Here is a 72,089-nt window from a genome sequence, read left to right as displayed (position 1 = left end):
GCATTCTCTGTATACCTGCACGGAGGGAGAGATCGAAGGTGGAGGGAGGGGAGGGAAGGGTGACAGGTGGAACATGGAGGGAGGGAAACAGAGGTGGTAGGTGCAAGAGAGGGAGGGGTGATAGGTAGAGGGAAGCAGAGATCCAAGGTACAAGGACAGAAAGAGGAAAGGGTGGAAGGGAGGGAGGGAGAGGTGATATGTGAGAGGGAGGGGTGGTACGTGGAGGGAAGGAGGGAGGGAGGAAGAAGGTGGTGGAAGGTGGAGGGAGATCAGGTGTCTACTAGCCACACAAAACAAAATTCCATCATCTTTCAAAGTTTCACAGATATACAATTTGAACAATTACAGGTATGGTACATTAATTCCCCATTTATTAAGACAGAATAACAAAATTAAAAGTCTTCAATAATATGTACAGTATTTACTATTAGGAAATATAAAGATGATAACTGCCACTGGCGATCAGGCTGACTAGTTTATTTAACCAACTAAGATCAGGATGATTATTAGGCAGAGACCTTAACCACCCTCCACATTTTTCCCTCGTATTTCGTCGATTCGCGTGGGTCGACCCGGAAATCCGACAAAATCCAAAAATTCGCACTCCCTGCGTGACTTGATAAATATCTGGATTAATCCACTTAAATATACTAACTTAATTATAAAAACAATTCATCTCTGACAATATTCATTACACAATTAGTAGGTATAATCTGTAATACAGTATTTGGTATTTGATCGCTAACATGAAATATGAAAGATACATAAACAATTCAGTTATTGGAGTGGACTATTTACTGGAATGTGTTCTTAAAACTTTAATTATTTACCTATTATATGGTACATCATTCATTTATGCTAACATTCCTGTCAAAATAACAATATTTGGAACATGAACTCAATTCATATCAAATTCTAGGTTTATTGGTAAAATTCCCTGGGTTTTCCAGACCAGTAGATATCCTGGAGAGGTAATTAATAGGTGACTAACAATAAAATAATTTGAAATACTCGACGTCACCGGCGTTACCTACCCTCGGCCGAGCTCCGTACAAATTACGACTGCCGTCGCCTCGGTTTCGTGTCTTTTAAGGGAACGAGTTCTCTGGGGACGAAAATAGATGAAGCAGGAGCCCTGCTGGTTGACAAACTGGAGCAAGTTGAGAAAGAGATCCTTGCTAAGACTGAGGAAGTAGCTAATAGAATGGAGGTGGTTGCTAAGAGGAGTTATGCCGACGTATTAGGAGGGCCACGGGGGAGGGCGGATAAATAAGGGGCAGCAAAGTTTTTAATTGAATTTAAAAAACTGATGGAAGAAGAAAATTATCTTCCACAGCAAGTGTTCAATGTTGACGAAACTGGGCTGTTCTGGAAAAAGATGCCCAAAAGAACATTCATCACCAAGGATGAAGCCTCTTTACCTGGGCATAAACACATGAAAGACCGTCTCACTCTATTGCTTGGTGCCAATGCTTCAGGGGATTTCCGACTGAAGCCTATGCTTGTCTACCACTCTGAAAACCCCAGGGTGTTCAAGCAACAGAAAGTGGTAAGAACAATGCTTGGAGTTTATTGGAAGTCCAACCGTAAGGCATGGGTGACAAGACAGTTCTTTAATGAATGGGCTGTTGATGTGTTTTGCCCCTCTGTCAAGAGCTACCTAACCACCAATAAACTTCCTTTAAAGGCTCTTCTCCTCATGGATAATGCTCCTGGTCATGACCCTGACCTTGCCAGAAATTTGGAGTATCAATTTGACTTTGTGAAAGTGTTGTTTTTGCCTCCAAACACTACATCACTCATACAGCCAATGGACCAGAATGTGATCAGCAACTTCAAGAAGTTGTACATGAAGAAAATGTTTAGGAGGTGTCATCAGGCAACTTCCATTGATCCTGAACTAACACTGAAACAGTTCTGGAAGACACAATTCAACATCCTGGAGGCTGTAAAATTGATTGTGTCATCATGGCAAGAAGTCTCCAATAGAACCCTCAATTCTTCATGGAAAGCACTGTGGCCATCAGTAGTCCATGATTTTGAGGGATTTGAGGATGACACAGAGTTGGACCAGGAGATTGTGTCCATTGGTCAGTCATTGGGTCTTGAAGTGGAGGAGAAGGATGTGGAAGAGCTTGTGATGTCTCATGAGGAGGAACTTACTCCTAATGACTTGAAGGAACTGGATGAGATGTTACGGGTAGAGGCTGACAGTGGTGAGGAGGAAATTGAAAGTGATGACCATATGTCAGCTAAACAGTTGAAAGATGTGATTTACCACTGGGAGAAGTTCAGGGAACTGGCTTCAAAGCACCCAGAAGTGGAAAAAACTGAACTAACTTTGTATCATGTTGAGGACTCAGTGGTCTCCTTCTTTAAACATAAGTTAATGGTGAGGAGGACAGATGCCCCACAGACCACAATTGACACTTTCTTCAGTAAAAGGCAGAGGGAACAAGATGCTAGCCCTCAGCCTTCCACTTCAAGAAGGAGAGAGGATGTTCATGGAGAATCTGTCAGTCCAGAGGTTCCTGACATTTTCATGGAAGGTGACTCACCTTCCAAGAAGCAGTAAAATGCTTCTCCTCCACCTCCACTTCCTTCTCTTCTCCCTTCTCCTCCTGCACCTCCCACTTCAAATGCACATCATCACCATCATCCAGGAGCCTTCTACATACACACCTCAAAGTAAGTAAATTTTTCCGCCATTTTTGTTGAAGTTAGGAAATTTTCGGTGAGCTGGAACCAATTACCCAAAAACCCATTGAAACAATGGTTTCGGTTAACGAACGACCTTCTGGAACGGATTGAGTTCGTTAACCGAGGGGCCACTGTATAGTATATATCAGGTGCCTCAAAGTGAGCTCAGGTTTTCAACTGGCTCAGCCATGTTAATATTGTTATTATTATCCACTCTGTACCTTTGTTTTTCTGGCTAAATAAACTGTTTCAATTCAATTCTTGTCGTCGGGATGACGCGTCAGCTGCCGAGTCTGCTGCAGATTCCAATTTCTAAAGCAAGTGTAAATGGGTTGCTAGTGATGTGAAGATAATGGAAAGCTTAATGCAAAAGATTTAATACTCAAACTAATATTTTTTGGGTCGTTTATGTAGGTGTGGGATTGTCAAGTGAGGATGGCAGTGTGGCGTCTGCTGCCGAGTCTTGTGTTCCCGAGATGGTGCATCAGCCTGTTGTTCCCGAGTCTAGTGTTCATTGGTGCTTAGTTAGTAAGAAAATGAACTGGTTAAGTCGAGTTTAGACACTTTTTTCGGCCTCCAGAACTTAACCCTATTTACCCCATTGCTTGCATGTAATTTATATCGTGATTTAGTATATAGCAAACACAGTTGGACCCTAGCTCGCAATATATCCTGACCCTACCGTACAATTTTTTTTTAAGTAGCACAATTGTTAAATATCATAAGCAAGGTAGGTGGTATGGTTTATAAATGCTGGGAAAGGATGTACGTACAAGGAATTGGCAGTTTGCTTCAATGTTACATTGAGAATGTACAAAAGAAATAAGATAAATAATTATCATAATAAAATACATAACGGGGAATAAACTTTCTACGCGTGTAAAGAGGAGCGAGGGATCTCCGCTGTTCTGCGCCACCTCCCGTGTCTAGTGAAGCAACGCCATTGACAAATTTCATCCAACAACCAAATTCAAAAACTAGTATTTTTGTTATAACTAATTAATATTTATTGCAATTATTTTTATTTATTCCACACATTTACTGATACTGTTGATATTATTTTAAGAAAACTATGGCCACAGGAGGAAAATACACACACAACTTTTTTCCTATATACTCCCTGCTGATGTGCGGATGTGGCCGTGCGTCTTATATGCCGTAAGATACGGTAAGTCGATGAAAAATAAATGCGAAGACTTGATCCAGAGCAAATGACCGTCGGGACTCCTTACGCCGGATCCGGCCGGGATGACGGGATGGCCGACTACGAGCCGAGATGAGAAAAAGGACGCGGGGCTATCCGATATTGCCATAATGAACACAATACGGTATATATAGTCCCGGTTACCGACATTTCACACAAACCGTAATAAATCCCCCTCGGCTAATATGAATACCCATTAATCGCCGTCGATTACTTTATGCGACGACGTAACACCTCGTCGGCGGTAGAGAGTGGGGTTTTTCGTAAACGACGTATCTCCAATTAGAGAGTGAAAATCAACATTAATATTTATTAAAGAGTTTTACTCTCTATTGCCGACTGTTAAATTACACTCTTGATCGACGTCTTGTAAGTACGGGTATAAAACTATTATTACGGTACGTGTATATCGCTTCCAATAATATAGTTATCACGTACAGGAGCTACTCTACTTTTGAACTTTCAGAGATACGAATAAACCTGCACATGAATATACTGTTAAAGGCTGGTAAGTTATACTGTAATATGCTGGGGTATATTATAGATGTACAGTACCGTATCTAGTTTATCAACGCGAGTAACGTTGCATTCGCAAATGAGCCTCGTCGGTACGGGAGCTCCCGTACTGCCTTACGGTACCGTAATCGTCGTGTACAACATTTTAAGACGTTCTGGGAAAGTTATTTCGTTTTAGAAAAGTATCTTGGCTTTTGTAATGGAAGTACATGGGAAAATTTATCTGATTTACTAAAGGTTTTTCAGGAACAGAACTGTACAGCCTTCCTAATATTCAAAGTACCAGAACAATATAAAATAAAATAACACACAGTACTGTACTTCAGGTCCGGTTAACGTCGGGCTTCGGTTAACTCCGTGTCCGGTTCCCGTCGGGTCCAAGGGTTCGGGTCCACTTTAGGCAGTGATGGAGACAGCGCCTGAAAATATTACTTAGGATAAAGTACAGCAGTTACTATGTAAAATTAAATGTACAAAGTTGTCTTCTTCAAAACTACTTAAATTAAAGTTTAATTAACTGAAGTGACATACACAGTACTGTACAGTAGATGAAGGTATAAAAAGTAGTACAGTACAGTATTTGTAAAGTATTATAATTAATAAACAATGAAGTTATGCTTTAAAAACTAAGCTAAAAGTTATTATTATACTTTAAAGAAAAACAAAATAAATCCACATTCAAAATGTTTTATGGCATGTAAAACGTGAATCCGTGACTTTTTTGAGATGTCGCATACCACCGACAAGATGGGACGCGACTTTAGACACACACAAACATTTACATAAATGCACACTTTATGTTAATACTGTACAAGTGCACATAAACAATTAATAGACTCAGCTTGTACACCTAATGACAACAACACGATGTGAACTAACAGAAAGTAAGTCTCGCCTCCTACGGGTCGGCGGTGTTTCACCGGTTGCCACCGACGCCGTCATATACGAGCTTGGACAGTCTGTATAGTCGAGTTTGAACTTGCCATAGTGACATGCGTTGTGAGTCCTTGAAGCTTCTTCCTGGAAATGTGACCAATAGCTATAAAATACACAACACTGTAAAAATACTATATTATAGGCAAGGCTTATTTGATCAGTATCCAGCAAAATAACCACTGGTTATTTGACCGGGATCTAAAATCAAAATAAACACATTTGGCCACAGAAAATTCTACAATTAAACAGTAATGCAATGACTAGTTTAATGCCCACAATCATCCTGACTAGACTCCCATTAAAATCATACACTGTACAATCCCTGCAGGTCCCGGTCAAATAATCTATGGTTATTTGGCCTGGAATCTGGGTCAAATAACAACTTCCTATACAGTAAAATAAAAGGTACTTATTTGTTTTATACCACATGGAGAAATTAGGTTCATCAGCATTATCATCATTTTGGTCATGCAGTGAGGTTAGGTTAGATTGAAATTATGTTGTTTCAATATACAATATTGTGTTTTAAACAATTCTGACCTTCGGAAAAATAGGTACGTGACCAAAACGATAATTTTGCCGTTTTCTTTTCTTTCGTATTTTTGTCTAATAAATAGATATGACCTTTATTTCCTTCAACACTACCAACAACAATGAATCTTCCAAAGTAAGTTAAACTTTGACCAGAGTTGAAACAAATTTTAAAACCCTACCTAACCTTTTGTAATGTACACGCAAAAACTGATTCGGTATACGGTACCTGGTTTCGTACATAACCAATAGTATTTACATTTCCTGGACATGACCAACACGGGATGAAGCTACACCGATACCGACGGATTCGTATCGTGCTACCGGGGATTTACGATTTAAATCTCTTTCACTTGAATTTCACATAATCTGCTGTGACCAATCAGAGGACAGTTTAAATCTATTGGGAGATTTACGCCTACGCAAACAATATTACCCGCTGGCGAAACATCGAAACATTCAAAACACAAAAAAAATAACACAATAATGAGATAACTTTGTCTTTTATCATTAGTTAAATAACATAAGCTTTGGATTGTGTCGCTACTATCCATTTCCGCCATATTGCGAGATCTAAATGTTTCGGTAGTTTATAACTTTTGGGGGCTCTATGCCCCAAAGTAAAATAATACCTAAGCTTTTTTATGTTATTTTAAAATTTTCTGGGTTAGGAAAAAGTTAGGTCAAAATTGTTCTATTTCATTCATATTTTCCACATATATTATAGTACAGTACTGTATTTCAAAACAGGCATCAACTTTTCATTGTAATTATAAGTACTTTTTATTTTTTTTCTCTCTATCTATGATCATTAATCACCTGTAGTGGGCAGGGCATGAGGGTTGAGGGAAATTGAGGGGAAAACACGGGAAAACTGATCACACTACACTAAAATGACGTCTCCGTGCTTTGTGTGTATGCGAATAATTACTTATTTACCGTAAATACCCCTCCCCGAACATATGCCGATTCACCGCGTCCTGTTTCTTTATAACCCGTCCTCCGAGTCCGAGTGTCCTCTCCCATCCACAAAAAAGGCAACGTAAAATTACGACACGTCACTTCGACAGAGTTACTTTCGTTGGAACTAAATATCAAAATAAATACTTTGTTTAATATGGCAGGTCCATCCCCTGGGTAGGAAGTTAGGTAAGGTTAGGTAGGTCTCTTTCGTTGGTTATAATAGGTCAGATTATACAGCCTTACCTTCGACCCTCACAATACATACTACAATAAGAACACCTGTACAAAATATGAACAGAATCAAACAACTCCTCTCGGTAACTCTCCATAACGGCTCATTTATGACGGAAATGAAGGTCAGAATCGTCTGAAACACAAAATACACCAGGAAAACCTATTTTGGGTATTTCAATTGTTGCCACTAAACTAACATCGATTATTTTATAATTACAATCAATAGTTTTGACAATTCTAAGACACTTCTTCAATGGGATTTCTGGCGCAAATAATATTTAAGCCACAAATTTCACGTTTTATTGTGTTTGTTCGTTTATGGCGTTAAATTACGTTAGGTTAGACAAGGTTAGGTTAGCTTCGGCATTTTTTCCGATGGCTTTTCATGTTTTGAACATTTTCACCTTAAACTTTATAGCAAATCTCTAAATTCTGAGATAACAAAGGGATGGGCTTTATCTCAAACTATTGACTTGCGCCAGAAATGAAGGTCAACTATGATTTCGTATAGTAGCCACAAAGTGAAAATTTACCACCACATCCGCCAGACAACCCAACATAATAGACTAAATTAACCATTAATTACACTAAGTTCCACCCTAATAATATACCATCAACTACTCACTATTATTAAGTTATTTATATGATATAATATTATCAATATATGTCTTACCAATGCCTCAGGCGGTTATTTTTCGGGCTGTCGGGTAGTCGTACACTTTAACCTTCCTCCATCTTGGTTCTCTGTCTAGTGGGTGCCTCTGCTGGTGACGGATCCCAGAATCACCAGACAAGAAACTCTCCCCTGTACCCCGTGATGAAGGTTTAGTAGCGCTGTTAACTCCTAGATGGCGTTCACCTCCATATATAAATTTTTATTATCATTTTACTTTTTTACGTTGAAAAAATAAAACTGCCATTTGAATAATCATTTATTACCATCTAAATAAAACTATATTACCATGTAATAGAGTCTGTGAAAAAAATAATAATTTTGGTGTAAAATAACTGAAGAAAGTAGGGAATTCGGGAATTTAACAAGAAAATGTAACTTCGTTCTTGGGCACTAAAGAAAATTATAGGACTTGGGGGAACTAAAGACAATTTTAGATCTATTACATAACTGCAAACTTTGAAGTATTCTCACTATCTCCATTACCAATACTGTACGTTAGCAAAGCCTATATGTTGGTGGTACCTAGAGCACTTAATTACTGCCTGGTTTACTTAAAGGGCGTGAAGCTTATATTTAGATTGTGAGTGTGTTAAGTTGAAATGATTTTATTGTTTCTTTTCTCTTACCAATACTTGTCATGATGTTGTCAAATAAAGCCGTCGATAATAATCTATAGCTTTCTTGAAAGGATAAAGGCCGTTGCTTACACTGTTAAAGAGGCCAATGAATTCTATAGTGCATTTAGGAATTCATAAACGGAACCCAGCCAGACATTTATTGAATACGTTTATTTAAATGACCTTATTGAGTGAACATTACCTACAGATTCAGATGTCCATTTGTGTGAAATAATTAATAAACGTAGAGAAGCTTCCAACTTACATAATTATTTTTTCTTCATAATCTTTCAAATAAAAGTCAATTGTGATCCGGCTATTGAAGTATTGATAAATATAGTATGACGGAATTTTACGGCTTTCTACCGGCGGCCTGAAATAGACACCACCGCCCGACTCTCTGTAAAGCCGCTCATGGTTGTTACTCCCGTTTGACCCCCGGTAAAAAACACATTTATGCATCTTGTAGTGGAATTCTCCCCTACAAACGCTGTTTGTCGCTGCCTAGCCGACCCCACAAATTCCCAAGTGTATGCCTCGTGGTCTAGGTCAACCAGCACCGCCATAGCCTACACCACGGAGCGGGGGTCAACTGCTAAGCCACGCCTACCCCCGCTATTTAAGACCTGACCTCGTGGTGATCTCCCTCTCTTTCTCTACCTACAGCCGCAGCCAGCAACCCCTCCTCTGCCGCTGCCTGGCGGTCCTCTCTCCCGCTGGCGAGCATGGCGACCCACAAGCTGTCCTTCTCTGAGCGTCCTCACCAACCAGCTCTCTCTACATCACGCTTGTAACCATGCTGCCTTCCCAGCACCAAGCTGCATTGTACATCCAATACAACATGTATATAGAGAGCACATTGTGAGTTTCCTTTCTCCATTCCATCCTGAGTGTGAACCAAACATCTCATACCCCACAATGGTGACTCCCGGAGATTCGCACTCACACAGGATGGAGGAGAAACTGATCACGCTCCCAGTCTTCAAGCAACATGGAAGACTGGCTTATCCACCCAGAAGCAGCTCTCATCGGCTCTACACCGCAGGTTAGACACCCTAGAGCAGCTCTGCTACTCTAAGCAGACACCAGCTCCTCTTCCTGCCCCAAGCACCACGTCCTACTGACCCCAGCACACCCGTCCTGCCTCAGACGCCGACCCCGGCCCAGCAGTAACCCCTGCCGCCCCTGATGCGGCCTCTGTTCCTGAGTGCGGACCCACACACCCCTCTTTTCTCCCTCAGGTACTCCCTGCTAATGTCCTGCACCCTGCTGCTGTCGTGGACCCAGCTGCTGTCACGAGCCCTCATCCGCTGCTGCTGACACAGCCCCTGCTCCTGACCCAGGTCCACACACCCCAGCAGGCGCATCTGTCGACTCTGTACCTGCCGTGAGGGAAGCACAACATTCATCGCCTCCACACACCCTTATTCTCCCTCTCTACTCCCACAGATATTGTGTATCTAGACAGTTGTCCCCAGCGACCGGCTCATCCACGCCATCGCCGTTGTCTCACATGAGGCACGCACCGCCCGTTCTGCCTCACATGTGCTATGCAACTCTGCAGACAACAAGTCTCCTACACAGCCTGGAGGGAAGGGGGAGTACTGTAGTGGAATTCTCCCCTACAAACGCTGTTTGTCGCTGCCTAGCCGACCCCACAAATTCCCAAGTGTATGCCTCGTGGTCTAGGTCAACCAGCGCCGCCATAGTCTACACCACGGAGCGGGGGTCAACTGCTAAGCCACGCCTACCCCCGCTATTTAAGACCTGACCTCGTGGTGATCTCCCTCTCTTTCTCTACCTACAGCCGCAGCCAGCAACACCTCCTCTGCCGCTGCCTGGCGGCCCTCGCTCCTCCGCCTGCCTGGCGGTCCTCTCTCCCGCTGGCGAGCATGGCGACCCACAAGCTGTCCTTCTCTGAGCGTCCTCACCAACCAGCTCTCTCTACATCACGCTTGTAACCATGCTGCCTTCCCAGCACCAAGCTGCATTGTACATCCAATACAACATGTATATAGAGAGCACATTGTGAGTTTCCTTTCTCCATTCCATCCTGAGTGAACACCAAACATCTCATACCCCACAATCTCTATAGTGAAAAGTTAAAAAAGTGATACATAGAAAAACAGTAAAATTAGCAATAGCAAGGCGATAGCCCAGACATAGTCAAGTTTTATAGCAAAAACAAAACAATGAAATCTCTTAAACACTTGTGATACAGTGGTTAGCCTAGTTACGACATTCCCGCCAAAATCCAAAGCTCCCCCCACCCCCCCTCTCCCTGGTCGTCCTTAAATACTCTGAAGGCTGTGGCAGAAGGTTAGTTCTGATCATAACTACAGATAGAGTGGACCTACTTGACCCAAGGATGTACATCTCATTATATTTTAGTTGCTGTTATCACTTCACGTAAGTTTATTTCACGTTTTATATGGTTTATAATTAGTGTTGTAGAGGAATTATTTTTGTTATAATTTTATTTAAGACTAAATCATTTCTAAAATATCTTGTCATTTTTTGTAGAATTTTGTTTTAAATATCCATAAAGTTGCATAAATTAGTATAAATAAAGCAGAACTGTGGTCTTATTCATGACTGTTGTTTCAGGCAGGTTGGTTCCTGGCCCAAGACATGATGGATGATACCAAGGCTTCCTCTACCACCAGACCAAGGTGAGCACTACTTCTGCTCCTCTTATGACATAGACAAATTTATTTATTAATTTTTGGCGTTAACTGAACACGTTGCTAGAGTCATTGTTGTTTTTGTAAGTTGAAGAGTACAATAGATGCTTATCTAACAAAGAAAAAAAATGTAGGTTTGTGAAATGTTTACAGTTAGGTTAGGTTGGTTACTGTCGCCAATCATGGTAGCCACACAAACTGTGCAATTGATATTGAGCAGATAACTGTATTTAACCTCGTATCTGTTTTATTCCAGAACCCTACACGAGGCAACTACTGGTCCTGTTTAAATGGTTGGAAGAAGTTTAGCTCTCCGTCAAAGCTGGGGATCATTAACTTGTCCATCTGTCGTGTGGTCAACCAAGGACGTACCCAGCTGGAGTGGGGGGGGGGGGGTGATTTGGAGAAAGTGCAACTAAATTTTGTATAAAAGTTAATCTTAAAAATGTTTATTTAGAAGAAAACTATAAATAACATGCCTTATTTCTAAATCCTTGTCTACTGGGTTAATTTGTTACCTTGGCAAACCATGGCTTCAGTGTAACCATGCGGTTTTTGGATAGTTTAGCCATTTTAATGGTCTAGTCTTGTCCTTTCCCCTTAAAGCCACTTGAATACAAAGTACACGTACCAGGCAAGGTAATTTAAAGTCACTTGCGTCCTCTAACTTGAAACGACAACTGTTCTCTAAGGAACATGCGAGGGCAACTAAAGAGTTTCTTTCCTAGTTAGAATATCCTTAATCATTTAAAGAAGCCTTCCAACCATCTAGCTTAACACACTCGGTAGCCTTATAAGTGATCAGAGAACTGTACAGCTTTCCATCCATTGGGATCTTCTCACCTGAGTCTGTTTTAACCCTTCACAAATAAAATCTAAATCCTTGAGCAAAGCTTGCATTAACAAATCATAATTGGTCATCTGCCACTTAAGCAATTAATACATTAAAATGCTTTGCCAGCGATTGAGGATAATGGGCCGGGTATCGTTACACCAGTTGGCTTCCTTAACCACTTGGTCAAACCTGCACAAGTAAACATCCATATGTTCCTGTAGTTTTTCAAAACCTAGAAACCCAGATGTCGGAATTGGTACTGGTGGAGATGCGCTCCTTGATACAGCCTCTTAAACTCCAGCTATAGTTCTGCTTCTGTTCTTGTCTTTGAATGGCATGTACTTTCTCGTCCCATACTCAGAGTTTTCTACAGACTGTTTCCTTCACTTTAACCATCAAAATATACCGACATCTTTAATTTCAAGGTATAAATAAGAGTCCTCGAGTCTGTGTTTGGGTGCCACAAATTGTAGTGGAAGACCCACTTGGAGAATACATGAGGTTGGCACAATTTTGGATTTGTGAGGCCAGGTTTGAGAATTGTACAGAATACAACGGTCACTGGAAGCCCAGATGCGAGTATTGAACAGGGCCGCCGAAAACCCAGATAAGTTACATAATACAATAAAGCAACAGGAAGCCTAGATGTGGGAGTACCATACAGTGCAGAATCCAAGAGGGCTACTGGGAGCCATGTGAGTATTACAGTACAGGATACAACAGGGCCACTGGGAGCCCAGATAGGAATCTATTATGCAGTAAAGAATACAACATAGTTGCTAGGAGCAAGGATACGAGTATTATACAGTACAGTATAGAATACAACGGCACACTACCAGAGTATGATACCTTAGCCTTTTCACTTTATATTGATCACAATTATCTACAGTTGTCCTACTAGGCTGGTTGTACTTTACACTGAGCAGAAACGGTAGACCCCCAGCCTACTTGCTGGTGCTTATTATAATATACCTCATCTGACGCCCTAGTCCCACCCAGAGATGCCTGGGAGGTTCTAGAACGTTTTTCTCTGATCGAGACTTACAATAAGTGAATAAAAAAAAATGATGCATCTATTTTAGAATAATCTTGCATGAGTAATACATCAACATATACAACAAAATTTCCCCAAAATAACTGTAGCTTGGGACAGAAAATCAAAATATTTTTTTTACATACAATTTAATACCAAATTATGCCTCGGCATTACTATACAATATTGGACAACTGCTAGTAAGCAATGATGCATCCCATTCTGAATACATCTTGTCAAATATGATCTAAAGTTGTCAAATAACTAAGCTTAGTTCTTAACAAAAGGATGAAAAATAAACAAAATACACAATGGTATTGGACAACTGCTAGTGAGCAATGGTCCATATCTAATTCTCTGAATATCTTGTCAAATGTGATCTAAAATTATCAAATTTGTATTCTTAGTAGATTCCCAAATGCCAAAAAATTTAACTGCTTATATTAGACAATCATTACAAGATACAATATCCGAAAAATATTGTATGTGCAAAATAAACTAGCAAATATATAATGGTATTGAACAGCTGCTAGTGAGCAATGATGAATATCTTACATAATAATATCTCCGTTAGCTGGAATCCCTCTTAACTGGAACTCTGCAATAGCCCGACTTATAAATTTCTCAGAAAATCGTTCCCAAAGCCAGAATTTTCAGGAAGATTTTGGCTTTGGAGCCAATTTTCGAGGGGCACATTTTCGGGAAAATTTTACCAGTACAGGTAGTTCTGCTATAACGCGATAATTGTGTTCTTGTAAAATATCGTGTTATAGAAAATCGCGTAATAGAAATAACAGGGCTTATGGAGAAAATAGGGTTAGGTGCAGATTACTCGAAATCGAAAAAATTTAGTAATTAGCCTAACACAAAGGATAGCACAGTCTAAATAAATGTTACATTCATATCTAATAATGAAATCATACAGTAAATGTAACACTTTACTTGATGGGGGAGAAGGGTGATTTTGAGGTTGATAAAATCGAGCTTCTCTTCAAGTGTTATATCCTTTCTTTTACGATCATCACCGGGAATTCTATCACCAGAACGCTTCTTGTTGATATTCTTCTTTACTATATTCACAGTTAATACAGTGGGGTATGCTATAACGAACGGATTCTACTACGAATATTCCTATAACGAACGGTTTTACCTATAAAATTGAGAATGCTATAACGAACGAAACTCCTACAACGAACATTATTTAATTTTTTTTTTTTTCTAATTTATTGTTTTTTTATTACAAATATTAATGATATTCTTTATTTCAGGGGTTTAGATGCATCTTTATGCACTTTTTTACAATTTTTACAATTTTATATTATATTTTTCAGTGTTAAGTGGTTGTATTTGGGGGCCTGGAACGGATTAATCCTATAACGAACGAATGCTATGAACAAGGTTCTAGAACCAATTAGATTCGTTATAGCATACCCCACTGTACCACAAAATTGGAGAAATAGTAAGCAAAAATCGCGTTATAGCAAACAAGCGTTCGCGTTATACAAATATCGTTCTAATTCATAAATCGCGTTAGAGCAAATTAGCGTTATCAAAACCGCAGCGTTATAGCAGAAATCACTGTACTTGGAAAATTCCGAGGATGGAGGATTCCCCCCCCCCCCTCCGAGTTTGAGAGATGAAACTCTGGCACATTTTCCCAAAAATTTCAAGAAAATTTTTCCGGTACTCAGAAAATTCTAGGGATGGGGATATTTTTCTGGATTCAAGAGATGATGTACTGTAATGCTCAATTTCTGGAACTTCCGAGAAAATTTTTATGTTACCCAGAAAATTCCGGGGATTTTTTTTCCCCACCCCAGCTTTGAGTCGTTGTATCGTTACCTGGAAATGTCTCATTCCGGAAGTGCTCTGCACCAATTGTTCCAGCTAATGGAGATATCACTGTACTTTGAATATCTTGTGAAATATGATCTAAAGTTATCAATGATCTATATTCTTTGTACATTGACAAATGCCAACAAAATGATGAAACTACATAAACTGGTTATATTAGACAAACAAGGCAAGGGTAAATGGGAGTTGTGAGACGAGAGTAAAAGTGTGATATAACAAGGATAAAGGGTATTTTGAGAGGAGGGTAAGTGGGTGTACTGATACTCGGTAAAAGGTTGTTTTGAAGCAAGGGTTAAGTTTGAAGGGTGGATGTAAAATTTTGGCATTTAAAAAAAAGTTTGATGGGTGGGAGTTTGGAGTAAATAGGGGAGTTTAGAGAGTTGGATGTAGAACTGGTGGTGTGAAGGTTTGGGTTAAAATTTGAGGTTTTGGGCATTTATTAATATATAACAAAGAATATGTGCATATTTGCAGGAAATGAATAGTTATAGTGAAAGAGTTAACAATTAAACTACACTTTAAAGGCTTCCCTCCTGGGTTAATCCACTTCAAAACTAGGGGTGGGCTAGCTGCTACACACATCACACTCTAAGTTTTCTATTAGCACTCTTAAGACAATAGTGTGAAATTAAGATCTGACGCACTGTGACCTGAAAATATTGCCGACTAAACACCAGCAGTCACTGATGGGTTGGCCACCCTGCCTGTAAGCTGGCCATCCTTGCTCTATGGGCTTATCAGTTATTAAAAAAAAAAAAAAAAAAAAAATTTTGTTGACCTCATAACGCAAGTCTTCAGCTGACTGACTAAGCCTACTCCCTTACAGTCAACATCTCCCACAGAATTAAAACTAGGGTTTGAGGTGATGTGTAAATATAATGAGAGCGAGAGAGAGAGAGACGTATATAACGGCATATAAGTCGACCTTTGAAGCCAAATTTTTAGTGTCCAAAGTTAGGGGGAGGACTTATACTATGGGTATTATATGATGACCTCTAAAATCTTGACCGTGAGTGAGAGTATTTTGTATTACAACCTTCAAATTTACCTTTAATATAATTCCTCTATTTCTATTATGGATGAAATAAAGTTTTTCTCAGTACTGTAGTTTTATTTAAACACCTTTTGTTATTGATGGCTGTGTGTGGGCTGTGGTGGAATGAGCAGGAAATCAACTGAGTTCAGTGTTTTTGTGATTGTTGAGTCAGTCACTCATGATGTTGTATGTGATGTCATGTATAGAGTGGCTTGTTTGACTGTTCACCTGTTTATGTATGTGTTTTGATGGTTGACTTGGTCCTTCACAACACTTGACAGCTGCTGGAGTTGGGGAGTCGACTTATATGGTAGGTATACCTCTATGACCATATACAGCTCCTCCTCGACTTATGACGGGGTTAGGGACCCAAATCCAGGTTGTAAGTCGAAAATGCTTAAATAATACATAGAAAATCTAAAATGGGTCTCTTTTTCTTTTCAGCACCACAAAACTCTCACTTTTAAGCTTGCCAGCCATTTTAAAGTGAATTACAAACGAAAATTTTGTCAGTACACAGTGCAATCACTGACGTTGACTCGAAAATACGTAATTTGATAAAATTTTGGTACGACCGAGGCAGGTCGTAACACACACACACACATTTTTTTTTTTTTTCATGGGTAGGGGTGAAATGGGGAGCTTTGCATAAAAAGGGGAGTTTGAAGGGGAGGGAGTAAAATTATGGATAAAGGGGGTGGAAATAATGTAAGGTAAAAAAAGGAGGAGTTTCAAGGGTTAGGGATAAAGGAAGGTTTTCAATAATAGTATACAGAAAATTAATAACAATAGACTACAGAAAATATATCATAAGAATTAAATGTTGGTAATCTTCGGTATGTGATATGTTCAGACCAAATTCTTCATCTTGATAGGCTTTCTGACTGCATTACTATAACCTTCCTTGAAACGGAACCATATATCACTCTTGACGATTTCATTATTTAGATCTGGAATGGGAAATAATATTACTTATCAGAAATGAGCGAGGGGTATAGAGGGTGATTAGTGGAGGGGGAAATTACTGTAGAGTAAGGGAAGAGAGGAGTAAAATGGGAGATAAGGATTATAATTTCAGTGTTTGCATTACTAAAATCCCTATCAACTGGTAGATTTTATACAGTCACCTACAGGAATTAGATTTGGGGGATTGTATTAAAATTTTTGCTGATATGTCATTTGCAGTGAAGATTTATAGCTTAATCTAGTAGCCTATGTATACTATAAACAAGGTCTACTTTTCCTCCATTATTCTATAAGTCGTCGGCTAGCCTTGGTGGTTTATGACAGTTACCAGTTACGGCAAATTATTCAGCTTGGCTTTTGGGGATTCATGCATGAATCTCACACCTACAGTGTGTAAAGATGAAATATATTTATGAAATGGACCAAATGAAAATACACTCTTACAAAATTATTTAAATATGGGAATCAAATATTATTAATATTGGCGAGTTGTTGGATTATGATTTTGGTCTGTAGTTTCAACTAGGATATAGATGTATAAATGAAGTATGACAATATTTATTATTACAGATATATTAATGGAAATTACAAATATACCACCGTGGCAACCTGTGCAAACCGCTAGTGTAATCGTGTAAAATATTATATACAATTCAAATACAAACTATACAATACAGTACAGTTCTGGTACTCACACAGATGAATAACGTTACTGTACATTAAACTGATTTATGTTTTGCTTAATCTATTACATGTTCAAATATAAAGGCAAAACGCATGAATAAGGACCCACACAACATGTATCATACAGTAGGTTCACTCAAGAACCAGCCAAATCACTCAAGTTCTGTATTTTTTTATTAGAAATATATTTGTAATATTTTACATGATTACACTAACAGTTTGCACAGGTTGCCACAGTGGTATATTTGTGATTTCCATTAATATATTGGGAATAATATTGTCATACTGTACTTTACCTCATTAATACATCGATATCCCATCTTAAAGTACATACAGTAGATATCAATGCCAAGTCTGAAAAGTGACTATGTAATCACAAATTTAAACAGTGTTGCCAAACATGGGGAAACTGCCTATGCTGGTGAAAAATACCTGATCACATTTTTTACGTGTGACAGATAAACCACACATGAATATAATTTATAGAAAAAATCAAGGGAAGCAACTACAGTATTGACATAGTTATTATAGTGCATTTCTCCCCGCTGAGAAGAGATGCCCCGCCCCCTCCTCAAGATATACAGCTGATTGGCTGTTGCAAATCTATCTGATTTCATCCTGAAGTAATGATGTATTTCTAAATGAATTTATTCATAATCGTTGGGATGACCGTTTCTGACGAGAAAGATATTTAGCTAAATTATATAAGGATACATACATTCATTATTTCAAACATGAGCACGTAGAAAGTTTATCAGAAATCTTATACATGAATTAACTGTTAAACTCTGGTAGCAAATTCACGCTTTCGGAGGACACATTTAATATATACTTATTTTTACCCACAGTAAGGCATACTAAGACAAATTACATATCAGTAATACTACATTATGCAAAAACTAACATTTTAAAAGATCAGAATCACATTGCAATATTACAGGGTACATGGCCGTCAGCAGAGGCGGGAAATGTGACTGCGAACAACTTAATTTTTCCCGTCTCTGTTCACGGCTCGAGCAACCAAGATGCCCAGTCGGTAACACTCATCCACTAACTGGATGCGGAATACAGTGATCCCTCGGTTAACGAACGCCTCGGTTAACGAATTCCTTACGAATTTTTCCCAACACGTTTTTGCCTGCATTTGCCTGCTCACCAGCTGTAGTATTAGTCCGCCAATACAGTAATCGGTTTTAGGGCTTAAATTCGTTACCATTTGAGTAAATATCAAGAAGGTTGTACTATTCAATAATTTTCCAAGTCTTATATTAAATTTTTTAGTCATTTTAACAATTATTTGACATAATTGAAGAAGAGGGAACTAGTTTTTAGCGTGCCAAACAGCCACTTGACTCACCCAAAATGGTGTCAGTGTGTGTCCCTGCTCAGTGGAGGAAGCATCTTGCTTGAGACTCTCTTGAACATAAACTATTTTTACGTTTTTACAGTACAATTATTGGTCATTCTGAAGTTTATTTTACATATTGGCAATATATAATGCAGTGCAGTGTTGATTTAAAGAAAATACTCTTGAATTACACCAAGTGAACTAAAATTTTATGGTGAAATGGCAACACGAAGCATGGGGTGACATCTCTTCCACCCCAATGCATTCTTCTCCCTTCTCCTCCACCCCCATTCTAATTCCCATCATCATCATCATCAACCAGGAGCCTTCTACATGCACACCTCAAAGTAAGTGTACTTTACTGCATTTATTTTTAGTTTATGTAATTTTCGGTGAGCTGGAACCAATTACCCAAAATCCCATTGAAACAATGGTTTCAGTTAACGAACGACCTTCTGGAACGAATTGTGTTCGTTAACCGAGGGACCACTGTATCCATGTTCAGTAAACATAAGTAACATAGATTCATAATGCCTGGCATACTGTAGTTTGGTTTGTCAGCCTGAATATATAACTAAACAAAACATATTTATATGTTTTACTCCTTTATAGCCTCTTAAACTTTTGTTACTAAGAATTAAAAATCATGATGTATGCATTTAATCTGACTTGGCTTTTGGCCGAAAATAGACCATAGCTCTCTGTTGTAAATCAGGAGCTATGCATGACATTTTTTTATTTTAAACACTCTTTTTCCATTAATAGAATGCTGAAACCTTTGTTACAATTCTCAAGATTGGAAATAAAGCTACTACTGTATTGTACATAGTCATCTTTCTACAGTAACTATAATGAGTTAAATAATTCTGAACTTACTATTTATCTGTTGATTCACAGGCCGATTTATAATTCTGCCAAAGAAGTCTCGAGGGGCCTAAAATAAAGCGACAGAAAGAAAGGATTAAATTTATAGCAATAATAATAATATTAATAATCTACAAACAGGAAACTAATCTTAGAGATTTACAATTAATTTAAAAGAAGTAAATAAAACCATACTAAAATAAGGTTGTCATAATACAGTATAGTAAATTATATTTAACATAGTGATACCCCTGTTAGCCAGAATAATTGGTGCAGAGCTCTTCTGGGAATGAGAGATTCCTGGGTATGGTACCGAGACGAATTTCTCGTCCCTGGAAAAAGTCACACATCCCAGAATTTTTCCCAATACCCTATACATGTACTGGGGAAAGTTTTCTGAGAGTCTAAACTATGCATCACGCACATCCCCAGAATGTTTCCTGGGTGTTTCTCGCTTGGATAAACATTGTCTGATTACATTTAGGCCGCAGTCACAAACGAAAATATTTACGGCTAGTGAAAAAGTATAGAAACTTTTATCCACAGCACCTGTTCTAATTGTGTTCAAGAGATAAATTTGGCACCATAATGATCCTGAATAAATTCTCTACAACATTATTTCAATAAAAGATTCTTAACTAAAATATTTTGACACAATATATTGATGGGGATTCCATTCTTTTATGAAAAAATTTATAAAATAAATAATGGATTCTACAAGATCAGTTCTAATTAATTTACACACCATTTTTTCACTAAAATAATCCTGAAGAGTTTATATAAAGTTGAATGTAGTTGAGTCACAGCCAACACAGTGGAATTTTCCACCCTATACTAGGAAAACTTTTCCCAGTCTAAACTCCACAGACACAGAGCTACACTTATTTGCACAAACCCCAATGGGCAAGTAAATTTTCATATCCGGTAGCCCCACAGATTTTTACTAACCTAAAATGTTAAAAAAATTAGGGGAACACAGGTACCTTGTATCATATATTTGAAGCAATTGAATGAAATTTAAGTTATAAATGCATTACAGTACGTACCTTACGAGACAATATTTTTCTATTACAGATATCCCTCAATATATGAATGGGTTAGGAAGAAAAAAAAAAACATTCTTTAGGTGAATTTTCATATCTCAAATAGAGGAACATGGGAAAAATGAGGTTCAGATCCCCAATGACAAAAATACCCCCAATATCATACCCCGAAAACACAAAATCGATTCACAAACAAGAAAAAGCCTGCCTATTGAATGATAAATAGTACACAACTACTGTAATTTACTACCTAACACACAAAATACATTAGTAAAATATTATCTAGATGAAAATATGCTAAAGCTATAAAGGAAAATCTAAATCAAAGTTTAACACAGATGCCAGTGGCACCATTTACACTGACACTGGCTGCTTCATGCGTGGCCACCCTCAAGCGTCCTCATAGCAATGCAGCCCGGCCACCTCTGCCAACCCTAAGCAACACTTTTCTACCTGATCTCACACACAAAGAAATGTTTATTCCCTTTATGATTTTGACATTATGATAGTTACAGCATTTCTTTTACTTTTTTCCAAATTATGTATGTAGGATTGTGTGCAAGTAACTGAATGAAAAAAAATTGAAAAAAGTTATGTTTATATACCCAAAATTAAAAGTTGAAAAATAACCATAACATAACTCCTACCTCATCCTGGTAGTGGAGAGCTAGGGAGATGTGCCTACCCCAGCTGACTCCCAGGAATAAACAATTTGAATTTTTGCTGGGGCCTAAATTCGTATAAGCAGGAGAAGTTCTCATAATACGAAAAAGAGGTGGTAATTTAGGAAATACGTATACAGGGGTAAGCGAATTTTCGTATCTCGCGGGATACTTGTACAGTATTGTATTTTAATTGAAAAAATATATATACAGTATATACAGTACAGTATAATGTATTTCTTTTTTTGCAAAATACCATTTTTTTTCTTTATTGCTAAAGAATGTTGGATACTTTCACTGCAGAAGCCCTGCTGCCAAATGGTGATAAGATGATACAGGATGGCCTGTCTTTGTCATGATCATCTACTGTACCAGGTGTTACCAGCTGTCACTTTCCTCTCCCTCCTTCTGGAGGGAGTATACAGGCACTGTATACCTCTCCACTCTAGCCTATAGTAAGCATACGTATACTGTACATGTACAGTATATGTAACTGTATCACGTTTTATGTCTTAGCACTGCTTTAACACTGTATTTTTGGCCAATTGTGTTCTGGTACACTAATGTAGAGTATTGCACAACATAAATTGTATGCAAAAAAGCAGCAAGCGAGGGAACAACCTTGTACAATGGCAACAGAATATGAACTAAGTGCATGAGCTTATGGCCTAAATTACCCAAGCAGCTAGCTCACCCATGCACCCAGAAAGTGGGGAAACGTGCGGACGAATTGGAGCATGTTGCAATCTCTCGGAACTCTTGAAAAAAAATTTCCCATACCCAGAGTAGAGATTTTTTCTCCGAATTTTCAGGAAAATGTATATGATTTGATCCTTGGAAACTTGATCCCATGCCTGGAATGGGAAGAGTTTTCCCAGTAGGCTCAAAATTCATTCCTACTATTGGAGAGTTCTGGGGACAGGAGATTCTGGCTAATGGGATAATTACTGTATATACATCATTTTGTAACTAATTTGTAATAATGTAATACATTCTCCTAATTATGGAAACATTTTACTGAAAAGTTTAAAAAGTAAATCAAAAGACTTCAACTTTCACATTGTTATCTTACCTGTACAACTTCTCCAGATCCAATCTTACTGCTTTCCTGTGGAATATCATTCATTAGTTTGTTTTAGTAAAATATTTTGGTCAAAACACATACAGTACAAATAGTACTATACATAAAGCTATAAACTAATGTGCAAACATTAATCTATCAAAGTCTTGTTAACTGTCTGAAGTGTTGTTTTGAGTGAAAAAATAATAATTCAGTAATAATTAAAAAAACAAAAACATGAGATGCTTAAAGACAATAGACAGTTAGAAATGGTTTAGTAAACTGAATATAAGTGTTTCCCTCAAGTAATATTAAACTGATTACAGTAAAATAATCCTAAAAATTGTCCCAAAGGATTGAGCCACAGAACAAACAGGGATCTTTATTTTTGTGTTCTGAAGATCCTGGTACTAATAACAAATGATCTCAATATTCATGTAATGATAATATAATCTAAGTAGTATTCATGTAACTAAATAAAGCATACTGTGAGAAAAATAAACAAATAAAAATAAAAATAAAATAAATTTAATACCATATTTAGTTTACTCATAATTCATAGTTGACAATTTATCAGCAAAATTAATAACATATGACTGCAAGTACAAATATAATATTAGGTGATAAGTTTTATTGTAATATTTCCAAATTATTGAGTATGTGTGTGAGTGCAAATGATACCAAGAAATAGTATTGTGCAGATGCTCATTTATGCTTACACTTAATTTGTGGAGAGATATCAGCTGTTCAATAGTGTCTGGCAGTTTTACCAAAGAAACTGATGGATGCCTCACCACTACTACCTCTATTATCACAACCTAAATCATAATTTTAGTGATGCAGATTTAGATTAGCTTCAGCACAAGCAGAGCCGTATGATCTCCACGGCCTTCCATCTGCCTGCCTGCCTGCCTCCCTCCCTCCCACCCACCCACTGCACCTTGCTAACGTGCTGCCTCTCACACGCATTCTACAATCATCACTATTATTCATCAAACAACTGTAATTCATGATACAATATTGTTTATTTGTTATTCATTAATTAGTAAAGTTACATTACTTTAACAATCTGTGATTATTGATATCTGTACCCTTCACATACAATATTGTAAATATCTCACAGGTAAAAGTTAATGTCATCAGAAAAGCATCTCCATATGCAATGGTATAATGACCCCTTAGAGCGCTGTTTTGGATAGCGCTCCATTATCCAGGAATGTATCCTGAGCGCTATCCGGAGTATTACTGTACTGACCATTAAGAACTTTCTTCTGCTAAATTACAATTTAAATATCAAATATGCATGTGTGGCTGCGGTCCAAAGTCCTGTCACCTCTACTGCTGTTCCACAAACCTCGTGAACCCAAAGTAGTAAACACTGATGCATTATTCTGTCCATAAATGCCCTGGATTCACAAGTCTGAATCTCAGGGTTCGTGGAGAAGCAGGAGAGGCAACAAGACTTTTGTTTGCAACTGTACATAATAATACAATACTAAACTAAGAAGAATTATTCTTGTTTACTGCTACACCTTTTAAGCGTTCATTTATTCTCTGAATTAATTAAAAATTATCTGAGAAAAATGGAAAATGACACTCACCTCTAAAGCAAGAGTTTCAATATGTTTAGGTTTTATCTTTTGCAAATGATTTGGCAGTGAACTGTTTGGAGGTGTGATGACCTCTGAGGAGCTTTTCTCTGTTACTTTGTCCTTTTTCTGCAGGGCTGATGAAGAAGCCTTAACATTAACTTTGGCTTTAAATCTGGCTTCTTCATTCTGAAAAAGTTAATCGATAAAAATTATATTGTGCCAAATAAACTTTCCATGATTCTGTCCTTTTCTCTGTTCTCATTCGACTTATGAATCTACTCTAATGACCCAAGAAATTACAAAGGCTGGCAGAAAAAAATAAAGACTTTTATAAGTAAATTTTGCAAGACCAATCTGCCATGTGTGGAAAAATACTACTGAAAACTAGCATTTATCACCATATTGCTAGTGTTCATTATGAACAGTTCATCAGCTCTTACCAGTTTTTGATTAATAAAGTATGCCTCTGCTCTGCGCACTTTCTCTATTTCAATTTCCCGGGATATAAGCTGTCGAGTAGCATAAGAAAGCTGTTTAGATGGCTTAATATCCGGAAAGTGGACAACTTCTTCCATGTTCCTGAAAGAATAGACTTGAATAGCAATACAGTATACTGTAGATAGTTACCTAGCATCACAACCTTATATCAACTTACACAAGAATCAATTATCGTATTTTACAGCATATAAGATGCACTTTTTTTGTCTGAAAAAAAGAAAAGAAAAAAGCCTGCATATTATCCGTGAAGTTGACGTCTCCCCCGGACTAATGAATCCCCAAACTGCTGTCTCCAGTGGGCTAAATTCTACACCTTCTCCCGAGAGAAAAACAAACAAAACAACTGTACTTTTCCATAATCTGCCCCAATAAAAATTTAAGCGTTTCTAAGTACAGTACTGTACCAGATTTAGGGTTATCAGACATAATGGCTCACACAGATGCACGTTATATGACTTGACCCAAAGCTCTTACAGAAGCACGTCATATGATGTGACCCAAAGCCTTGGGGTTAACTCCCTTGACTTGAAACTAAAAGAATTCCCTATCATATATTTCAAACTCCAACATACTCAATATCTAGTTCTCTCCCTCTGCTTGAATACTTTAAAAGAATTAAGTAACTTACGGATCTAAAACAAAGGAGTATTGTCCTTCTAAGTTCCTCTCTTGGGTGTAGGTAAGGTTGTAACTTATCATTGTGTTGATCAATCCAGTCATCTCCTCTTTTTCTTGTTTACTATATAACTGAGTATTCACCTGGTAAGAAAATTATAAACAATTATCTAATAAAATTATGAGAACTATGTACTGTACAGATAATTGTTAAGATAATGGAAAAAGAGGCAAACATGTGTTTTTAATGCACAAATAGATATTTATGCACTTTCATTGACCTGTGAAGGTCAGTATTCCTAACTCAAGGCAGATGGCTTCCTGACAAGGATAGCTTTACCAAGAGGTATTCTGGGAGGAATCTCAATAGGCAATTGAAAAATGCCTCATAGGTCATAAGAGATAAGAAATAAACAGGGAAATCCCAAGTATCTCCCTAATGAAATACTAAATTATTTTAATGAATATAAAAACATTTCTAATGCAGCTTACCCTTTATGGCATGGAACTTCAATATATTATTTAATTCAAACAATAGTAATTCTTCAACAAGCTTACAAATCTACTTGGCAACTATGAAGTCTGGGATCGTGTCTTATTCAAAGGTTTGTTTTTATAGTTATGTGTATATGAATTGGATTTTCTTTTCAGAGGAAAAACTGAATGTTGAAGATAAAAGAACAATCTAAAGTAGCATTATGAGATCTTTCTATTAATGGTCTAAATCGGGGTGGGGAACTGTGGCACCCGGGCCACGCTGAGGGTCTCGGGGTGAACCGCGACCCTACTCCAGTCTCTCTCTCTCCCTCCTCTCATGGGGTATAGAATTTATTGACAGATCTGGATGAAATTTAGAGGTTATATATTATCTTCATAGATTATTACTAATACTGAATGTAAAAGGTAGCCCCAAAGAGCTCTTATAATTGAAATCTGGACCTCCAACCTCAAAAGTTTCCCCACCTCAGGCATTGTTATTCCACACCTTCATATTAAAATCCATGCTGCTAATTAATTTAAGAATAATGACAAAAATGAAATACTATTCAGTACAGTATAAAGAACTATAAGGAAACGCTGTATCAAAAACTTACTGGACGTAGATTGGGCTGGATGATGTGGAAGAGGTAAGGAAGAATATCTTGCACAAGTGGACTTGCTCCCACAAACACCCGGGTCATGGGACTCATCTCATTTATCATGGCTGCTTGTAGGTTCTTGTTCTTTATCATTTTCTGATTTGTCTATGGGAGAAAAAACTTAACATACCTTGTGTGATTTTGTGACCTGTTGTCACTTTATAATGGTGTTTACATACACTAAATATCTACCAATGTTCACCTTTACCCATGTTACTTCCCACAACTTATTATCACCCAAACAATTCTTAGACATTCCTTTTATATGGCAGCATATCTATACTCCATGTTTAAATAGTTCCCAACTTGCAAATGCAGTCGATCTAATACATTTCCAGTCTCTTGTACTGTGACAATACAGCACCCAGTCCTACATCTGATGCATCTGTTCTGACAGAAATAGTTAGAAAAATCAGAGACATGGCAGCTGAGAAGTATTTACTATTACTCTACAAAAATGTGAAAATATCAATTCTGTGTGTGTGTGTGATAAAAATAAATAAATAAATATAAAATAAAGACATTACCTCATACATCTGATTCGGGTACTGTATTTTAGGCCACTGGTGGCTGGCGAAGAGTAGGTGATATGACACACAGGCATAAGGTAGAAAGGCCATCAAAGTCCATGACTGAGTGTGCATTATCTCCTTTTGCAACAAGTCTGTAAAGGCTGCCCAATCAAGACCCATTTTAACCTGCAAAGAAATGTAGTAATTATTCCTCTGAAAAAAAAAAAAATAAATAAATAAATAAATTAGACGGCAGTTTGTAAAGCGAGTGATAAAAAGATTATGGTAAAGATAACTGCAAAGTAAAAGGAAAATGTGTGATAACGACAAGCACAGTAATTGGAATGTAGATCATTTGTTCAGCAAATAATATAAGAAAATTCTACCAAAACTATGGTTATACATACCATTACTATCATGCATGAAACAATTCCACCATATGAGACAGACAACCATTCTTCTAACAATGTCACAGCTTTCTTGGTCTTCTTTCTTTTGTAACTCCAATCAAGCTATTATAAATCTCCCTCACCCATCTCTCACCTACTAAGTACTATACAGTATATGACCATATCATCTTAATACAGTCAAATCCCCATTAGCCAGAATAATTAGTTCTGAGCTGTTCCAGGAATGAGAAATTTCTGGGTATGGAGATGAATTTTCTCTTCCCCAGAAAAAATTGCACATCACCGGAATTTTTCAAGGTACTGCGCTGGGGTAAGTTTTCCGAGTCTAAACTATGCATCTCGTATGGACAGACACTATTGCACATCCCCAGAATTTTTCTGGGTACTCGGGAAAGATTTCGTACAAACAGAGACAGAGCTGTATTTATTTATGCAAACACCACTGTACACGTACAATACAGAATACTGTATTGTAAATAACACCACTGTACACGTACAATGCAGTATATTGTATTGTAAATAAACAAAATATACTAGTAATGTAAACACTATACTGTACTGCATTCACCAGCAGATGCTATTGACTTGGGCTTGTGATGCAGGCAGGACAAATGGTGATACAGGGGGTCCCTGTTGTAAGTGTCTTCATTATAAGTGGTTTTGCACTTAAGTGATCAAATAACTGTGGAACTACACATAAAAAGTCTCTGAAGTTAAGAGGATTCTAAGGCCAAAATCCGTGGATCATCGGGAGCACAAGTGTTTGAGCGATTGAGATTCCCGCCTGCCTCCCACTCTCTTAAAGTTCATCCTTCTCATCTGTGCTATGCATGCTAAGTACCAGTCACCCGCATCCACACCACAGGCATTATTTTGAAATGCTCCAAAGACTATAATTATCATCTTTGTTGTGTCTTTGGTGACATTGGTGGATTATTTTTGTAGCCATCAGTTCCAAACTGAAGCAAGGAAGTGTAGCGGCTAAAAAGAGGTGTAGTAGCTATGGGATGGACGTGAAATGAGAAGTTACATGTCGTTAGAAAAGTGGGGAGCATGTCTCAACGAACCACTTTCATTTTGACTGAAATATGTCTATGTGTTCATGGTTAGGTAGCTTGAGCTGCATCAACACACCGACCCCAAATGGCTTCAAGTACCTTAAATAAGTTATAAAAGTTAAATATTTCGTGAAATAATGTGTAATCAAATGTATAACAAATGTTTCTAAGGTTATATAAATGTTAAAAGATATCAAATTAAACTTCATGAGTGTCACTTACAATGTGATGTTCCTCATTAGAACCTGCTTCTATTAATTCTCATGGGAATTAATTCCCCTTTATAAGTGGGTTCATTATCAGTGGCTTTTTGGGGGGGTTCCTATTAACCACTTATAATGAGGACCATCTGTATGATGATACAGGATGGTATACATTTGTCCTGTGCCATCTCCTGTAGCAGGTGTTGCTGTCACTCTCCTCTCCTCTAGATGAAAGAGGGATTTTACACACACTGTATACTATACATACACCTCTACATACTAGCCTACAGTAGGCATACATTGACCAGTCTGCTTGTTCAGTACTTCACACTTACTCAATGTATAGTACAGTATATTGTACTGTACTACAATCATTTAACACTACTTTAACACTGTATTCTTGGCTGATTGTGTCCTGGTACAGTAATGTACAGCACTGCACATCACAAATTACAGTATATGCAAAAACAGCAGCGAGCATGGAACAACCTTGTACTGTACAATGGCAGCAGAATGCGAACCGAGTGAGCCTACGGCAATCTCTCAGAATTCCCAGAAAATTCATTCCCATGCCCATAATGGAGAGATTTTTCCAGGAATTTATCAGGCTAAAAAATTCACTCCAGCTATTGGAGAGTTCTGGGAATTGAAGAGTCCGGTTAACGAGGAGATTACTTTACACTCTCGCATCTTTTATTACACGAGAGCTTTCCTACCAAAGCATTCTTTTTATGTCTACATTCTTCACCCTTAAACTGTCATAATACTCTCAATTCAAACCTATCACTAATGTACTCCAAAACTTCAAAATTCATACCCAGTATACCCTGTATATAAAGTAAATCTGTTTACAAACTCTAAAATAAAAGTCATCACATTTATCATTGCTCTTAAGAATTTATTTCCTCATCTTTCTTGCATTCATTAACATTATTAGCTTCCACTTTTCCATCTTCACTGAACATCATACAAAACTCCTTAAAATCATTCAAAACCTAAAGCTCTTCTCCATTCAGTGCCATTATACTAAATGGTCTTTCCTTGCAAATATTTATTTTGCTATACTGTAGTTATCAATCTTCCAAAGAGGGCTGGCAGGGAAAATATGTTGGCAATTAAGGAGACTTGACTTAATTTATTATTTTTCCAGAAGCGGTGAAAATATAAGAATAAGTAATTCAATTGTTAATGAATTCTACGATGGAAAGTCATTGCAATATATTACTTACTGGCTCCATGTTGGTGTTTTTAAATTTAATGCTGGGGTAATTTTCAAACCATCCTTGAGTAAGTTTCTCGTACTCTCCACATGACTGAGTTGTCCGAAGTATACGCTGAAAGCGGAATCCCAGACTAGTCTGCTCACCAAAGTTATCAAGATCTCCAGTCAGTTCTGGCATGGAGATGAGAACCCCATCGTCATGCTCGACTTCGTGAGGATTTGCTCGTCTCCTTCTGTTTCGGGGAAAAGTATGAATTGGTGCTTTCAAAATTAGTTCAATATAAACACAATTTCATGTTCATCAAAATAATATTTACTTTATTCTGTATGTAAATTAATAAATAAAAGAAAAGATGCCTTCTTCCTGCATTTTCAATATAAAGCAGAGAATAAGGATGAATATTTATGATGATTGTTGGCTGAACATCGGGAAAAGCACCTGTGCTATGCATGGTCTCTACATTATTAAGCATTTGGCAGCTTGAAAGGAAGAAAGAAAAATATTGCACTTAATTAAAGCTACTGTGTTCAAGTGAGACAGGACTTGCAAAAGTGAAAAAAACAAAAAACAATAATGAATATTTCCAGAATATATATAAAAGGAATAAATAACAGACATGTATATAAAAGTAATAAAAGTAAACAGATAAATGTGTGTGGATCGGAATGCGAATGAATTTTTTTTACGTAAAGTGAATAGATATGATGCAAATATTTTATGGAGAATTCTTTTGATTCAGTTTGTTTTAATGAACTTATAGCAAATCTATATAGCCTGTGACATCTGGAGCTTTCTTACTACTTTTCACTATCTATCAGTGTGTTCTGCTTTCCATAAAACTGTTAATATGCACGTTCCATTTAATGTAGGTGAAAACAGACTACAAGTATGATGAAATATTGATAACTTATTTCCAGTTCCAAATACACTTACTTTTTTGGTCTGGGTATTGAAAACATGTCATGCCACACAGTGAACAAAGAGCGCTGATAGTCTTTCTGTCCAACCGCAGCACCCTCAATGTCACTCAGATTGAGATCACCCTTTGTGCTCCTGAAAATAAAAAATTTTCTGAAGATAATAACTACTGTACTACCTTACACAGATTAGATGACTAATCAAACAAGCCTCAGAACTATGAAACCCTCAAATTAACCTAATCCAATTAATAGGGCTGGGGCCCAAACTCTATCTTTTTACAAACCTCACAATTCTACAGCCAGTCTTTCTACCTATACTTAGTGTTTTCACTCAGTTATGAAATGAGTGGCTCAAACATCCCCATTAAATGTACCACGTTCTCTACTCATCTCGGCATTTTACGTTACAGCATCAAGTTCATTTACCTCTTGCATTCCACATTAAGGTATAAGAAATGGAGGCTGGCTAACAGATAATATTAAAACACAAAATTGAAGTAACAAACATAAGCAGTACAGTACTTGCTACTGAAAAATTGTGTAAACAAAATAATTTTTACAAATACTGTACCTGACAAACTGAAGGACAGAAAGACAGGATCGAATGTCATTCTCAGTTTTATCACAGAGAGCCATGAGGACCGTCAAGTCAGCTTTTAATTGGCGATTCCTACTAATCTCAAGAAGTCTTTGTGCTAGCCTGTAACACAACAATGTGAAGTGATTATGTAAGAAGACAAATCTGGTAATCTATAAAAATTCAACATGACACTTTTCTGAAAGTAAGTTAATAAATCTGAATACCGTATTACTTTAAAAAATTCTAACCTAACCAAACTATTTCAACCACCCCTCTCAGCCAAGGATCCAAATTTTAAATAAGTACTGTACTGTAGTTTCAAGTTTGAATGATATTCTCACTGTGACAGCTAATCCTATCTTCCTTTTTCATTAGTAATAATTATAAGTATATACTGTACGGTACAGACCAGACAGATAAAAGTCAAACCTGAATCTAAGCTAACCAATCCAACCTCCTTCAACCAACTACCTGTACACCTGAAACTAGATCTCATACTATCCTTTCAATAAAGATTATTATTATTATTATTTATATACCCAGTTTACAGTATACAGTGATCCCTCGGTTAACGAAATTTCGGTTAACGAATTACCTTCCATAAGAATCTTCAATTCGGTTAATGAAATTTTTACGAAATCATGTCAACATGTTTTCGCTTGCTCACCAGCTGGAATATTAGTCCGCCAATACAGTAATCGGTTCTAGGGCTTAAATTCGTTCCCATTTAAGTAAATATCAAGAAGGTTGTACTATTCAATAATTTTCCAAGTTTTATATTAAAATTATTAGTCATTTTAACACTTATTTAACATAACTGCAGTACAGGAAACTAGTTTTTGGTGCGCCAATCAGCCACTTGACTCACCCAACAAGGCGTCAGTTTGTATCTCTGGTCAGTGGAGTAACATCTTGCTTGTGGCTCTCTTGAACATAAACTATTTTTATATTTTTACAGTACAATTAATGGTCATTCTGAAATTTATTTTACACATTGACAATATATAGTGCAGTGCAGTGTTGATTTAAAGAAAATAATCTTGAATTACACCGAGTGAACTTAAAATTTTATGGGTGAAATGAGGGCATGAAGCATGGGGTGATTTCTCTTCCACCCCTACTTCCTTCTCTTCTCCCTTCTCCTCCACCCCCATTTCTAATTCCCATCATCATCAACCAGGATCCTTCTACATACACACCTCAAATTAAGTGTACTTTACTGCATTTATTTTTACTTTGTATGTAATTTTCGGTGAGCTGGAACCAATTACCCAAAATCCCATTGAAACAATGGTTTCGGTTAACAAAATTTTCGGTTAATGAATGACGTTCTGGAACGAATTGTGTTCGTTAACCGAGGGACGACTGTACTGTAAAAAAAACTAAACCACACTCATCCTCATTTTACCAAACCTTATTTACAATAAAAACAACAAGAATTTAGGAGCACTGTTCAAAAATGGAGAAAAATCAATATACTGTAGTAAAGCAAGGAAAAAAAAAGTGGGGCACTGAGAGCATTAATCAGTGGGAGGAGCTTGAGTGTAAATTTAGCAAAAACACCAAATAAAGAAGAGCTTGCTCAAACTTTAATATGGATGTGAAAATTGTGTACTTGAGTAGTGATAAATCAAGACTGAAAGCAGCAGAAATGAAAGGTTTGAGAGGCATTGTGTGAATTCAGAGAACTGATAAGTTGAGCAAAAAAATGTAAGAGCCGTCTGAACTACTGTATATAAGAGAGTTAAACAGACGAGAGTGCGCAAAGATGGAGTGGACATGTGGAGCTCATGGGAGATGAGAGATAAATTGGAAATATTTATGAAATAAGTTCAAATTATGAGAATGAAACAGAATAAGAAAGTGGAGAAATAACTATGTGAGTTAACAGTATTGTGGTGGCACATTAAAAAATTAATAAGGAACAACTGTGGCCTGTGAACAGTGGAGTTGTTCCAAATGTTATACAGTACTGTAAAGGTAACACGAATCAACCTAGTATGCACAGTTGCTCAGAAGAGTTTGAATTAATATAAAAAATAAACATTCACTTTACATACTGAGTAGTGTGTATGTAAAGTGGATATATAAGCATATGTATGTATAAGTGTGTGTTGTGTGTGTGTGAGGATATTTTTATTTGTCTTCGCTCTATCCTTCTACACTTGTCTTGTATCATTCACTATTATATTCCCCATTCTTTGATATTTCTGTCGTTACGCCTCGATCCACCTCACACACAAAACAGAAGGGGATTAGATAACAGATAGATAAATAAGAGTGTAATGAAATTATGGCAAATGGAAAACAATTTCAAGTTAACAAATTCATATGATTTACATCTATTAATAAACCAATATATAAGATAAAAATCTGCTTAATTTCTATAAGTTTAAAGAGGGGCGGATAGTAACCTTGCAGTCGGAGTTGGCGGGAACTGAATGACAAGAGACATTTGGCGAAGAGGTCGTAGTGCTGGAGTATAAAGTTCATTACAAATACAAATAACTGGCCTCTTCAAGGCTGTTGGGGTATCCTTCTTCTGTTTTCCCTTCTTTCCTTTCCCACTAGTGTCCTTTCCATTAAGCATGTTGATTAGAAGATTGATAGAGGGCTGTGGAGTAGAGGCAATTTGAGCAAGAATTTTAACTAAGAACAATGTGAGGCAATATTGCCCTTTTCTACATAATAAAGCATGACCAGAAACTAGCAAATACACATGCACAATTTATCTGCTGCAAAAGATGTGTCTGCCCTGTCATTATCCATCTACAACAAGGACACGTCTCAGATTTACTTGTTACTTCACACAAGCCAACATCACCCATTTTAGGCATGTCCCCCCCCAAAAAAAAGGCCATGCTCTCCACTCATTCTTACAATGTTGCTTCCTCGATGTCTATCCCCCCTCACTTCTAGCACATGCTTCTGTGTCTTTTGTCATTCCCTTTTTCATACCACCTAATTATACATTTTTACCAAGCTTTCACTTCCACATCTCCTCATTTCTGTATTTCTTATTCTCTGTATCCTTCTACTACTGTATGTCATTTTTCTGTCCAGAATCCACACTCAATCATTATCACCATTTTCCATGCCTTCAAGAGTTAACCTGATGGCATGGTGTCCTGGCTGTCATCAGGCAAATCTGAAATACCCTAAGTTGTATGGCTGGATGCCATAATTATTAGCAGAGAGGGAACTCAGACTCAACCTGGGAGCAACCATGTACCCGACATCCACTCCCTGAGCTAGACCGTTATGGTCATTAGGTTTTCCCACCCTCTAGCTAGACCTGGGAACCATTAGGTCCCAACAACCATTCCATTAACATAGTTCTCACTCTCGACACACATTTCAATCCACCTATTAGTTATATAAGTCCTTAATTACAGACAAAAATATTAAAGACAAATTATATAAGCAATAATCCATTTAATGAAAGATAAAAATAAAATATATAATAATTTTGCAAGATTACTTGTCAAAAAAATCAGGAAAGGGGAACAATATCAAGTTATATACAGGGTATATACTGTAATTGCATTTGTGCCCCTGTGAGCTGCAAAAGAGACTCATCTTATCCACTATCATCTTAAAACAAAAAAGCACAATAACACTTACAGCAGGAGCACCATCAATCTCATCTATAATCAAGCAGTTAGGTCGTGGATTTGGTCCTAAAACTGATCTCATAGATGTTGCGTTTTCCAAGTTAGTTCTAAATGTATCAACTGATCTGTCATCACTGGCATTCATTTCAACCACATTGTACCCAGAATGACGGGCAATGATGTGAGCTAAAGTGGTCTTTCCTAACCCTGGTGGTCCACACAGAAGAATAACCTGTTAATAAAGACATTTTGAGTAATGGCATGATGAGTGGAAAGTAACATGACCAAAGCAAAATAAGTTTTCCATACCTTATTATTTAAGCAACTTGATTAATAGTAATAAAAATATAAACATTCAGTCATAAAATAACAACTGATCGTTACGAGTGCTGAGAATAGCTATGACAATGATGACAATAACTTTAGCATACTGGCCATTGGAGATTTCTATCTAGATATATAATTCCAGTAACTTTTTATCTATTAAGATTACTGAATCAATGCAGACAGTCATCAAACTTAAATCAGGTTACGTTCCTTGAAAAGGTGCCAGAAGCTGAAAAGATGTAAATCAAGACTGATTTTCCCAGAGATACAATGATATAAATGGGGGTTATGTTCCTGACCAAGGGTATAATAAGCACACTATTATAGATATGAATACAAATACCATATTTAAGGTCATAAATAATATATACTGTACACAGTAACAATGGTCTCTACATCTCTATTATTGACCTTAAACATTTTGTGGATCTGAATGAATTAATCTCATTGTTTTATGAAAAAATATATATACTGTACTGTAAATTTACAGTAAAATACAGTACTGTATTATATAAAGCTTTAAAAAACAAGGATTAGAAAGATCCCTCCATCAACACAGGGGCACAGCCATCTTGAATCTTGCAAGACTGCATTAACACTTTTAAAAAGAAACACAGCTGCCTCAGTCCTTGTAAAGTGTTAAAACAAAAAGTAAAGAATATTCTAGCATGTGTGTGCCACCAGAGACCTTTTGTAACAATTTTCAAAGAATATCATACTGAAGACTCAACAGACGTCAAAATTACTTGTTTAAAGTTCATATATCACAACTCCTGCCATGTTATAACTATCCTACTACCTCAAAATTTCTTGGGCATGTAATAAGAACCACAGGTACAGCTATCCCCACTTTATGATGGGGTTTCATTCCTGAAAATACATCGCAAATTGAAATATCGTTAATCGGGAGATACATTTCATGGGGTTCAATGGGATACATTTCCAGTAAGGCCGACACCCACATGTACCACCGAAAAAATAAAAAAGCAATCCTAAAACATACTTAACAACACTCACCACATCATTAAGAACAAGCCTGGCAGCTTCACCTCTAGAAACATGCTTTTCCTGAGCGCATTGACCTTCCCAGACATACTGTAGGAGCCTTCAGCAACAGCTTGCTAGACATTTTCTAAGTTATGCTGCTTACTTCAGTCACAAAAACAGAGGAAAAGCACTTGTCAGTATCACAAAAACTGAATTCAATCTGAACAATAGTGATGTCCTCTTATTGTAAAGTAAAAAAATAGAAAAAAAAACATTATATATATATATATATATATATATATATATATATATATATATATATATATATATATATATATATATATATATATATATATATATATATATATATATATATATATATATATATATATATAATAAGTAACAACACTGATCTGACTGATAATCGTTGAGGTACATGATCACGGACAGCTGCGATCACCTTGGAACAAAAAGCAAGACTGTAGTGCACTGGGTGGCCGCATGGTGGTAGATTACACTGTGGCTGACAAGTGCAGCAAGAGATGCATTCAATACTTTTGCTGGACGATGACTGTTGTTCATGCTTAGTTTTATATCGTAAATAGGGAGGTGGTCTTAATACATCACCATCATTCACAAGCGCAATATCGAAAATACGGAGATCATAAATCGGGGGACACCTGGATAGTGTACACCGTGTACTCATTTTGGCCTAATCATATTAAAGTATTAAAGTACAATTATATCATTGAGAGTTATTACCTCGGTTCTCCATAATTCCCGGCTTATTTGGACTGAATGTTTGCAGTTACAGACAGGGAATTACTGCAAAAAATGTGAAGGTGAAGTAACACCTTCATCAGGGTCATGGAATTTGGAAGGGATTTTTGAGGAGATTTTGATGGACTTCTTTGTGGAGATTTTTACGGAGCCCAATAATTGTTGGAACAGTTGGACGAGCAAAGTTCAACTGTCCTCCAATTTCAAGGTTCAACAATCCACTCACTACATTTTATCAGTTTTCTCTTCACATCTAAGGCAATGGCCTTTTTGCTATGTTTCTTTTTAACACCATCACTCGAGTATTGACCTTTCCTTTTTATCAGCATTTTCAAGAATGAAATAAATAGCAAATGCAAAAAATCACTAAAAATACAGTTACAGCACCTAACACATTAAGAGGCAGACTGATCGGGAGCACATGTTTGTTTGGGCGCAGAACCAGAACCAGCGACAGAGTCAGTGGCAAACTTTAAGTATAACATGGGTGGCAATTGGTGACCAACTATTAGTGCAAACTGACATAAGTCAAACCAGTTTAAGTCAAAGACTGCCTGTATACATAAATTCCAGCATGCAAAACACTTACTAAGATAATAGAGATAAAACAAGACTTACTGACCTTTTGCTTTGGCCGATTTTGGTCATCCAATTCATCTAAAAGTTCTGTTCCTGGTTTTTTAGGAAACTTCACAAAAGGCTTACCTGAAAAAGTAAATATTAAATGTAAGGACATTTCATGTTTCATATTTTTCAGTTACTCTTCACCATTTAGATGTGCAGATATTTCTACAAGTCAGATTATAATATATTCTCCAAATAACTTTCTCACCTTTGTGGAAATCCTTTTTCTTCTCTTCTTTTTGTCGAGGTTTCTTATCAATACCAAACACAAGTTTATCCCAAAGTTTCACCCAATGAAGTACTGTGCGATTAGTTGACTGAAAATATAAATGACATTTTCATTAATACTCCATTACAAGTACGGGTAATTTAGACCAATGTACAGTACAGGGTAACCTGACAAATGGCAAATTTCACTACTAAATTTAATTTTAACTAAGCCATTTACCACAATATTCATCATGTCTGAGAGGCTTCTGGCATCAGACACAACCACCTATTTTTTTTTCTCAGGACTGTTGGTACACCATGTTCATTCAAACTGTTGCTAATGAAGAGTAAATATTAATAAACTGTACACCAATATACATACAGGTATAGTGTATTTATTATACTGTATTTTAACCAAGGATTTCATACAGATTACTTCACTAGGCTATTCATATGAAAGCATAACAATAATTCTGAAGACATTTTTTAAAATATTAGGAATATTACTCTAGCTTCGACTTGTAAATCATCTCAATATTACATAAATGCACAACTTCATTAATTATTTCTTCAAGTACCAAGAAAGATTAAAATTTCAGAACCACAGAACATCAACTGTATGATTAAACTGTATAGCCTTGGTACCTTCCCATATTTTTGTCAAGTCATTCACAATCACCGTTCACGACTTCCTCTGTAAACTCGCAGCCTTTTCTCAGTCTTTCTACCACATTAGAAATCAATCAACCCTATACAGCACAATCTTTAATTCCTACCGTAAGTCCAGCAAATACTTCTTGTTTCACCTGATCTCCACAACCTGCTGATATGCTAACATTTCATCCACTCAACCTCTTCATCCCCTTAATCTCTGCTGATCCATAAAACTGAGATGTTCTGTTATCTTATTCACTTCACCAGCCACTCTCCATCAATGACGGGTATCTATTCTAATAACCTGATCAAACAGTCCTCATCACTGAACAGTTACAGGGGTGGATCCTGGAATAAAAAAAAGGGGGGGGGAGGGTCCAAAAAGTTGTGGGTGGAGGAACATGGCAAGTGCAGCACCCCCCTCCCCCCCCCCAAAAAAAACCCACCCAGGTGATTTTTTGGGGGGGGGGCGGCTGTAAGTCCCACAGAATTTATTTTTAAATCTAACCAATATCATGGGCATTTTAAAGCCATATCCACTTGATATTAGGAGATATTCTGAGGTCAATAGTAATTACTTTTTACAATACAAAAATGCCTGAGTGCAATGCTGCATTAAAGAAAAGTATAGGAATTTTCTGATGAAAGGGGGAGGTCTGGACCCCCCTGGGTCCGCCCCTGATTAATTATCATAAACATTCACCGGGTCAATCAGCTGCCGCTTATCTACAATTCACCAGATTGATCAGTCTCCACTTACCTATCAGTCATGCCAATCCCTTCATCAACAATGCAATGAAGACTTTCTCCTCTGCAATTCTTGCACTCACATTTGCTTCCTCTTGTGACTTGTCCAATCATTTTGTTCACCTCGTTTTAACCAAGCAGCCATATAACTTACACTCAACAGTTTTACCTCTATAATCCAGGATGTACTCAAATTTGTACTAAAGCCATTCACATTTACTGACTATGATATCAAAACTCTGCAGATTTCAAAACATTACTCCATTTGATATACTACTAACTTCATCACTGAGCAAGTCAAGGTAGTGTTGTGGCTTAAACTTCTCCACCCACAGTGCTTCCTTGTTAGTATCATCTTCCTCCACACCAGACTCCATCCCCGAATCCTCAGCCTCTTGCATGCGTGCAGCTCGTTTGGCATCCTGCTTAATTTGCTGGATAAAGAGAAAAGTCATGATTTATATATAAAAAACAAAACAAAGACAAAATAATAAAAATAAAAATAAATAAAAATTACCATCAATCACTTCAAGAAGCAAAAACCTCCTATGGGATGAAAATAACCTGACATTGAGCTAACAAAATGGAGCCAAAACTGAAGTGCACTTCAGTGTCCAAAACTGAATGAAATAAGGAGCTACCCATAGTTTTACACCATTCCCTCTTTCCTTGCAAGGAGAAATAAACTACCTGGTAGCCTGATGTCTGTTTGGCTGCATACAGAAAAAGTGTATCAGTGTGATACAAAAAATGAATACAAATATTACACTCAGGAGCCTGGCAGCATTTAAGGAAAAATTCTTAAAGCCCAAATATTTTCAAGATAGAATATGTATAACAACTGGAGTAATTTTTTAAGATCATTACTTTTAACACCATTAGCTGCTGGAACAATCGGTGCAGAGTACTTCCAGAAATGAGTGACTTCCGGGTTACGAGACATCTCTCTCAAACCCGGAAAAAAATCCCTCATCCCCCCATAAGCACAAACAGTCTATGTAAAAAGTTCCTGTCATTTAAGGGTGAAAAGCAGCGAAGCTCCAAATTTCCAGTACCTAAACAATTATCGCCTCCCCTTAACTACATGTTAACTTGACTAACTCCCTGACTCAACCTAACGAGTGATACAATTGAGAAAAGAGTTAGAATTAACAGCTGGGCATCCACTCTACAAACTGAATTAGTTGCCATACATACAGCCATTAAATTTGTTGAAACCATACCGAGTCTCATGATCACTGATTCTCTATCCTCACTTAAGTTAACCCATACACAATTATGTGTACCTTGTTGATGGGGCTGTCAAGATCAAACTGTTGTGGATCCCCTCTCACATAGGTCTCAGCAAACATAACAAAGTTGATGCCCTATTCAAACTCGTGACTAACAAAGACACTGTTGAATACAATCTAGGTCTGTCAACAAGAATCCTTAAAACTGTAATCAGGAAAGAACTTGCTGATGAATTTGACACAAAAAGATAGTGCAAACAGGAAATAGTCAATTGAATGTCTACCATAATGAGATTTTTCAAGTGAAACATGTACAGTATATAGAGCAAGTAACAAAATCACTAGATTACACAGGATATTGCAACTACTAGACTTAAGTTAGGATATACAGTAAGTGCAACTAGACATGGCCACTTACTCGAACACTACATTCTTCACTGTGTGTAGAGAGAACCTTTAAGGGTCAGGTCCAAGCACACTGTGTGTGAAATGGCACAACACTTTATTTCTAATAGCAAGACAGCTGACACATTAAGATTGTATCCACATTTTTGCACTTAGTAGCCAAGTCAGTTCCCATGTATAGAAAAAAACACACATTCAGAATGTGCTTGAATACCTCTCACACAAATGTGAATAACAAAGTGTGTGGCCAGGCATATTGCCTCACACTGCTGTACTCACACAGTTGTGTGTGAATAAGTCACCCTCTATGTTCAGAACTAAACAAACAATGTATTTGAAATACTGTACTCTGTAACATTCAATGCCATAATATCCTGACCACTGGGGTCTGTTACACACACACCCTTTGTGACCTCAACTCTGTAATCTTTTTGCACTACCACTCACAGGATGAGTATGGGGTGCACAATAAACTAGCCACTGTATGTGGCAAAATTAACAAAATAAATTCCCTGTTCCTGACATCAGTAATCAGAAAGTGCCACTTATCTTTGCTTTAAAACATACTGAATATAAAAGCATTCACCCAAGCATTTTATTTTATGTACATAAATCAACAAGCATTTGCAATTCACTCTTGAACAGCACTCACCTCTTTTTCTGCCTGGTCTCGAAGTAGAGAGAATGGAGTGTTGAATAAACATGTTGTCCTCTGGTGAGTAGCTATGGAAGCAATGTGGTTATCCCATTCCTCATCTTCCATTTTATTCAGGTAAAAACGGTCACCACTCTCTGTTGTGATGGACTGGAATGCTCCTTCTGGCAGACTTCGATGAATACATGCCGTGTTTTTTGTCCTTTAATAATCAAAATATAATGCACATAATTTTTTCTTCAGATTTAATATGAAATTCATAGAAATAAACTCCAGATTTATCTGACATAAGGTGGACAGATTGTTAACTTTGTGGGGATGAAAACCAGTACCTGTACGTATATGAATAGCACTTTAGAAGGGAGAAAAAACGCACTTTCTGTGAGACAGAAACAATATAGTGCTGAAGCTGTTGTAACAAAGACAATAAGGACAAAAATTACGTTATTATTATAATTATTTTTCTTTTACAGGATTAGCCCACCAGGGCACAGGTCAATAACCCACATCAGGGCCTGGGAGCAAAAATAGTGTGTGTGTACAGACATGGTGAGTTATGGAAGGGTTGTAGAGTAATCCAGAAAAGTTGTTTGTAATTCAAAATAATATAATTGCAAACCTGTTTTCCAATTAACTTCCATAATATAACTGGAGATGATTTCCAAAGAACCAAAATTTCCCCCTAAAATAATTCAAAAGGCTCCTTTTTTTTTCCAAAGTACAAGTATACATTCAATTGAAAAAACAGCATTTTTTTATATACTATTTACTGTAGAGTACTGTACTAGAAGCATATTACATATGCTTTTAATGGAGATTCAGATAAAAAGAAAAGTGGCTCATTCTTGAAAATATATTTTTAATAGGTTTGGGAGCTAAGTTTCAAATGGCAACTTTCTATTGTCATAAATATCAAAATTAGGAACACATTCTACCATAAAATAAATTGGCACCCATAATCTGTAAATTTATCCATCACTTCATTCATTAGCCAAGAATTAAACTGGAAGGGTACAGGAATCGGGGAAGTGTCCTAGCATGGATCGGAGACCTTCTGCATGATCGCAAAGTGTGTGTGGTGATTAATGGGACAAAATCGTTGTGTACCCATGACAAGAGGGATACCACAACACAGTGTATTGGGCCCATTGTTGTTTGTTTGTTTCATAAATGACATATCAGAAGCTATACACTCTTCCATACATATATTTGTGGATGATGCCAAGTTATTTAGGGAAATTAAGAACCAAACAGACTGTGATGAGCTGCAGAAAGATCTCTGTGAGCTTCAAGAATGGTCAAAGAAATGGCTGCTAAAATTCAATGTCACGAAGTGTAAGAGGATGCACCTGGGTCATACTAATGATAAGGAGGCGTATCATATGCCCCAATGAGATGAAGAAATTGCATTAATCGAGACTGAATGCGAAAAGGTCCTGAGTCTGCATGTTAACATGACCTGAACTTCCCGGGGCATTGTGAGAAAAAGGTGAATCAAGCAACTAAATTATTAAGTAAGAAGGTCATTCAGATATTTAGATGGTCCGTCCCTCGTAAGGATCTTCAAGAGTGAGGTGCTTCCCGCCTGGAGTCTGGTCCCCGAGATATGCTAGGGACTGTCAGTTGATTGCAAATGTCCAAAGGAGGGCCACCAGACTGGTGTCTGCACTTTGGCACCTCATCTATCCAGAGATTAGAGCACCTGCATCTGCCTAGCTCATACTACAGAAGGGCAAGGGGCGACCTAAATGAGGTGTATAATCATCTCAAAGGACACCACTTAGTCGAGTGTCCATACCTGGAGCTGGTGGATGCCCGCCCCACAAGGGGTCACAGCTCAAGGTTGAAGAAGCCTCAAGTCCAGAAAACTGTGACAGCCAACTTTTTCAGAGTGAGAATTGTGAACTCTTGGAACAACCTGCCAAAGAGTGTTGTGATGGCACCAAGTGTGAGCTGTTTCAAGACCAAACTTGACCAACACTGGAGCAAGTTCAGATACATTAAGGAGCCAGTGCAAGCCCAGTACTTGCCAAGAGTGCGTAACAGAGACGTGACCGACTGCCCAAATGGCTAACGAGTTGAACAGTGGTGAAGCGGATAAAAATAAAAAAGTAAAAGTAAAGCTCAGGTAAGAAACATCCATGGAGAGCTGTCATCAGGTAACCACAGCTAACCCATGCAAGCATGGAAAATGGCTTACTGCAAAATGATGAGGTGTTGGTTGACACTATACCCTCGTTAACTTGACAAAACAGGAGGCTCTGGGTCATTCGAATTACTGAAAAATCAGAATCACCCGAGTTCAGAATATTTTGACATTCGACAATTCTGAATTTTTGTGTTCGACTATTCATTAGTTTTCTGTTCAGCTGCACCTGGCGTTACTTTGGCAAACACATAAAATTATCTATTTATAATTACTGTACAAACATAAATAACTTTTAAATATATATACAGGGAGTCCCCGGGTTACGAAAAGGTTCCGTTCCTGAGGACGTTCATAAGTCGGATTTGTACGTAAGTTGGAACACATGCTATGTTCATACTGTACTTACAGAACAATGTTTAAAATCCCACTATATCATAGCCAAGTTCTTATATACATCTAAAATCACTTAATTTAAGACAAAAGAAGAAATAGAATGACAAAATACAGTAAATGAAAGTAAAAAATAAGTTATCAGGTAAATAAAATACTGTACTGTAAATTTCATGTTTAACCTCGTTCATATCGATGGGCATTCGTAAGTCGGGGACCTCCTGTACTGTATTATTTACTTACAATTACAAGTACAGTATAGTAATGGTTTACTACTTGTACATCTTAATTTTTATTAGTCTCTACTGACATCACCATATTTATTACTAATATGTCAGAATATTTAACTTTAACCCATACGCCCCGGGTGACATTTCAGAACGCTCGCCTTTTCCCGCCACTGCTTAAATGCCCGGCACGGGTTATCAGGTTCCAGTGTGACTATTTGCCTGTCACGCCACACCTCGGCCACAGGGAAGCTTCCTGAACATAATTACCTACTTTTGTTTGTTTCATTTCATTGTTTGTTCATTTTACCATGATGTATCAAAGTAATATTGCTAAAAGTAGTGTAGTTGTATTATAGTGTAGTACAGAATTGCTGGAAAATAATGTTATGATTATGTTATAAATGTATTTATTTGTGGAATTATTATTCCAATAATTATTTCTACGCATTACTTGCTCTACCAAACACAAAGACAGCCAGACAGCCTGGCGACAGACTGCGTGTCTGTCGCCGAGCATTTTTTATGAAAAATAATGCAAATAAAATAAATTCTAAATTTGTTATTTATAGAAAATAAGTATTATGACCAGTAAATATATGCATTAATGGCACTCCCAGACACAAAGGCAAGCTAAAAATAACTGCTAAGTGCGTAGTTGATCACGAGTGCTCGAACGTCGTCAACAAGCTGTCCCCTTATCTCCCCCCCTCCGTCCGCACTGCCAGGGAAGTTTCTAGAGGGTCAATATATAGTTTTTCTTACTTCCTTTTTTATTGTTTTATCATTTAAAAAGGTTAAAAAATATTTTTTGGCACCCTAACCCGGGGCTTAAGGGTTAATTATCTGTTGCAATGATGAAAAATCTATCTGTAAATATTGCTGAAATAATCAAAACAGAGGTGTATGATCCCGAGTCTGAACAACACCCCTGTATCAGTGTGTTTGAGTGACTTACTTCCCCGTATAACATAACTATAATATCACATGAATTTCTAAAAAGTAAGTTTCTCTGATAATGTAAAACTAATAATAAAAAAACTTATGCTGGTATTGCTGTGTTGCCATATGCATCACTAGTCAGTAGACCCAAAATGGCAGGTACAAATCTTGCTTACTTCTGTTAAGGAGTATTTTCCCTTGAAGATTGGATAGTACATATTCCTGAATTCATCATTTTGCAATTGATTAAATTTCAGTACAATTATTTTTTCTTTAAAGGAAAGGAGTTGAAATGTAATGAAATTTAGCAAAGTACAGTAACATTAAAATCTGAATAAGGCATTGGTTTTCAGGGTATACCTGTGCCTATGAATTATGTCAGTACTACTGTGCTGTACATCTCAATAAAATAAAAGGAATTAGAATCCGAGTGAGATGAGAGAGAAAAAAGATAAGAGAGACTGCATTTGTAATACAAGGAGGATCATGTTGTTATTATATAATACTGTAACCATAATACTTTATAAACAACAATTAAGAATTCCAATAACTATTCATTTAAAGTGGAAGTAAAAAATACCAGGACAAAACACAAACCTCACATCTGTAGTTAACGGTGCAGACTCCAGGAATTCACTGACATAGAGAGTTTTGCGTACCTCAGTAATCCGTTCAATCAAGGAAAGGTCTGCTTCATGGGCAGCGAGATCAAATGTTGGATCTCTAATGCCTACACCCACTTGTGGAACCAACGGTTTATGTCTTTTCTTTTCTAAATAGAAGAGCGATATTAAATAAACTGTATCTGTTCTTACAAATATGCAAAAGCTAACTAAAATGTAGTGTTATATGCTGATCAATCCTATCAAGTTTGGTGTAAATCCACAAACCTTTTCTCAAGTTATTGTAGGGACAATCAGGCAGGACCGAAAAGGTTATCTTGGCCCATAGTTTAAAAGAGTAGATTAAGTAATGATTAGAAATTAAGTAAGGTAAATTAAGTGACCAAGGATATGGCAGTATAATGAAATATGAAAGGGACTTGGAAGATGTTAACAAATAATTAATATTTCTTCATTCCGATGATGATGATGATGATAATGATGATAATAATAATAATAATAATAATAATAATAATAATAATAATAATAATAAATAAATAAATAAAAGTTCCACAATAAAATCTCTCACAAATACTGTATAAGGTACGTACGTTCATATTTGGGGATATCACTAATGCTAATTATATTACTAAACAAGATATTATTACTGCACTCTTGTCCATGATACCGTACTTACTATTTCCCATTATATCTTCATTCAAGAACTGGTCCACATCATCCTCAAACAGATCGTCCACGACCCTCTTCTGAGCATTACGGTTCCCATTTCGGCTTTCATCCAGTAAGGTCAGCTCGGATAAACCTTTGTTGATGCACAAGAAAATTTAGTACAGTAACATCTTTTGTGTCCGGTGATATACAATAAAATTAAGGATTCAACATTTTATTTGTCTCTATATACTGAGTAAGTAACCACAGTCATGAGAAACAGAGAATGTTCCCAAGTACAGTAATTTGGATCAATTACTTCTTCACCTCACAGTTTCCCATTTAGCACTCTTTGATACAACTTATTATATCTTAGCCTATAACCTGAGAATACCTCTCTTGCATTTAGTGTAACATCTGGTGGTCTGCATGTACTATACAATATCATCTACACCAAAATATTCATATCATCCAGTTACAAAAATCATAAGTTCCATATGTCTCTTAAATTCACGAAACCATGTGATATACAGTACATCTATTAATTTATCCCTCATAAGAGGCTTTGGGAAGTAGGAATACTATACAGTACATAAAATATCATATACATTAGCTTATAATATAAGTCCAATTTATTGTAGTCTCCAGTCCCAGTTCTCTCACCTCTACTTCACCCACCCACTAAACCGTCACCAGCATCACTTTACACAATTCTTTCTTTCCGTTTACAGTGAACACTTACTGTCACGCGAAGAAGCACTTTCCTTTGGCGCCATTTTCACTCCTGGAGGACTCTTAAATTTGAGACTACGTTTGATACTTGGTGGAATACATGCTGCTTGTAGTGATGCATCTTCATCAAAATCTGATAAAAATAAACAATATTATATGAAGTTCTCAACACAGTATATATATATATATATATATATATATATATATATATATATATATATATATATATATATATATATATATATATATATATATATATATATATATATATATATATATATATATATATATATTTTTTTATTTTTTTTTCTAGTAACTATACTAAATAAATATGTGAGGAAGTTTGAAAAATTCAAAAGATATACCTGTATACGTGGTATTGCCCAATAGCATCATACTAAACTGAACATTTCAGACTTAAGTTTACAGATTTAATGAAGTACGCTGGGCAATGGTGCAAAGCTTGTTTATCCAGATCTGCAACTTTCTTTTCAGAATACCAATGTTAGTACAGGAGACAAATACTCAGAGAAAACCTTAAATATTCAATAGAGTCAACTAGACAACACCCTTCTTACATCTGACTCCTGTTAAATAACTTATTGCTTACCTTACTGGGTGTGGTAATTTTCAACGAAAGACATGAAAGTATAAAAAGGAACAAGGATAGAGTAAAATGAGAAATTGCACTATTTCATATAATTTATAGTGGTTAATACCATTTTTATCAGTTTCTTCTATTGTACTTTTACAGTACAGTACCTGTTCAGCATTAATACTGTATATACAGGGGTCCTCGGGTTACAAACAAGTTCCATTCCTCAGGACGTTCATAAGTTGGAACACATGCTACAGTATACAGTATGCATACTGTACTTACAGAACAATGTTTAAAATCCCACTATATCATAGCCTAAGTCCTTATACACATCTAAAATCAATTAATTTAAGAGAAAAGAAGAAATAGAATGAGAAAATACAGTAGAGTACATGAAATTAAAAATAAGTCATCAAGATAATAAAATACAATAAACTGTAAATTTCAAGTTTTAACCCTTTCGTATTGGCGGGCATTCGTAAGTCGGACGTCTATAAGTTGGAGACCTCCTGCACTGTTATGCCAAGGCATAATTTAGTATTATAATTTTTTTCTAATCCAAGCAACAGTTATTTTGGCAAGTTTTGGGAGATATTCTTGTATATGTTGATGTATTACCTATGTAAGAATTTTCTAGAATGAATTGCATCATTTTTGTTATGATTTATTTACATATTATAACCCTAGATCATTCTATAGCTTTCCAGGCATATCTAATTCTGACCTGGAACACACTAGGTGCCTGAGATGTATAAATAGCACCAGCGAGGCATTTGGGGTAGTAGTCGACCATTTCTGTTCAGAGTGTGAAGTACAGGCCTAGTGACAGTTAAAGATAATTGTTGTTCAAGTATTGTGGAATTGTTGTGAGCAATATAAAGAGAAAAGACTACTTCTGTATATACAACCCAGGCCACTGGTAACCAGTGGTGAAAGCTGGGTAATCGGCGAAAGGTGTTTATAACAATAATTAATTACCTCACTTACCGGTATATTCTTAACCCATCTGTATTGTTGTTCCATGAGTTACTGACAAGCTAAACATCTGCTATCTTTTAATTACAGGTATCCCTCAAATTATGATGGGGCTATGTTCTGAAAACCCCATTGCAAGTCAAAATATCGTAAACTGGGATCATTGTAACTCGAAGTTCAATGGAATACGTTCCCAGCCAGTACAACACCCACATGTATCACCAAAAATAAAATTCCTACAATAATAATACTGTACTGTATACCGGTACCTAAAACACAATTAAAAAACATTCACCACATCATTAAGAACAAGTCTGGTAATAATTACATGTCCCTTTGAGGCTAAGGGAGCTCTTGTAGGTGGAGTAGACGTCACTCTCACTCCCTCACAACCTCTAGGGAGTCAAGCTTCACCTACAGAGACAGTTTTCCTGGATGCCTTGACCTTCCCAGACATGTTCAGTGCTCACTTCAATCACAAAAACAGAGCGAAAGATGATAACGTAAAAACAATGATAGCGGCCAACACTGCTCACATCTTGTTCACAACAATAGAGGCAAAGCACTCTTAGTCACAAAAAACATACCAAAAATTACTTAAGTCACCAAAATAGAGTATAATGTGAACAATAGTGATGCCCTCCTACTGAGCTACATGATCATAAGTATGTGCGATCACCACAGGTGGCAGTGCGTGGATAGACCGCAGCTGAAAAGTGCAGCAAGAGATGCGTTCCATATTCTGCGCTTCAGCGATTTTGGCCAGACGATGACCATCATTCATTAAAAAAAATTATCGTAAATAGAGGGGTGGTCTTAATACATCATCATCGTTCAAGCGAAACATCGTAAATCAGGGGATACCTTTACAGTGCTACACACAGATACAGATCAGGTTCCCAAGCTAATCTAGCTCACAATTATGTGAATTCAGCTATACCCTGTACTGTATAGTACTTCTGCATGTTTGCTAGGAATATGACAATGCATCTATGGGTACTACACTCTTTGATTGCCTCTGTACATTTTAGTCCATTCTATAGTAATCTATCAACCCGAGTTGAACTGGAAATATTTAATGCCATGATGAACTTTATAGCAATAGGTAAACCCAAATTTATAAAAGTGAATCAAGGAACTAATCTAGTAGGTCTTCTAAAAAGGTTCAGATATCTAGACAGTTCATCCCTTTTAATGCTCTTCAAGAGTAAGGGGCTTCCTGTTTGGCGTACTGTCACCATGTCTGGTCCCCAAGATATGCTAGAAAGTGTCAGTTGATTGAAAATGTCCCATGGAGGACCACCAGACTGGTGCCTGCACTACAACACCGCAATTATCCAGAGAGATTAGAATGCCTGCAATTGCCTATCTTTTGCTATAGGCGGGCAAGGGGTGACTTAATTGAAGTCTAAACATCTCGAAGGGCATTACACAATTCGGTGTTTATACTGGGAGTTGGTGGATGTGCACCTCACTAGAGGTCACAGCTCAAATTTGAAGAAGTCACAAGTTCAGAAAATTGTCAGGGGAAACTTTTTTAGACTGAGAACGGTAAACTCTTGGAACAATTTACCAGTGTTGTGATAGCAATGAGTGTGAGCTGATTCATGACCAGACTTTACCAACAATGGCGCAGGCACATACATTCTGGAGCCAGTACAGTATTTGCCAACAGTGTGTGTGTAACAGAGACGTGACCAACCACCCGAGTGGCTAACAAGCCGATTAGTGGAGATGAGGATACAAGTAAAAGAAAAAGAGATGTACAGTGGTCCCTCGGTTAATGAGCACAATCCGTTCTAGAAGGTTGCTCGTTAACCGAAAAACTCGTTAACTGAAACCATTGTTTCAATGGGTTTTTGGGTAACTGGTTCCAGCTCACCGAAAATTGCCTAAATTCAACAAAAAGGGTAGAAAAGTACACTTACTTTGAGGTGAGTATGTAGAAGGCTCCTGGATGATGATGATGATGGGAATTAGAATGGGGGTGGAGAAGGGAGTAGAGAAGGCATTGGGGTGGAAGAGAAGTCACCCCATGGTGCCATTTCACCCATAAAATTTTAGTTCTTTTGGTGTAATTCAAGATTATTTTCTTTAAATCAACACTGCACTGCATTATATATTGTCAATATGTAAAATAAATTTCAAAATGACCAATAATTTGCTTGCAAACAGAAAAAAAAGCGTTTAGTTGAAGAGTGTCTCAAGCAAGATGTTACCTCCACTGAAGAGAGAGAGAGAGAGACTAACGCCTGTTTGGTATGTTGCAAGGCTGGATGGCGTGCCAGAAACTAGTTTCTCTACCTTCAATTATGTTCAATAATTTTTAAAATTACTAAAACATTTAATATTAAACTTTTAAAATTATTGAATACTGTAAACTTTTTGATATTTACTAAAATGGTAAGGAATATAAGCCCTAGAACCGATTACTGTATTGGCGGTCTAATACTACAGCTGGTGGACCGCCAAATGCAAGCGAAAACATGTTAAGGTCGGCTCGTAAGAAACTCGTTAATCGAGGGATTGCTCGTTAACCAAAGTTAAGAATCTCATGGAAGGTAACTCGTTAACCGAAATCTCGTTAACCGAGGGACCACTGTACGTGTTCATGATCTTATCTATGAGTGATATATGAAGACTTCATTGGGTATCAGTCATAGAATTAATAACAATACGGTACCAGTCCATGGTGTAAATGTACAGTACATCATCTTTTGAACCCGGAAAAATATTATCCTCATCCCCAGAATTTTACAGGTATAGGAAAAAATTTCTCAGAATTTCCGAAAAATGCGCCTGATTTTCATCTCTCAAACCCAGAAAAAACTCTCCAATCTCCAGAATTTTCTGGGTACTGGGAAAGCTTTCTAGAAATTTTCCAGAAAATGCCCCTCTCGGAACTTTCAATACCGGCTATCTGATAGTTCCAGGTTTGAGGGACGCTGCCTAACGGTGATATTACTGTATTTACATACCTGTACTTGAATAATTAAAATTAAAATTTTAAATACTTAATATGATAAGAACATCTGTAGAAAAAATTAACAAAATTAAACAACTCTTTCTGGTATTAGCCAACACCTCCAGTATTACTGCCATCTGCTCCAGAATTACCAATGATAGTTACTAAGATGACCTTCTTTCTGACTAATCTACATGTAATCTAACTTAATCAAACCTTACCTATAAACTAATCATTAACAACTCGGTCCATCATTCCGACTGCCTTACCAACGTCCAGTGTGATTTTTGGCATACAACTGGTGTACCTGTATCCACTAACAAAAAAATTTATCACCCAAATCTTATTATTCGTGCACTTTCTGTCACCATCATGAGGGTAAAAAAGTATATATATGTTCTACTCATCTGGATCATCACCTACAAATTAATGACTAGGATGAAAAAAAAAAACTGCAATTCTTGCAACTACAGTAATTTACAGCATTTTCACTGATAAGAGAGAAGTTGTAGTTAATATGTACACAATTACAAGCAGTCCCCGACTTTCGACGGGGTTAGGGACCCAAATCCAGGTCGTAAGTAGAATTGGTCGAAAATGCGAAAATAATAAAGAAAATCTAAAATGGGTCTCTTTTTCTTCTCAGCACCACAAAACTCTCACTTTTCAGCTTGCCAGCCATTTTAAAGGGAATTACAAACGAAAATTTTGTCAGTACACAGCGCAATCGCTAACATAAGGGACTCGAAAATACGTAATTTGAAAATCTTTTGGTAAGACTGCGGCCGTCGCATGTCCGGGTGGTCGTAAGTCGAGTAGGTCATAAGTCGAGGAGTACCTGTAGTCTAAAATAGGTGGTTTATGTGCAAAATTCGTGGTACAGCATTACCCAAATTCATATTATACTTGCAGTAACAAAATTCTCTTCTCAAGGAAAAAAATCATAGCATGGTTAGTTTTGGTGCAGTTTTTGTGAATTATTTATAATTTCACAGCCCCTGAATTTTCAAAGAAAACAAATTTACAAAAACCATAATTTCACTGCTTTATAGCGGACACTGTCGTAGTTATGGCAAATGTGTTAAAAAGTGGTTTTTTTAAATGTTCAAGTTAACCCTAACCTAACTTAGCCTAAACCTAACCTAATCAAGCATAATTTAACACCTGCCGTGAGCGAACTTACTGTTATTGAGACGGGGGGAGCGGCGAGCCACGTCGTTGAGGAAGCAGTGAATGATTGTAGTCTTTGAAGACAAACCCAGTTCAATTTCACAGTACAGTATTGCTGTGAAAAGCATTTCCACACGAACACGTTCATAAATAAGATTATAACCGTAAAAAAATGAAGGATCGAACCCGAGTCCGCTAGCTTACAGGGTGAGCACGCTGACCACAACACCACAGGTCGCCAGGCAGGGCGAAACTATGGGGAAGTTTCTTTACACCATTTGCCTTTGTCTACCCAGCAGTAATTGGGGACCTGAATGTTAATCGATTTGCAGATCATATTCCAGGGTAATAGTTAGCCAGTGAAGTTGGCGAGTTGTCCGGTCTTTTCGGACTATTCCTTAACACTGGGTTCTGCAGTTCGTTAACTTGGGGTGTGGTCGTTGTGTTGGCAACAGCTTCTACACCTTAAACAAATTCATGTCTAGGTGGCCCTTGGGTCAGTCATCCTCGTCTTCAAGGGGCAACCATTATTATTGTTATTTATAAACATACCTAACCAGGAGTTGTTCGATTTTTTTTATTTTTACACAGATGTTATCATTATAAAAAAGGGCAACATTTACTAGAACCTGACCTAACCAACCAAAGAAACCCACCTAACCTTACCTAACTTCCTAGGCAGGGAGTGGACCCCCGTCATATTAAACAGAAAGTACTTCGCCAATCAGAGTGCACTCACGGAAAAATAGCGTTAGTAGGAACTTAACCGGTTACGGCAAAATATCAAATACCCATACGCACTTTATAAGCAGCATACTGTATATCTTACTGAGGACCAACTATGAAACAACCAAGCCTATCAGTCTCAGAATATATTATGGTTAATTTACGTAAGTTATAATGCATTGGCTTATTGATACCTCTGGCTTTTAAAAGAATTTCACAGCAAAACAAAGACTTTGCCGTGTATATGTAACCTGGTAGAGCATTTTTTGCGAAATTAGCCCTTTTACAAAAAGATCAAAAAGTTGGCCTTTTTGCTTAATAACACTAAATGTTGGCAATTATGCAAAAAAGCAAGCTGTTTGGCCATGGATAAATTAGGTTCCTGTACCTGTATGCAAAAAGGCAGTGACATCAATTCAGTATTAGGCCTAGTCTTGTAAACCTTACCATCCATTTCCCTCAACACCTCCAGCTCGTCAGCGTGTAACATTTCATATTCTTCTTCTGGATCAGGAAATTCGTCCATTTTGGCAGGAAACTCGTCCAATTTGGATAGTAGCGTATGATTTTGTTTACAATTTACCAGGGAATCCTCCAAGATATAGTTATTAAGAAGTAACACTCCCCAGAATTGAGCGTGATATCACAAGAGATATTTGGCAACTATTTTAGTTTGCTAATCGGGCACTAGGTAGCGCCGTGACACAAGCCGTCTGTTATGTCTATAAATTTGACAGGTGGCATACTGAGAGTGCTGGCGTCGTGTCGCCCTGGTTCAATAACTACTATTGTATAAGTAGCACTCCCATAATTATGATCCCTCTATTTTTGAGTTGTCAAAGGTGACGCGTAAGTGTGCTTGACTGCTGAGAGGCGGGTTCATTGTACTTTGATGCAATAATATTACGATATCAGCTTTTCCGACACTGCATTCAAGCACTTCAAACACCTGTCCCACTGATACATACACACACACACACACGCACACTCGCGCGCGCACGTGATGCCCCTCCTCATCGCCACCTCCTGCCACCGGCAGCCCCCCACCCACCTCGCGCAGTCCGCCACTGTAACAAAATTCAACCCATAAGAGCCCGCACCGATAGATATAAGAACAGCACCATCCCATCTATTGTTAAAATAATAAACAACTCCTGATTTATGTACTGTACAGCCCTGTAAATGTATTCAATGCATATTATATCATTATGTCTAAATCAAATGTAAGTCTGTACGTATATTTTCAGCCACCAGCTGCAACTCTATTAATAAACCGTTTATTATTATTATTATTATTATTATTATTATTATTATTATTATTACGTTAAATGGAACTACTTGATAACAATCGTTTAATATAACAACCACCTAACAACACACTTTTAATATTACAACCACCGAACAACACACTCGTTTAATATAATAGCCACTTAACCACACACTCCTTTAATATAACATCCACCAGATAACACGCTTGTTAATATATCAACAACCTGACAGCACACTAATCTAATTTTCTAATTGGCCACATTTAGGCTTCATAATCTGTTTATGTGCTCCAGTATTTCTTTCACATGGTATTTTTTTTCTTACAGGCTTCCTTATAAGATCTTCACTGAGAGATTAAAGTCAATATACCAGAAGACGAGACTTTTGTTTTAAATAAAATATAGTAAAGAACAATATAATAAATCCTTTATTTAAAAAAATACTTTTAGTCACTAATAAAGTTAGTCAGGGCCTCCCATTGAATTAGAATCAAAGTCAAAATCCAATACAATCCCAACGAATATTAAACTAAAACCCACGAAAAATAGGAGAAGCTGTCTTTAGCCTTTGCTTAGCAGAATAAAAGCAACATCAATCGGAAAATCCAAAACGTCAGGGTAAATGTTATTTAATATAACGTCGACTAAAAAACAAACAAACACCAAAGTTCCCTAACAAGTCAACCTCATATGGATACGAAGTAGAATTTTAAATTCTTAATCAAACCAACAGTTAAAACACAAGTAACCCATTATCATTGACGCTAAAAGCCCTGTAGTACTAAAAATGCAACTCCGTTTGAACATTCACTATGTAAATAGACAATGTTACTCTGTACCCAGCGCAATCATTAGCCTCTCTAAATCAATTTGACGACCAGAAACTATATATAAACACAAATGGAGTAATCGGTGACCTCCTGAAAGCTTCACTCATACCCTAAGAATATAAACCAATTAAAGTAATCAGAGATGGGTACCACCCCCAACCTATCCAGCTCATCAAAATGCGTGTGCCATTCGAATTCGTAAGGAGGTTGTCAAAAGCGCTGCATAAGCCTGGGTGGTATACAGTGCCGCCATCCGCTATGTGAATACATTTCACTCCACTTGCCGCGGGCTGGGATAACACACTTCCGAAATCGAATGTTTCACAATGATTGCTAAGGCGCTAATTCTGTGTACTTCTCCCTTGGTATTGATACTAACGTTTTTTTTTATAAAATATTATGGTTTACAAAGCTTAGAATTGATAAACAACCTGCTGCTATAAGGAGATAGGTTGTGCAATCCAAACAGCAATGTGCACGTAGCAGCAGCCTAGCCAGCGGTGACCCCAGTAAGTTGAGTCAGGGAGGACACGGCGCCCCACAGCTGCGGCAACCCACCCGCTATATCCACACCCCCCCCCCCTCACACTTGCCTCCAATAGCTACTTTCTTAATGCCACGCTGCCATTGTCATCCTATTTTTTCTTCTATGTAATTGAACAATAAATTTTAGGCATTCGGTAGAGAAAACAGTTGTGAACGTTACACGGGAAACCTTCATCTTCCGTGAAAGACCGTTGTTATCTCTTCTTATAAAATTCCTTCTAAATCATTATTAAATTCAAATTCTCTCCTGACATCCAAAACTCCGTGTTTATAACTTTGAGGGAGCAATGTACTGTGATCTCTGTTTATAATACTTTATTATTTGTAACAGGAGTAAAAACGTTTAGTGCTAAAAACTTATTCTTATTTATTACAATCAATAGTTTGATAATCATATAATTATATTAATTAAGAATCGCTTGATAAGAAAATAACAAACTAAGCTGCAAACACTTACTATTTGTAGCTGTGGTGTCCGAGTGGTTAAGGAGATGGACTCGAAATCCATTGGGCCCTGCCCGCACAGGTTCGAATCCTGTCCACAGCGATGGCACATTTTCTGCATGTTGGAAAACACCTTAGAATCATTGGTTGGCAAGTGCTGATGTTATAATGTACGATGTTACTGCGCTGTGTACGATGTCGCCACTGAGCGGAAATAAAATCGTATGATGATAGTCAAATCAATTATTAGAAGTGGCGTCCCCGTAGTGTCGGGGTTAATGGAGACTGTTTACGAAGTGTTTACTGCACATTAACAAATACATGTCATCAATATACTGTACATTAAGTATGAGAATAAAAATACCAAATTCAATATATTTTTGTTAAAAAACACAAGAATTATAGGATGAAAAAAGAAGAAATAAGAAATGAGATGACAGCCTGGTACAAGGGCTAAGTTATAACACAAAATAACGAAGAGCATCTCGAGAGGGACACCAAAGCACGTCTAGTTAAGGCTACTTGAGAATGTTGAGCTATACACAAAAACTCGACAGACTGCCCACGGTGACAACAATGGTGATGCAAAGGTGGTGGCAATATACTTTGGCACAAAATTTATAACAAAGGGTTGGGTAAGGTTAGGTTAGAAGCTAGAAAAATAGAGGTTAATTTACAGATAATATTTCTATTGTTGGTCGGCAGAGTAATGTGTGTTCTGTAATATGTTAAGCTTTGTAAATGAACATGGGATATGAGTGCTTAAGATAATAGTGAGCTGTAGTGAGCCACATGATGGAATGAGTAAGTACACTGAGTGAGGATGATTATGTGGATGACGGAACGGAGTTGAATGTCGTGGGTCAGGTTGACGATGGAATGGGTTTTAAATAGGAAGGAGGTTGGTATAGAACGTATGATAGGGAAAACGGAACGTAAATAGTGTTTAGTAACTTATCCCCAAGACTAACAAACTGATTTTAAATGGCGTTAATTAGTTTGTAAATATAAAAACTATTATAATAAAAAAGAGTGTTCTGAATAATTGTGACAAAAATATTCGAGCTGAGAATATCAATGCTTAAGTGCCCCAAAATTGGCTTTAAGCTATCACCACGCGCGGTCTGCTGTACTCTTCCGTCGTACGTGCGTGCTGAATGACTCCATGCAGGCAAGGATAAAATGCCTTCAATGGGTAAATGAATATGAATGACATCCAGAAATAGGACTAAAATAATGCCTACACCTAACCTAACCTTAACTATATACGTACAGAGATATCGGCGTAGACAGCAACATAAGTAAATTTGCTGATGACACTAAAATAGGGCGTGTAATTAAATCTGACGATGACTCCGCAAAACTACAGGAAGATCTAAACAAATTTTTCGAATGGTCTGAAAAATGGTAGATGAGATTCAATGTGGACGAATGTAAAGTACTCAGTATAGGATATGTAAACAGGGAAACCAGATACCAGGTGAACAACGATGACAATGAGAAATCCGACTGCGAGAAAGATTTAGGAGTAATGATAAGTAGAAATTTTAAGCCAAGTAAGCGATGTGTATTTGCTCTAAACAAGGCGAATAGAGTACTTGGGTTCATCCAAAGGAGTGTTAGTTACAAGACTAGCGAGGTCATCTTAAAACTATATCTTGCGCTTGTGAGACCCCACTTGGATTACGCAGTTCAATTCTGGTCACCGTATTACATAATGGATATAGAATCCTTGGAAAGAATTCAGAGGAGAATGACAAGACTAATCCCGAGTATTAGGAACCTTGAGTACAGAGACAGGTTAAAGCTTCTTAATTTGCAGTCCCTCGAGAGACGTAGAGTGAGGGACGATACGATCGAGGTGTATAAATGGAAATCAGGGCTGAACAAAGGGGACATTACAACGGTACTCAAACTATCCAACCAGGAGCGAACTCGTAACAATGATTTTAAATTAGACAAATTTAGATTTAGGCGCGAAATAGGTAATTATTGGTTTGGAAATAGAGTAGTGGATTAGTGGAACATGTTACCAAATATCATCCTTAACTCGAATACGCTGGATAACTTCAGACATAGGTTGGATGGATATATGAGCAATCGAGGTTGGGTGTAAATGGGACTGCCTAGTATGGGCCAATAGGCCCGCTGCAGTTTCCAACATTCTTATGTTCTTACTGAACAAAATTTAGCGTATCAAGTTAGTCGTAGTGTTATTTTGGCATACAAAGTTGAATGTCGTTATTATGCTTTAGTTAACCAGTCTGGTAGCCTTTCACATCTTCGACCAACAAGTAATATTCATGGCATGAACCTTTTGTGAATTCAGAGCCAAGCACATATCAAGCTGTTAGTGGCTGGTCAATACACTAATATAATTGTAAGTCACGGTGAGCATTGACGAGTCATGAGTGATGCAAGAGGGTTGCCGGCAGTACCAACACCACGCTCCTCACTCTCAAACATGACTTACCTTAAATATTCCTTTCTATTCGGGAACAATGGGATCACACCTACAGTAGTTACGGTATAGTCTCAGGAACATTTCGACGTCATCTTGAGTGTGCGGGTTCCATACGCTCTCACCCCTGCAGTCTGGGAAGAAAAATGAATCTCTGAGAATCACACACAAAGGAATTTTGCAAAAAGATTGATCGGCCTTTAACTCTTGTCTTAGGAGTGACGGCGTCTGGACACAATTGCACCAACAAAATCCTGCTTCACGATTTCACACGGGAAAAATCTCATCACCAAAATACACTAACAGCTAGAGTGTAGGGCTCCTGCCACCACAGAGACAAAAGATGGCGAATTTCTGGATCGGCCGATCATCTGCACTATGGAATAAAATAGGTCATAATCCCCCCCCCCCCACCAAAAAAAAGGAAAAATACTAATTATGGAATTTGGCTGAGGCGTCGATGGTCTATTATTATATACATTATATATCCACGACCCAAGTTTTGTAAATACTCATAATTCAGATATCGTGTTTACAAGATGGCATTAAGCTAGGTCGAAGGACAATGAAACAAATTCCCACAGACTTGCATTTCATTCAAGGCCAAAACTCCAGGTACTCCTTTAGGTTAGGTTATGTTTAGTTAACTTATGGTATGCAGTGGCGTTTCTAGCCTTCGGAAAGAGGGGGGGGGGCACTATGGGGCCAAGGTAAATGTTGGGGGTCAAACTGCAAGATGCAGTTTTTGGCATTATTACACCAATTTGATTGACAAATGTGAAGTGACGTCTCTCATGACGCCAGCCTAAAATAATCAGCATATGACGGTATAATGGCAACGCTCTTATTCCACTAATCATGATTCATTGGAGTATTGACACACTTGAACATATCTCTAAAACTGTATTATGGCTCACATAGTCACATAAAGGGCGGGTGTACCACATAACAAACATTGAAAAATATAGCAGTGTCTTTACAATGTATGTACATACAGTACATCAACGAAAAATGAATGACCTCACGCTTCACACATAATGGAGATTATGGAGACAACGTTTACGTTTACAGACATGGGCGTGCATGCATCTGTTACATTACACCCAATGGCAAATGGCAATGGTGCTGTTTCAGTTCACACGGTACTGTGACGGTAGCAGTATATTCAGTGCAGCTTAATCCTACGATTATTATGTCGGCTGCCAAACTCGTCGACAAAACAATCTAAATCACTTCCCTCAGCGCGTGCACTTTCAATCGATAGTAGTGCGATGTTACTCAGTCTGTCATTGGACATGGAATTTCTTAGGAATGTTTTCACTAATTTCATTTTCGAAAAGCTTCTCTCACATGAAGCACTGGTAACAGGGAGAGTTACAGCTGGCGTGCGGAACGCCCATTGCCTGAGTCATTGACTCACTTCCTGGTTTTGGGATTGTTTTTGGAATTACAATTTTGAGAATAAAAAGTGGGGGGGGGGGCAACCCAGGGGCCAGCCCAAAATCTGGGGGGGGCATGCCCCCCCTCCCTGGCCCCCCGTAGAATCGCCCCTGGTGGTATGGTATGGTAGGTTAGGTTATGATTGGTTAGGTTAGGTTAAATTATATGATATGGTAGGTTGTTAAATTATGTTAGGTTAGAGTAAGTTTGGTTAGGTTAAATTGTTGTATGTTAGATTAGGTTAGCCCCTAAATATACTGTACAATCTGACCTGATCTGACCTGACCTGACCTGTCAAACCTTCCCCTCCCACCTGTGCTGGGGTAACACCTGTTTCTTCTTATGGGATCACCTGAAGCACCTCCATCCCATAGTGGACTAACTTCACTTACCCTACTAACCAATTCTAACCCAACTTATCCAAATCTGGGTTGTGTTCACTTTATGCACCCCCTCTCGTTGTTGACACGAAAACGTATTTACTAGCCTTGATTTTCATAAAAGAAATTTTGAAGCTCTGGTAGAGCTTCTATATGTCGCTTTGTCGGTCGGTCGGTAGAAAACTGTTCAACAGTTCTCAGGTGTTGGCATATAAGACAAAGTGTTGTTAAAAAATCCCCAGGTGTTGGCATATGATAAGCTGATCACTACTTTGATCTTTTGTTGTTGATGAGGTCTCATGACACTGAGGTGCTTCACAGTTCCCAAGTGTTGACAAATGACAAGCTTTGATCTATGAAATAATGAAAAATTAAATATAATGAACTTTTTTATACGTGACTGGGGTTTTGTCCACTTTTCATATAATGGGTTGGGGTTTTGTCAGTTGGGGTTTTGTCATGGATTCAGTGTTGATGATGGGTGTAATTATTGGTGTGCTAGTGACTGGGGTACATGGTGACTGGTGGGAGTAACTAACTGGTAATGAAGATACTTTTGGTGGCTGGTAATGATAATAGTATAGTGAATAATAATGATTATTAGTTTCACCTAAAGATTGGACTAGACATCCCAGTTTATTTCACCTGATGATTAACCACTCTAACGGGTGTTTAATCTTCAGGTGAGTCCAAGGGTACCCTCTGTAACAAACTTTTCTGTCCGCTCCACCTCCCTCGCCCCTCACTCTAGGTCCACTAGGAGGTTTGAAGTGGCTAACGCACTGTCAAGATTCCTGGAAAACCTGAAAAACCAAGGCCACGGACTTCTAATCCACTACTGGCCATAATTTATAACTTAGGGAGTCCTCCTTCTCCCCTTTTCTGCTTCGTCTGACACCATCACTGGTGCTAAAACAACAGTAGATCTCGGTAGTTCACTTGAAAGAAAATAACGGATCACCAGATTATACGCACCAGTTTATTTCACTTGAGAGATTCCATCGTGTCAACGGTTGTGTTTAATAATCAGGTGAAACAAATTACAGTCTAATCTTCGGGTGATTCGATTTTTTTTTAAGTAAGTGTAGGTCCATGTTTCAAGACACAAGTACAGTATCTGCCGAAGCTTAGCTACACATAGTAGCAATAGTTTACAAAACATAAGAGACAGACAACCACTTACATGTTACATTATACTCTATTCACTTGCGTGGTAGCAGGGGTCACTCAGTACAATCAATATATGACAGCGTTCGTCTGGAGGAAAATTTTTTTTCCCTGAAAATATAGTCGTCTTCATCAAAAGACTTTAAAAGGTAAAGACTGAAAGAGTCACTAGTTATCAAGAGGTAAAAAAAATAGTAGGGAGGTAAAACTGACAAATGTGTGTTGTAAAAATCGAGCGCCTGAGCGATATTTTTTTGACGTTTGAGAACTGTCGTTTTTTTTTCATTCCATTGTCTCGCAGTGTTGATGGTCATAGTGTATGTCACATGCTACGAATATTGTGTATTCAAACCATCAATCAGTTGCTACAGTTAGGACAAAAAAGGAGCATCAGGCCTTCACCCATACTGACATAAAAATATATGGATTTCTAACCTCTTAAATTAAAGCATTGATATTTATATAGATAATACATAAGACCATTCTCGGTGTAATCTTGACATGTCTATCTATTCATTATATAACAATGGAATATAATTTTGGCATTTCTATTTCTATCTTTGAGGTGGTGAAGAGGGTGAGGATAGAATGATCATGTCAGCAGTCATGTACATTGGGCTGCAGTGCGTGACGCACCTCTCCTCCCGCCTGGCCAACACTGAGTGCGTACGTGCAGATCTTCATGTAGACTCCGGTGCTCTTCGGCCGCCAGCCAATCAGCGCTAGACTTCTGTTGTCTCGTCGTGACGTAGAAGGTGATGTAATATGACGTCACAGGGGCCGATTGGGTGTGGAGCACCTTAAGAGCAGGAACACTTCGTAGTTCAGACGCTTGTAGGAGTTCGAACGCTCCGGTAGTGTTAAAACCAAGTACAAAATAGCGAAAACATAAATTAAAGTTTCAGATACATCATAAATCGATATAAATAGGAATTAAAGTAAAAGAGAATATCTGGCAACGAGTGAGCCGCGCGACCATGTGTCATACTCAAATCTTTCTCCTATGCCAGTAGCATAACACGAAGTCTCTCCTCGTAGAAAGCAAGGCAGGTGCTCGTCTTAGATTAACACTAATCACTGCAGTTAAAATTGGCGTCACAGAAGACAAAAGGAACAAATAAAGTGATTCGTATGAGATCAGCGGAGTCTACGTTAACACTAGAAGTGTGCCTTATAAGACTAATGACAAACTACACTGTGGAGTGTTTACTGGAACAAAATGTAACGTTGTACAGGTAAACTTTGAATAAACCATGTGAATTCTGCATATATATTCTACATGTTGGTGAATATACAGCCACCCAGTGGAGAATATGCGGAGTAAATATGACTTGGAAAACAGTGGTGAGTGAGAGCATTTGGAGTGACCTTCCAGGTTGACACGTGCTACCTGTAGCAATCAAGGACTTTGATCAACCTGAGTGATCTTGCTGGGTGATACTGGTCCAGCGTGTACCATCTATCAGCTGACTCAAGTGTTGTGCCACAAGAGAGTAATTAATGTCTTTGTAAGGTTGTGGACGTTGAATATAATTGTGTAACGTAACTGGTCGACTCAGGTAACAAAAGAGTTATGTTGATCGTGTTTTGGACCGAGTGAACATTTGTATATATACGTTTACACATCAATATAGTTTCATAATTGCCGAACTGGAAGAATTAGTAAAAACAAATCATGAATTTGTAAACGAGTTAAGAAAACAATAAATATTTTATTTGTAGCAAACCACAACCTAAACATTAAAAGGTTTGTATAAAGTTAAGAATCCTTTACGGTGCTTGAATGAGAAGAAAATAATTCTTTATTGTGATTATGACAAAGTTGCGATTCCAAGTTAAAATAGCAATCTATGACTTTATATATATATATATATATATATATATATATATATATATATATATATATATATATATATATATATATATATATATATATATATATATATATATATATGTGTGTGTGTGTGTGTGTGTGTGTGTAATTCGCTTAATGGCATCAAGCTTCCATAATTATTATTAATATTAACTGAAAAATCCAATCATTGTATAAATAAACAATCGGTGAAAATGAACCTATCTGGTAGTAAGAATAAGAATAAATATACATCCTGTCTTCATAATGTCCGAGAGATTATAAATGTTTAAAGTGACAAAGATTATCTGTGAATGGTTAGTGTTATTACCAAAGAAATATTCTGAGGTGGAGGTGGCGTAAAGGAGAAATATTTTAAAGATAGTTGAAAATTCTTTTAAAGGAGAAATATGTTAAGGAGGGCAGGTGAAGGTTGTTTTAAAGTGGAAATACCTTAAGAATACGTGGATGTTGTGTTAAGGAATAATTATTTTAAGGTCAGGTGTTAGGTGAAATATTTTACAAGGATTGGTAGAGTTTCGTATCAGCGCGGGAGGACACGACATGGGAGGGCTGATAATTGAAGGCACACTTTCTGTACACGAGGAAATACTAAATATCTGAATATTATCCCCAAGCTTATTTCACCTTAAGATTAACCACCTTAACGCTGACTTGACCTAACCTGCACCTCCCCCAGGTAATGTAGCAATGGTTAATCATCAGGTGAAGCTGGGGGGGCTGATCTTCATGTGACCCCTAAATATAACTTGCATGCTATTTTATTACTGAATTTCCTTATACTGAAAATGTATTTTGCTGCCGTTGTAAATTTGTAATTATTATTTTTGTGTGAATTGTATTGAGAGCAATAGTTTTTTTCTTTGTTTAATTTTTAAGTTTTTGTTCTTCCCATGTTCAAAGGTCTTGTTGGAGCCTTAATTAGTGTTATGTTTAACTTATTTTTTTTCAGCTGGGTGTACTATACATGTGTATGTGTGTTATAATCCCTTCCTTCGGAGCAGTGTTATGCTTCTTGGATTACTTATTGTATTCAAACTTGATTAATATAAATCTATAGTAGATAAGTTCACCGCAAATAAATCTGTGCTTTTGTTATCACTTTGTGACCATTGTTATTAGTGCTAGTATTGTCATATACATGTTAAAACATCAACAGTGGCTGCGTAGACAATGTTTAATATGTATGTAAAACAATTATTATAAGATTTAAGTCCACATTTATCCTAGCTGAACCAGACCTAACGAATGTTAAGTTAAATGAAATTTTTTTTAAGTTATCAATATTTACTTTATACAGTAATTATATTTATACAGGTATTTGTCACTGTATACAGTGTATGCAATTATTCTTTGATATTGTATTAAGTAAATGTTGTATAACAAATTGTTTACTTGTACTCCACACACACACACATATATATATATATATATATATATATATATATATATATATATATATATATATATATATATATATATATATATATATATATATAATGTGGAGTACAAGTATAGCATAGCGACAAATATTTATTAAAAATTAGGCGTTATGTTCAATGATTAAATAATTTGGCTAATGAAACATATATTTAAGTCTTAATTTTTTTAGGTAATTCCGAAAAACGATTTAATATATGAAAAGCGAATTAATAAGCGGGCGTTGCTCAGTATCGATCGAGAAAATACCAGAGTGCACAAGAACAATGTTACCAACGCGGAAGCGAGGACCAAAGAAAACGCGGGCAAACTAAAACACTGTTCTAGTACAGTGGTAAAGTCCGCAGGACAGAGTCATGGGGCTACGCTGGATTCAGAGTCGCCTGTTTGTCTCTGGTCAATTAAATAGGTAGCTCTGAGTCCAGAGTTCACCATGTAAAGATCTTCGCTAGCGGACTTACTCTCCTCTTCACCCATCATCTTTACTCAAGATCTGTTACCACTACTGTGCTACATGTGTCAATAATCTTGGCTCGATGATGCACATCTCGTCAGGAATAAGACGCCACCTGGAACCACAGTACCTCAGCAAGGTGGAAAACGACTGTTGGAAGATCCCGCACTACGTGCAAAACACTGACAGTAATGGACCCCCTCTCGGTCACCAAGTTGTACTAGTGACTTAAAACTGGAAAACGCAAGGAAAGCGACATATTTCATCATCCTGTTTTTGAGAGAAAAATTGCACCACCATTTACATTTGCTTATATTTGACTTTTTTTAATGGAATAAATTTTAAAATTCACGTGTTTTCCTGATTATGTAATTATATAGGTGACCGGGACCGTACGAAACGGGATTCATCACGTTTGGAAACTCTGTGGACCTTAAAACTGAAAACGGCAGACAGACCCATCTCGGCAGACGGCGGAGGTTCCCTGGAACGCGTGTGACCATTGTGAAGGACACTCCCTGGAACACACCTCCCGTGGGAAGTCAGTTGATTGTAAACCTCACAGGTGGAAAGCTTTCATAATGTTACGGTTTTTCATTGTGTGGGTGTTATTATCAACCATTTTATCTTCACGATTCACAACCAAACCAGGAGGTATTATCATCCAGCACGAAAATCAGCACATCCGCCAAATGTAGGTTTCCTTCAGATGCTTCTAAACCGGTCTTGGTTTATTTGTATTTTTTGTTGTATGTAATATATACTTTCTATAATTGTCAGCCGTTGTTGTAAACATATGTTGTGTATATAAAATTTTTCATGTTTCTTGTATCCTAAAATTTTATTACCACGATCTCTGCCCAGCTGGAGTTTCCTTTGGATGGTGTATACATAAGTTATGGATTTCCAGGTGGTGCACTAAATGTGTAATATACTTGTAGAAATAACAAATAGGGAAGGATAACCTATACACACTGAACCCCTCTGGTCAGCTGGACACGCACCACTAACCGTTTGGTGAAATCTACGCCAACTGTACAGTGGGTCGAGGAGCTGTTGAGTCAAGGTTATTGTTCAATTATTTAATATAAACTGTCCCAAGTGAAGGTCAATAGTATTATCCTTGTTTGGTTATGACAGTGACAAACGTAGAGCTGACGCTGTAACGTTTGTGGTGAGATTGTCAAAGATTATTATAAAAATGATAAATAAATGGGGCTGGTTAAATTAGCTCGTGTTTTACCATTCGCTAAATTCATAAGTATCTGTTTATTTTCTATCTTCATTTTGTTTTTCGTTAAAATATCATGACATGCGTGAAGCATTTTGTTGGGGATAATTTTATTGCCTTTATCAGTTACGAATACTAAATGCCCACACTACGAGCACCTCTCCCTAGCCCTTATTTAATACTTCTCACGCAGATGTGAATAGCAAAGTGTGCGGCCAGACATACTGCCTCACACGCCTGTACTCACGCATTTGTGAATAAGTTACCCTTTATGTATAGAACTAAACAAATAATGTAATTGAAATACTGTGTAACATTCAGTGCCATAATATCCTGACAACGGGGGTTAATTATTATGATCCGTTGTAAACTCTCCTCTGTAATCCTTTTGCGCTACCGCTCACAGGATCAGTGTGGGGTGCACAATAAAGTAGCCGCTGTAAGCGGCAAAATCAATACTGTCAAAAACCACTTTTTGTGTGGGGGAAGGAGGTTGATCTTTACACTACTCACAATAAACATCACTGAGTTACCACGATTTAGCGAGCCCAAACTTAAGCACTTGTATTAGATGCCTTAACCACGTGAGTACGATGCCTTAACCCCTTGAGGGCAAAGAGTTAACACTTGAGTACGATGCCTTAACCGCTTGAGTATACGATGCCTTTACCTCTAACCGCTTGGGTACGATGAGTTAAGGCGGTGTCTTCCTATTCCTAACCTGGACGCGGTGAACTTAAGTTTCCATGCTACTAGTCACTCAATTCACAGTTCGCTTTTATTCACATACTCTACTGTACACCGCAAGCGAGGCGAAGTAAACTGTGGGTAAGATCATGCACTCCAGCTGCTTATGGTCTGGGTCACGTACCACTACAAGAATCACTGATTTGGGTTACGTCACTGAGATTCACTAAATAAAGTACACACTAGGCTCCGGTCCCTATACTTATAACTCTTTTTAACATCATTATGTGTGTTTGTTGACCATAAGCCACGAGGATGTCAACTATATACTTTAGAGATAATCGGTCATACACTCAAGCAACATACACTGCAAATGCCAAGTATAGTTTACCCAGACAGCTTGGTAACAGACCATCTTGTCACTGTGGCAGGGAAGGTGGTACAGACCTTGACCCGCATTCACAAAATATACTAAGGTTAACTGAATTTTCCCCCTAACTGGAAATTTACTTCGAACACATTACTCTGGCCAACTTGGTAGTCGAAAGTGCACAGTAATTACGTGTGTAGGTGCAGTACTCTTATTCACAAATCAAGAGTAAATATTAAACGAAAGAAACTGATAATCCAGACACCCATCAGTGTATACTACTGCAGGTTCATACTGCAGAATGGCTTACAAGATTTAAACAAAAATGTCAGCGTTCAACTCAAAGGCCACCAGTAGTGTAAGGCAGGAAGACTTATGATATGAAACAGGATTCATTGATGTCAAAATGTATGTTAAAGATAAGAAAAACTTGTTTCTTTCTCTGTTAAAAAAGAAGACCAAAGTACAGTAAACATCAATCTTAAAATAATTCGGGTTAATGAGTAAAATAAATTATTATTAAAAATAATGGCTATTTATCCCACGTCATTAAAAACTACGCACTGGATATTCAGCCGTCACCGGTTAGGTTAGGTTATATCAACATTATATATTTTTTTCTAACCTAACCTATTCTAACTTCATATAACCTAACCAAACATAACCTACTCCAAGCTAACATAACCTAAGCTAATTTATTGTAATCTAACCAAACCTAATGTAATCAAACTTAACATCAAGTAGAAGAAGAGTGATAGATAGACAGAAGGTAGATAGATATATGAAAGGATATATAGATACATAGAGAGATAGAGGAGTAAACAACACCTTGACATAAAGGTAAATAAAGTTAAAAATTACGGTAATTAGCTGTGACGTCATGCAGAAGCTTACAGCGAAGACATTAGCTTCACCCAGTAGTCCTAGCATGACCTGACTCCTCCTGGCTGTTATCAAGTCCTTCCTGTCAGCTGCTTTTGTCATTTTCAGATACTTTTATGAGCTGTCAGTTTATCTTGCCAACTTTCAACTTCTCTTCTCACTCGTTAATGTCCGATCTTTCTGTCACCTTCACTTATCATTGTCACCCATCTTCACATAACACTCATTTCCTTCTGTCACTGTCAATTCCTCCTGTCACTGTTAGCACCCACACACTACTGGTTCGAACACAATACTGACTGCTTCACTTGTTTCCACTCTTTGATCCGAACGCGACTTGATTTGATTCGATAGATATAAATTAATTCAGTAAAATCGTCATAGAGAAACAGATAGTCGGTAGATAGATAGGTGGGTGAGTAGATATATAGAAAGATAGATAATTACATTGATAGTCATTTAAAGTATCACTGTCTCATTATTGACAAACTTTTATATGAATCTATTGACCACTGTATAGCTTCGAGACACCAACTCTGCTGTATAAGGTGTCGTCCGGTGGGGCTTCACAGCTGTTCCCATGCCTCTAGTTGCACGACTGCAGCGTTGCCCTCACAGACGGAAGCAGAATCTCATCCTTAACTCAACACACTTTACGCTGGTGAACTCAACATCAGCCAGGAATTTACGATTTTGACTGATAGTTTTCCATATACAAAGCTAAATTGTTACCAATAACAAACTCCAAACCTGAGATTCAACAAAAATCAGCTTTTTGAGTTTATCGATTCTCTTAAAAGGAGTTAGCAAACTTAGGTTGGAGCTTATCACATGTTTCGAAACATGGTTCGTATGTTTCTAACACGAAGATAAGGAAAATGACATGTGCTTATTTCACGATAACAGGAATACAACAATTTACATTGAATTCAAATTACGAATATATATATATATATATATATATATATATATATATATATATATATATATATATATATATATATATATATATATATATATATGCAAGTAATTCACTGTGGGTGCGCGTGATCTAGGTATATGCTGATAACCACAAGGAAAGAGGAAAACACGAAGTTCCCAAGCGCTTTCGTGTAATTCACATCTTCAGGGGTGTGGTTATCAGCATATATATATATATAAATATTTACATTTGTGAGTGTGTGTGTTTTATATTCCTATTTGGCAACTCATCTTTGCTGTGGATTCTACATTTCTCAGTGAGGGTAAAACCAGGTATCAGAAAATTTTGTTAATTTCCTCTATTGCCCTGTCGGTTCATATCCCTAATCCTTACAAAGTTTACCGGAAGATAATCTGGACCCAGTCAGTTAATCCTGTAAGCATGATTCAGCCTTAGTTGCTGCACTTTTGTCCGCCACACTTAATATGTCCAGTGATTGTAGGACTTCATGACCAATGTGGTCTCTTGCTTTCATGTCAAGAATGAACCTCACCATCTTGTTCTAAATAATTTGTAGCTTAGATTTCAGGTCAGCTGAGGAATTTTCCCTGGCAGCATTATTATTGACTACATTATCTACGATTAATTCACCAGATAAACAAGAGTTGGTCCAAGGCATATTACAGAGATGGTTCATTCCCGCAAAGTACAATGAATTCATTAACCCTTTCGAGTTTTCTCTTTGATCCAAATAATATTGCTTCAGTATTTCTAAGATATAGAGATGATTTAATTTTGGTGTTTTGAATACAGTGGCACCATCCCTTAAAGAACTGGCTGGGATGTTATCAATACCTGTGCGTTTGTAAGGGATCTAGTTTGGTTAACTCTTTTTAGAACAAGTCTTCTCACAGTGTGGAGTTCAAAACTGTCTGGAGTGATTCTTTCTTATGTAGTGGGATTTAAAAACTTCCGAACCTACATTGTAACTGTGTGAGGTTGTGTTTATTGACTGAAAATAAGGCAACTGATGTAAAAAAACAAAATAGTTTGTAACATCAGATGCGTCGTGACAAGAATTCATTATTAACGTTTAGCACTACGGTGGAACGTTCTTTTGGTTTGTGTCTGTGTCTAATGGATCTTACTTGCTTGTAAATTTGAATCTAAATCTGCACCAGCGCCACACAGGAGGGAGGGAGGGAGGCAGCACCACACAGGAGGGAGGAGGCAGTACCACACAGGAAGGGGGGAGAAGGAGTACCACACAGGAGAGAGGGAGGCAGCAGTGGTGGAGACGGTGGAGTCTGTGTGCTTTATGGAACGCTGTTTATGCTGGGCCAAACCTGAAGCATGCTGACATGTACCTGACACTCACCACACACACTCAGGGTCCGGCTCCTCCCTCCTTACTGGCGTGGAGGCTGTCTACGTCCTCTACACGTGTCTCTCTGTCTGCTTCCTGTTCTCTCTCTCTCTCTCTCTCTCTCTCTCTCTCTCTCTCTCTCTCTCTCTCTCTCTAATCTGTTCCGAATCACCTGAAGTTCAGGCACTGCTTAATTCATCTCAAGATTAACCACAATTACACTACGAGTGGGAGGGGGTGTAAATTAGGTTCGCATTAGGGTGGTTAAGGTCCAGGTGAAATAAGCGAGGTTGTCTCATCTTCAGGTTATCTATCTTCCTTTCTGTCTCTGTCTCCTTTTCAAGCAGTGTGTAACTAACTGTCTGTCTATCTACGCCTTTCTACGTCTGTCTTTCAATCTCACTCTCTCTCTCTCTCTAAGTATCTAATCTAATCCATTTCCATGTCTACCTACTTATCAGTTTTCTATCTCTATTACCACAAAAACTTGAATAATTTACTTCACAGAGTAAGACGGTTGAAGAGAGGAAAAAATACAAAATTCAAAGTTCGTATCTTATCTATTATCAAACGTCGCTCCTTCCCGGGACCTGTCTTATCCTGGTGGCCTACAACTACTTTTTATGTCATCGTTATTAAAACACACACACACACACACACACACACACACGTAAAGATAAAATATGTATATGTGTGTGTGTGTGTGTGTGTGTGTGTGTGTGTGTGTGCGTGTGACTTTTCGAAGTATTTTT

The 72,089-nt window shown here is 37.4% G+C and overlaps 1 protein-coding gene, 1 long non-coding RNA gene and 1 other non-coding gene across 5 annotated transcripts in view; 1 reads left to right on the top strand and 2 right to left on the bottom strand.

The window, feature by feature from the left end:
- Window positions 1-7,926, bottom strand: part of LOC121857256 — an 8,103-nt gene extending 177 nt beyond the window's left edge. The window contains exons 1-3 of the long non-coding RNA XR_006087146.1: window positions 7,758-7,926; window positions 5,300-5,440; window positions 4,742-4,839 (exon numbers count right to left, since the gene is read on the bottom strand). This is a non-coding gene — a long non-coding RNA (uncharacterized LOC121857256). The remainder of the gene's footprint in view (window positions 1-4,741; window positions 4,840-5,299; window positions 5,441-7,757) is intronic.
- An 8,417-nt stretch (window positions 7,927-16,343) lies between these two features.
- On the bottom strand, window positions 16,344-54,514 carry LOC121857094 (chromosome transmission fidelity protein 18 homolog). 3 transcript variants are annotated; one of them, XM_042352961.1, is made up of 21 exons: window positions 54,019-54,514; window positions 47,153-47,275; window positions 46,439-46,564; window positions 45,737-45,911; window positions 41,429-41,633; window positions 39,421-39,573; window positions 37,737-37,845; window positions 37,527-37,609; window positions 34,821-35,042; window positions 33,611-33,810; window positions 31,188-31,316; window positions 30,630-30,749; window positions 29,703-29,928; window positions 26,818-26,988; window positions 26,246-26,395; window positions 25,165-25,295; window positions 24,479-24,617; window positions 24,048-24,224; window positions 22,459-22,494; window positions 19,694-19,751; window positions 16,344-16,769 (listed from the first exon to the last, which is right to left on the bottom strand). In XM_042352961.1, exons 2-21 carry the CDS (start codon window positions 47,184-47,186, stop codon window positions 16,669-16,671), a joined length of 2,745 nt encoding a protein of 914 aa, XP_042208895.1. In that variant the 5' UTR covers window positions 47,187-47,275; window positions 54,019-54,514; the 3' UTR covers window positions 16,344-16,668. The 3 variants fall into 3 exon arrangements, with proteins under 3 accessions (XP_042208895.1, XP_042208894.1, XP_042208896.1); XM_042352960.1 differs by having other exon boundaries at window positions 54,024-54,514; XM_042352962.1 differs by lacking the exons at window positions 45,737-45,911; window positions 47,153-47,275; window positions 54,019-54,514 and having other exon boundaries at window positions 16,345-16,769; window positions 46,439-46,560.
- A 2,171-nt stretch (window positions 54,515-56,685) lies between these two features.
- On the top strand, window positions 56,686-56,767 carry Trnas-cga. The gene has a single exon. It is a non-coding gene; the product is annotated as a tRNA-Ser (tRNA).
- The last annotated feature ends 15,322 nt before the right edge of the window (window positions 56,768-72,089 follow it).

The sequence above is a fragment of the Homarus americanus genome, unplaced genomic scaffold (genome assembly GCF_018991925.1).
Source record: "Homarus americanus isolate GMGI-L3 unplaced genomic scaffold, GMGI_Hamer_2.0 scaffold20465, whole genome shotgun sequence".
Lineage (NCBI taxonomy): Eukaryota > Metazoa > Arthropoda > Malacostraca > Decapoda > Nephropidae > Homarus > Homarus americanus.
Note: the sequence above shows the minus strand (reverse complement) of the source record. Positions and strands in the feature narration are given on the sequence as shown.

Bases quoted from the DNA above. Each gene is read 5' to 3' on its own strand.
- LOC121857094 (XM_042352960.1), bottom strand. From the start codon at position 54,102: ATGGACGAATTTCCTGATCCAGAAGAAGAATATGAAATGTTACACGCT. The intron at 47,276-54,023 runs GTAAGGTTTACA...TATTTTTATCAG, and splicing joins GGTGTTGAGGGAAATGGATG to ATTTTGATGAAGATGCATCA. The intron at 24,618-25,164 runs GTAAGTTACTTA...CTATTCTTTCAG, and splicing joins TACTCCTTTGTTTTAGATCC to GAACATGGAAGAAGTTGTCC.